Below are 61,468 nucleotides of genomic sequence, written 5' to 3'. Positions count from 1 at the left end.
AGGTCTCTATCATGGTTAAGGTTAGGTCTCTATTAGGGTTAGGTCTCTATTAGTGTTAGGTCTCTATTAGGGTTAGGTCTCTATTAGGGTTAGGTCTGTATTAGGGTTAGGTCTCTATTACGGTTAGGTCTCTATTAGGGATAGGTCTCTATTAGGTTTAGGTCTGTATTAGGGTTAGGTCTGTATTAGGGTTAGGTCTGTATTAGGGTTAGGTCTCTTAGGGTTAGGTCTCTATCATGGTTAAGGTTAGGTCTCTATTAGGGTTAGGTCTCTATTAGTGTTAGGTCTCTATTAGGGTTAGGTCTCTATTAGGGTTAGGTCTGTATTAGGGTTAGGTCTCTATTACGGTTAGGTCTCTATTAGGGTTAGGTCTCTATTAGGGTTAGGTCTGTATTAGGGTTAGGTCTCTATTAGGTTTAGGTCTGTATTAGGGTTAGGGTTAGGTCTCTATTAGGGTTAGGTCTCTATTAGGGTTAGGTCACTATCATGGTTAAGGTTAGGTCTCTATTAGGGTTAGGTCTGTATTAGGGTTAGGTCTGTATTAGGGTTAGGTAGGTCTCTATTAGGGTTAGGTCTCTATTAGGGTTAGGTCTCTATTAGGGTTAGGTCTGTATTAGGGTTAGGTCTATATTAGGGTTAGGGTTAGGTCTGTATTAGGGTTAGGTCTCTATTAGGGTTAGGTCTCTATTAGGGTTAGGTCTCTATCATGGTTAAGGTTAGGTCTCTATTAGGGTTAGGTCTCTATTAGAGTTAATCTTATGTTTATATTAGGGTTAGATCTCTATTAGGGTTAGGTCTCTATTAGGGTTAGGTCTCTATTCAGGTTAGGTCTCTGTTAGGGTTAGTCCTCTATTGGGGTTAGGGTTAGAGTTAATACCCCTATTAGGTTTAGGACTCTATTAGGGTTAGGGTTAGGTCTCTATTAGTGTTAGGTCTTTATTAGGGTTAGGCCTCTATTAGTGTTAGGTCTTTATTAGGGTTAGGTCTCTATTAGGGTTGAGCTTAGGTCTCTATTAGGGTTGAGCTTAGGTCTCTATTAGGGTTAGGTCTCTATTAGGGTTGAGCTTAGGTCTCTATTAGGGTTGAGCTTAGGTCTCTATTAGGGTTAGGTCTCTATTAATGTAGCTAGTAGCCAACACCTAATAATAGGTTAAAGATAATGTAGCTAGTAGCCGACACCTAATAATAGGTTAAAGATAATGTAGCTAGTAGCCAACACATAATAATAGGTTGAAGATCATGTAGCTAGTAGCCATCACCTAATAATAGGTTGAAGATCATGTAGCTAGTAGCCAACACCTAATAATAGGTTGAAGATCATGTAGCTAGTAGCCAACACCTAATAATAGGTTAAAGATAATGTAGCTAGTAGCCATCACCTAATAATAGGTTGAAGATCATGTAGCTAGTAGCCAACACCTAATAATAGGTTGAAGATCATGTAGCTAGTAGCCAACACCTAATAATAGGTTAAAGATCATGTAGCTAGTAGCCATCACCTAATAATAGGTTGAAGATAATGTAGCTAGTAGCCGACACCTAATAAATAATAGGTGAAAAATGATGTAGCTAGTATCACAACCGACCGTGATTGGGAGTCCCACTCTTCAGCTCTCTTTCTCTCTTTCTCTCTGTTACTCTTCAGCTCTCTGTTACTCTTCAGCTCTCTGTTACTCTTCAGCTCTATGTTACTCTGTTACTCTTCAGCTCTCTGTTACTCTGTTACTCTTCAGCTCTCTGTTACTCTGTTACTCTGTTACTCTTCAGCTCTCTGTCTCTCGGTTCCTCTTCAGCTCTCTGTTACTCTTCAGCTCTCTGTTACTCTGTTACTCTTCGGCTCTCTGTTACTCTGTTACTCTTCAGCGCTCTGTTACTCTTCAGCTCTCTGTTACGCTGTTACTCTTCGGCTCTCTGTTACTCTGTTACTCTTCAGCGCTCTGTTACTATCTTACTCTTCAGCTCTATGTTACTCTGTTACTCTTCAGCTCGCCACAGCTCTGTTACTCTGTTACTCTTCAGCTCTCTGTTACTCTGTTAATCTTCAGCTCTATGTTACTCTGTTACTCTGTTAATCTTAAGCTCTCTGTTACTCTGTTACTCTTCAGCTCTCCACAGCTCTCTGTCTTTCTGTAATTATAGCCCAGCTCCTCTCATTGCGCCTGCAGGAGAGGGGGAGAGAGAGAGAGAGGCAGACAGGGGATAGGACTATTTGCACTAGGGCTGTCCCTGACTTAAAAAATATTTGGTTGACCGAGAGTCTGTTTTAAAAACGTGTATTTGTCCATAAAAATACACATCCTATGGATTTTAAGCACATCAGCTATATGCACTGAGCTTGTCTGATGCTTTAAGCTCACTGTTTGATTAAATAATGAAGACACACAAATGACTAGAGGGAATCTGACCGCAATTGATTTGATTGTGCTCAGACTTGCTGCACTGTGTTAAAAAAAACTGACAGTGAGTGACTGTGTGACTAGCGGCCATTGTCTCTTTCTCCTCCCCGCTGCAGCGGGCCACTACACACACACTACACACACACTACACACACACTACACACACACTACACACACACTACACACACACTACATACACACTACATACACACTACACACACACTACACACACACTACATACACACTACACACACACTACACACACACTACATACACACTACACACATAGTACACACATACTACAGAACATCAGCTGTGTTTGCCGCTCGCCCCATGCTGCCACATAATTACTGCCATTTCTGACTGACAAGTCCAGTTACCGAAATCATTTGTTTAGGAAAAACATTCCCTGTTCCCTCAACTCTTGCTCTCTTTACGTGATATGTGAATGCATCTCATGCATTTGAACAATACAGCCTGACCTATAGCATATCTTTTAGATTACAATGTGCTTTTCAGTTGGGAACAATGTAAACAACAATAAGCGTACCACAGAGAGTGTTTTTTGTTGTTGTTTTGTAAAGCCTTCATGACAGCAAAGACTAAAAACAGCTTATTTGTGACTGCAATTTCTGAAATGGAACAGTTTATGTATTGTTTACGCTAATTATTCAAAGATCATTTTATTTTATTTTTATATGAAAATGCTTGATTGCATTTCAAACCATGAATGACTCATATGCTGTGTGATGACATGAACGAATGAATGAATGATTGATTGATACACTAGTCTATATAAGTATTGAAATATAGGCCTAATTAAGTTACGGTATTAAGACTAAACAGGATGTGCTCTCTCTAATGATAATGACATGGTGGTTCTACATTAAGTCTACTAATGATAATGACATGGTAGTTCTATACTAAGTCTACAAATGATAATGACATGGTGGTTCTATACTAAGTCTACAAATGATAATGACATGGTGGTTCTACATTAAGTCTACTAATTATAATGACATGGTGGTTCTATACTAAGTCTACTAATGATAATGACATGGTGGTTCTATTCTAAGTATACTAATGATAATGACATGATGGTTCTACATTAAGTCTATTAATTATAATGACATGGTAGTTCTATACTAAGTCTACTAATGATAATGACATGGTGGTTCTATACTAAGTCTACAAATGATAATGACATGGTGGTTCTACATTAAGTCTACTAATTATAATGACATGGTGGTTCTATACTAAGTCTACTAATGATAATGACATGGTGGTTCTATTCTAAGTATACTAATGATAATGACATGATGGTTCTACATTAAGTCTATTAATTATAATGACATGGTAGTTCTATACTAAGTCTACAAATGATAATGACATGGTGGTTCTATACTAAGTCTACAAATGATAATGACATGGTGGTTCTACATTAAGTCTACTAATTATAATGACATGGTGGTTCTATACTAAGTCTACTAATGATAATGACATGGTGGTTCTATTCTAAGTATACTAATGATAATGACATGATGGTTCTACATTAAGTCTATTAATTATAATGACATGGTAGTTATATACTAAGTCTACTAATGATAATGACATGGTGGTTCTACATTAAGTCTACTAATTATAATGACATGGTGGTTCTATACTAAGTCTACTAATGATAATGACATGGTGGTTCTATACTAAGTCTACTAATGATAATGACATGGTAGTTTTACATTAAGTCTACTAATGATAATGACATGGTGGTGCTATACTAAGTCTACTAATGATAATGACATGGTGGTTCTATACTAAGTCTACTAATTATAATGACATGGTGGTTCTATACTAAGTCTACTAATTATGGTTCTATACTATGATGGTTCTATACTATTAATTATAATGACATAGTTGTTCTATACTATACTAAGTCTACAAATGATAATGACATGATGCTTCTATACTAAGTCTACAAATGATAATGACATGATGGTTCTACATTAAGTCTATTAATTATAATGACATGGTAGTTCTATACTAAGTCTACTAATGATAATGACATGGTGGTTCTATACTAAGTCTACTAATGATAATGACATGGTGGTTCTATACTAAGTCTACTAATGATAATGACATGGTGGTTCTATACTAAGTCTACTAATGATAATGACATGGTGGTTCTATACTAAGTCTACCAATGATAATGACATGGTTGTTCTATACTAACCCTACTAATGATAATGACATGATGGTTCTACATTAAGTCTATGAATGATAATGACATGGTGGTTCTATACTAAGTATACTAATGATAATGACATGATGATTCTACATTAAGTCTATGAATGATAATGACATGGTGGTTCTATACTAACCATACTAATGATAATGACATGGTGGTTCTATACTAACCCTACTAATGATAATGACATGATGGTTCTACATTAAGTCTATGAATGATAATGACATGGTGGTTCTACATTAAGTATATGAATGATAATGACATGGTGGTTCTATACTAAGTATACTAATGATAATGACATAATGGTTCTACATTAAGTCTATGAATGATAATGACATGGTGGTTCTATACTAAGTCTATGAATGATAATGACATGGTGGTTCTATACTAAGTATACTAATGATAATGACATGATGATTCTACATTAAGTCTATGAATGATAATGACATGGTGGTTCTATACTAACCATACTAATGATAATGACATGGTGGTTCTACACTAACCCTACTAATGATAATGACATGATGGTTCTACATTAAGTCTATGAATGATAATGACATGGTGGTTCTACATTAAGTATATGAATGATAATGACATGGTGGTTCTATACTAAGTATACTAATGATAATGACATGGCGGTTCTATACTAAGTATACTAATGATAATGACATGATGGTTCTACATTAAGTCTATGAATGATAATGGCATGGTGGTTCTACATTAAGTCTATGAATGATAATGTCATGGTGGCTCTATACTAAGTCTATGAATGATAATGACATGGCGGTTCTATACTAAGTATACTAATGATAATGACATGATGGTTCTACATTAAGTCTATGAATGATAATGGCATGGTGGTTCTATACTAAGTATACTAATGATAATGACATGATGGTTCTACATTAAGTCTATGAATGATAATGACATGGTGGTTCTATACTAACCCTACTAATGATAATGACATGGTGGTTCTACATTAAGTCTACTAATTATAATGACATGGTTGTTCTATACTAAGTCTATTAATTATAATGACATGGTAGTTCTATACTAAGTCTACTAATGATAATGACACATTGGTTCTATACTAAGTCTACTATTGATAATGACATATTGGTTCTATACTAAGTCTACTAATGATAATGACATGGTGTTTCTATAGTAAGTCTACTAATTATAATGACATGGTTGTTCTATACTAAGTCTATTATTTATAATGACATGGTAGTTCTATACTAAGTCTACTAATGATAATGACACATTGGTTCTATACTAAGTCTACTAATGATAATGACATATTGGTTCTATACTAAGTCTACTAATGATAATGACATATTGGTTCTATACTAAGTCTACTAATGATAATGACATGGTAGTTCTATACTAAGTCCACTAATTATAATGACATGGTGGTTATATACTAAGTTTACTAATGATACTGACATAGTGATTATATTCTAAGTCTACTAATTATAATGACATGGTGGTTATATACTAAGTTTACTAATGATACTGACATAGTGATTATATTCTAAGTATACTAATTATAATGACATGGTGGTTATACAAGGCTGCTATACTAAGGTATACTTGTGATAATGCCTTTACTTATACTACTACTACTACTACTTCTACTACTACTAATAATAATAATAATCATTATACATCATAATATTAATAATAATAATAATAATAGCCACAATAATAACCATAATAATCATGATACATAATAATAATAATAATAATAATAATAATAACCATAATAGTAATAATAATAATACTACTAATAATAATAATAATAATAATAATAATAGTAATAATAATAATAATAATAATAATAATAATAATAATAATAATAGTAATAATAATAATACTAATAATAATAATAATAATAATAATAACCATAATAGTATTAATAATAATAATAATAATAATAATAATAATAATAATAACCATAATAGTAATAATAATAATAATAATAATAATAATAATAATAATAATAATAATAATAATAATAACCATAATAGTAATAATAATAATAATAATAACCATACTATTAATAATAATAATAATTGTAATAATAATAATAATAGTAGTAATTGTAATAATAATAATAACCATAATAGTAATAATAATAATAATAATAATAATAACCATAATAGTAATAATAATAACCATAATGATCATTAGACATAGTAATAATAATAATAATAATAATAATAATAATAATAATAGTAATAATAATAATAATAATAATAATAATAGTAATAATAATAATAATAACCACAATAATCATTATACATAATAATAATAATAATAATAACCATAATAATAATAACCATAATAGTAATAATAATAATAACCATAATGATAATAATAATAATAACCATAATAATCATTAGACATAATAATAATAATAGTACTAGTAATAATAGTAATAATAATGACCATAATAATCATTAGACATAATAATAATAATAATAATAACCATAATAATAATAATAATAATAATGACCATCATCATAATAATCATTATACATAATAATAATAATAATAATAATAATAACCATAATCATCTTAATGATAATAATACTAATATTGTGAAGAATATTAATAATAATTATTATTATAATAATCAGAATCCTAATAATTATAATTATAATAATCATTACAATCATCATAGTGATAATCATAATAACCATAATAGATCAAGGAAAAGGAGGGGTTTTATTTAAAAAATACATTTCAGGCAATTTGGTGTACACAACACCAAATAAATTGTAAGCAAAACCAGTTAAAATGAAGAAAGAAATGTGTAAAGCATTTATTACAGCAGAGCAAAGTATTTGTCAAATCGTTTTATCCAACATGTTGTGGTTGAAAGATTAAAAACAGATGAATTTGTGAAATAAAGAGAAAGAGAAAGAGAGGGGGGGGAGATGGGCTTGTTTTCCCATCAGTATGTTCCATACCTGCTCAGACCTGTTCTGTTCCAGGAATCTCTCTCTCTCTCTCCCTCTCTCTCTCTCTCTCCCTCTCCCTCTCCCTCTCTCTCTCTCTCTCTCTCCCTCTCTCTCTCTCTCTCTCTCTCCCTCTCTCTCTCTCTCTCTCTCTCTCCTCTCTCTCTCTCTCTCTCTCTCTCTCTCTCTCTCTCTCTCCTCTCTCTCTCTCTCTCTCTCTCTCTCTCTCTCTCTCTCTCTCTCTCTCTCTCTCTCTCTCTCTCTCTCTCTCTCTCTCTCTCTCTCTCTCTCTCTCTCTCTCTCTCTCTCTCTCTGCCAGTGGCCCTCTGGTCCTTGATTGGATCTGGGGGTTTCCCATGAGGCCCCTAGTACTTCAGACAGGGTTTTGGGGGCTGCGCCACTGTAATTATCCACAATTCCCCCTGGTCGGCATCCGCGTGGGCCGGTGTTTATGTGCAGAGAGTCTGAGAGGGTAGAGGGGAGGAGGAGGAGAAGAGGAGGAAGGGCAGGAGGAGGAGGAGGGGGGGTGACACTAGCATAGAATAGCACCACCTAAACCCAGCCTCTCTCTGTCAGTATTTTTAAAGTGGGTTAGAGACAGATCTACAGCTAGCTCTATATATTAAAAGGACTTCTGTCTCTGCTCTACCCTCTCATCTTTAGATATAATTCTAACTGCTGTTGGCACACCATCTAAATTGCATTGGATGTTTTCAGAAAGCATCATACCCTATGTCTTATGATCCAATGCTGTAATACAGACCTGTCCAGAGAAGACAAAGCTGGGACACAGGTGTTGTAAAGTTAGAGGGGATGAGGGAGAGAGGGAGAGATGGAGAGGAGAAGAGGTGTCAGACTGCATTAGTCAATCAATCTGTCATCTCAACAGTCCCTCAAGTGATTGTAAATCTCTGAGGGGAATGTCTGCTTGACGTGGTCTAGGGGAAAATGAAAGTTGATGTGTTCTCACTCAGTTAGCCCCGTAAAAAGGTTGCCACTTTATTTGTATATTTCTGCTTGGTTGATCTATCCGCCTGTCACAAGGTAAAATACTGTACTTGAATGTGAACATAAAAAGACATATTAAACACAGGTGAATTGTGATGCATATATAGACAATATCTAGATAATATGCAGTGTATTCTGAAAGTATTCAAACCCCTTTTTCCACATTGTAACATTTATTTATTTTCTTTTGGTGAAGGAGGGGCGGACCAAAATGCAGCGTGGTGGTTATTCATGGTTCTTTAATATAGACACTATACATGAATAAACTCACGCCCTGACCATACTAAATAATGACAAAACAAAGGAAATAAAGGTCAGAACGTGACACACATTCTGTTATGCTACAGCCTTATTCTACAACGTATTAAAAGAACAACAAAATAATCCTCAACAACCTACACACAATACCCCATAATGACGAAGAAAAAACTGTTTTAAATAAATGTTTTGCAAATTTATAAAAGAAAATCATAAACAGAAATACCCTATTTACATAAGTATTCAGACCCTTTGCCTTATTTACATAAGTATTCAGACCCTTTGCTATGAGACTCGAAATTGAACTCAGGTGCATCTTGTTTCCATTAATCATCCTTGAGATGTTTCTTCGACATGATTGGAGTCCACCTGTGCTAAATTCAATTGATTGAACATGATTTGGAAAGGCACACACCTGTCTATATAAAGTTACCACAGTTGACAGTGTATGTCAGAGCAAAAACCAAGCCATGAGGTCGAAGGAATTGTCAGTAGAGCTCAGAGACAGGTGTGTCGAGGTACAAATCTCTCTCTGCATGGGGAGACTCTCTATATACTGCATTGCCAGGTGGAGTCTCCGCCTGGAATGTACGACCTGAGATAACAGAACCTGGGTGTAGGAGAGAGTGAGAGAGGGGGAAGCCACCATCTACACCCAGAAAGGGCCACGTCATGACATGAGTAATCAGGGGAGAAGTACCTTGGTCAAGGAGATGACCAAGAACCCGATGGTCACTCTGACAGAGTTCCAGAGTTCCTCTGTGGAAATGGGAGAAGCTTCCAGAAGGACAACCATCTCTGCCGCACTCCACCAATCAGGCGTTTAAGGTAGAGTGGCCAAACGGATGCCACTCCTCAGTAAAAGGCACATGCCAGCCCGCTTGGAGTTTTCTAAAAGGCACCTAAAGGACATGAGAGACAAGATTATCTGGTCTAAAGTTTCACCTTCCAACAGGACAACAACCCTAAGCACACAGCCAAGACAAGGCAGGTGTGACTTCGGGACAAGTCTCTGAAGGTCCTTGAGTTGCTCAGCCAGAGCCTGGACTTAGTCACCCTGACAAAGGAACTTCTCCCCTATTTGAGCTAGATATTTTATTTGTATGTATTCTAATCAAATCAAATTGTATTTGTCAGATACGCCGAATACAACATTTCCTCACCATGGAATGACGAGTCCTTAACTAACAAATAGAGTAAAAAATAATAATTACTAAATAAACTAAAGTAAAAAATAAAAGTTAACACAATAAAATGATGACGCTCTATACAAGGTTACCGGTACCGAGTCAATGTGTGGGGGTACAGGTTAGTAATGAGACTATATACAGGGGTTACCGGTACCGAGTCAATGTGTGGGGGTACAGGTTAGTAATGAGACTATATACAGGGGTTACCGGTACCGAGTCAATGTGTGGGGGTACAGGTTAGTAATGAGACTATATACAGGGGGTTACCGGTACCGAGTCAATGTGTGGGGGTACAGGTTAGTAATGAGACTATATACAGGGGTTACCGGTACCGAGTCAATGTGTGGGGGTACAGGTTAGTAATGAGACTATATACAGGGGTTACCGGTACCGAGTCAATGTGTGGGGGATACAGGTTAGTAATGAGACTATATACAGGGGTTACCGGTACCGAGTCAATGTGTGGGGGTACAGGTTAGTAATGAGACTATATACAGGGGGTACAGGTTAGTAATGAGACTATATACAGGGGTACAGGTTAGTAATGAGACTATATACAGGCGTACTGGTTAGTAATGAGACTATATGCAGGGGTACAGGTTAGTAATGAGACTATATACAGGGGTACAGGTTAGTAATGAGACTATATACATGGGTTACCGGTACCGAGTCAATGTGTGGGGGTACAGGTTAGTAATGAGACTATATACAGGGGTACAGGTTAGTAATGAGACTATATACAGGGGGTACAGGTTAGTAATGAGACTATATACAGGGGTACAGGTTAGTAATGAGACTATATACAGGGGGTACAGGTTAGTAATGAGACTATATACAGGGGTACAGGTTAGTAATGAGACTATATACAGGGGTACAGGTTAGTAATGAGACTATATACAGGGGGTACAGGTTAGTAATGAGACTATATACAGGGGTACAGGTTAGTAATGAGACTATATACAGGGGGTACAGGTTAGTAATGAGACTATATACAGGGGTACAGGTTAGTAATGAGACTATATACAGGGGTACAGGTTAGTAATGAGACTATATACAGGGGGTACAGGTTAGTAATGAGACTCTATACAGGGGTACAGGTTAGTAATGAGACTCTATACAGGGGGTACATGTTAGTAATGAGACTATATACAGGGGTACAGGTTAGTAATGAGACTATATACAGGAGTACAGGTTAGTAAAATACTATATACAGGGGTAAAGGTTAGTAATGAGACTATATACAGGGGTACAGGTTAATAATGAGACTATATACAGGGGTACAGATTAGTAATGAGACTATATACAGGGGTACAGGTTAGTAATGAGACTATATACAGGGGTACAGGTTAATAATGAGACTATATACACAGGTACAGGTTAGTAATGAGACTATATACAGCGTGTACCAAGTCAATGTGTGGGCACACAGGTTAGTAATGAGACTATATGCTGTCAGGACCCGGTTTCGAACCTGGGTCTCCGGAGTGAGAAACAGTCACTTAACCAACTGAGCCACGAATAGACAGCAGAACCCAGAAGATGAGGCAGACACAGCAGTACTTAAGACGGTGTATTTAATGAAGAAAAAATCCTAAAAATAAAAAATGGCAAATCCAAAAGGTGGAAGGAAAAACACAAAAAGATCTAAAAAGAAACTCACCAAAACTAAACTAAAACAGAATACCACAAGAACGTTACCCGGAATCGACAAGAGCACACAGAACACTAGGGCAGGGTGCTAACATACAAACACAGAGCACAGAACTGAGGGAAACAAAGGGTTTAAATACAATCAGGGGAAACGAGACACAGGTGCAAACAATAATGAGGGTCAAGGGAAAAACACAGGGACAAAAAGCACAATGGGGACATCTACTGACAAACAACTGGAACAACCCTGGCCAAATCCTGACAGAATCCCCCTCCTAGGAACGGCTCCTGACGTTCCTACCAGCTCTCTCAGGGTGGAGGACCCTGAACTGACGAATGAGGTCAGGGTCCAGGATGTCTTTGGCAGGAACCCAGGAGCGCTCCTCAGGACCGTAGCCTTCCCAGTCCACCAGATACTGCCAGGACCGCTGCACCCGGCGGGAATCCAGTATCCGGTGGACGGTATAAGCCGGCTGGCCTCCAATGACACGAGGCGGAGGGGAGGTCTGTCTGCCGGGACAAGGGGAGAAAAACAACAGGTTTTAACAAAGACACATGAAATGTGGGATTAATCTTAAGGGATCTGGGTAAGTGTAGGCGATAAGAAACTGGGTTAACTCTCCTGGCAACCTTGAAGGGACCGATGTATTTTTGGGACAGCTTGCGAGACTCCACCCGTAGAGGTAAGTCTCTTGTGGAGAGCCAGACTCTCTGGCCGGGGCGCAGGGTAGGCCCGGGACGGCGACGTCTGTTGGCTTGTTGTTGATACCTCTGTGAGGAACGCATCAGATTAAGACGGGTCTTCCTCCACATAAGCCGACAGCGTCTGACGAATCTCAAGGCTGAAGGCACACTGACTTCTGCCTCCTGGTCCGGGAACAATGGAGGAGCATAGCCAAACTGACACTCGTGCGGGGACATACCAGTGGAGGAGGAGCGCAAGGTGTTGTGCGCGTATTCGGCCCAAACAATAAAGGATGACCATGTGGACGGGTTGTCACGAGTCATACATCGGAGGGTGGTTTCCAGCTCTTGATTCATCCTCTCTGTTTGGCCGTTGGACTCCGGATGGTACCCTGAAGATAGACTGGCAGAAGCCCCCATGAGTTGGCAGAAGGCCTTCCAAAACCTTGAGGCGAACTGGGGACCTCTGTCAGAAACCACATCTTGAGGAATGCCGAAGACTCGGAACACATGATTAATTACCAACTCAGCCGTTTCCTTGGCAGAAGGTAACTTAGTCAGAGGGACGAACCTGGCCGCCTTTGAAAACCTGTCGATTATGACTAGGATAGTAGTATTGCCATGGGATGGAGGAAGTCCAGTAATAAAGTCCAATGAGATATGGGACCAGGGTCTGTGGGGAACAGGTAAAGGGTGAAGGAGTCCTTGAGGGCGGAGGTGAGAAGATTTGCCCTGGCAGCACACGGGGCAGGCATTGACGAAAGTGGCAACGTCTTCTCTTATGGTAGGCCACCAGAACTTACGCTGGATGAACTCCAAGGTGCGACCTACGCCCGGATGACAGGTGAGGCGAGAGGAGTGCCCCCACAGAAGGACCTGAGTCCTCACTGCCTTGGGGACAAACAACCGATTGGCAGGGCCTCCTTTAGGGTCCGGTTCACTAGCTTGAGCACGTCTCACGGTATCCTCAACTTGCCACGAGATCGGAGCCACAATCTTAGCAGCAGGAAGGACAGGCATGTCCGTGTCATCTCGAATGGCAGGAGCGTAGACTCGGGACAGGGCATCCGGTTTGAGATTCTTCGACCCGGGCCGATAGGTGAGGATAAACTGGAATCGATTGAAGAAAAGAGACCATCTAGCTTGTCTAGAGTTCAATCGCTTCGCCTGCTGGATATACTCCAGATTTTTGTGGTCCGTAAGCACTTGAAACGGGTGAGAAGCCCCCTCGAGCCAGTGTCTCCATTCCTTCAATGCCATCTTAACCGCTAGGAGTTCACGATCCCCACATCGTAGTTCCTCTCAGTCGGGGTAAGCCGGTGTGAGAAGAAAGCGCACGGATGAAGCTTCTTGTCTTCACCCCTCTGAGACAGGACAGCTCCGACACCAACCTCTGATGCGTCTACCTCCACCACAAATGGTTCATCCGTAGTCGGTAGTATCAGGATGGGAGCAGAGAGGATGCGCTGCTTGAGTCCTTGGAAGGCCGTCTCAGCTTCTCTTCCCCAAAAAAACCTTGCATTGCCACCTTTGGTTAAAGCTGAGAGAGGAGCTGCCACCAAACTGAAGTTCTTGATGAACTTGCGGTAAAAGTTTGTGAAGCCCAGGAAACGCTGAACATCCTTAACGGATTTGGGGGTGGGCCAATCCGCTACCGCCCCTACCTTCCTAGGGTCCATTTGGATTCGACCGGGTTCCACTACAAATCCCAGGAATTGTACTCGGGATGAATGGAATTCACATTTTTCCGGCTTAACGTACAGATGGCTGTCCAGGAGGCGTTTGAGTACTTGTCTGACATGCTTAGTGTGTTCTTGAAGGGAGCTCGAAAAGATGAGGATGTCATCCAAGTAAACGAACACAAATATGTTAAGCATATCCCTAAGCACATCGTTTATGAGCGCTTGGAACACCGCTGGGGCGTTGGTCAGGCCGAAGGGCATCACCAAGTATTCATAGTGACCAGTAGGCGTGTTGAAAGCGGTCTTCCACTCGTCACCAGGTCTGATCCGCACAAGATGGTATGCGTTCCGCAGGTCAAGCTTAGTGAAAACAACTGCTTCCTGGAGCAGCTCGAAGGCTGTGGCCATAAGGGGTAGCGGGTAACGGTTACGGACGGTTATGTCATTGAGTCCCCGGTAGTCGATGCAAGGACGTAACCCACCGTCTTTCTTGGCCACAAAGAAAAACCCTGCTCCCGCCGGGGAGGTGGATGGACGCATGAGGCCTGCTTCCAGAGAGTCCTTGATGTAGGTATCCATAGCAGCTCGTTCGGGTGGAGATAGGGAAAAGATCCGACCCCTGGGGGGCAAGTGCCCGGAAACAGGTCGATGGGGCAATCGTAAGATCTATGGGGTGGTAGCATGGTGGCCCTCTGTTTGCTAAACACCAGTTTGAGGTCATGGTAACACTCGGGAACTCGGGTCAGGTCGATGGATTCTAAAGACTCGGGAGTAGAACTCGGGGAATTCTGGAAAATACAAGTAGCTTGGCACGTAGGACCCCACTGCTTGATAGTGCCCACAGACCAGTCGATGTGAGGGTTATGGCTGTGAAGCCAGGGGTATCCAAGGACGAGAGGGAACTCGGAACAGGAGATCAAATGAAAGTTCATCAATTCCTGGTGTTGTGAAACTGAAAGTCTCAAGGAGGTAGTGACATGAGTGACAAGTCCAGATCCCAAAGGGCTTCCATCCAATGTAGTAACCCTCATGGGGTCACTTAGAGGTTCAGAGGAACGCCATTCTCCTTCGCCCAGACACCATCCATGAAGTTACCTGCGGCTCCAGAGTCTACCAAGGCTTGAAGGTGAAGCTTGTGGTTGTCCCAGGAGAGGGTGACTGGAATGAGCAGACGGGAGTTGGACGGATGGGAGGAGGTTATGTTTCCCGTTACAGTTCCCCCGGTCTGTACGGGACAGAGCGTTTCCCTGGAGCCCGGGACACGTGGAACGGAAATGGCCCGGTTTGCCGCAATATAGACAGCGTCGCTCCCTCATCCGGCGGTCTCTCTCAGCCTGGGAGATGCGTCCAATCTGCATGGGTTCCGGTGGAGCCAGTGATGATAAAGGTGGGGACTCGGAGCTGGGACTGATAGGGGCTAGAGGTCTACGGTTGAGTTCTCTCTCTCTCAGACGCTGGTCAATGTGTGAGGCCAACTTGATCAGGGACTCGAGATTGTCCGGTGGTTCCCGAGTGGCCAATTCATCTTGGATAGTGTCGGAAAGGCCTTTCAGAAAGCACACCGTGAGTGCCTCGTTGTTCCAGCCACTCGCTGCTGCTACCGTGCGGAACTGGATGGCATAGTCCGTCACGCTGCGCCAACCTTGATGGAGAGTCAGGAGCTGTTTGGCTGAATCAGAACCACTGCTTGGGCCTTGAAACACTCGTTTGAATTCCTCAGCAAAGGCAGAGTAGCTGGCACAGCAAGAACTATGGGCATCCCACACAGCAGTAGCCCAGGCCAGGGCTTTTCCGACAGCAGGGTGATGATATATGCGATCTTAGACCGGTCGGTGGGAAACGACGAGGGTTGCAGCTCAAAGGAGAGAGAACATTGAGTGAGAAAGCCTTTACAAGCACTTGGATCACCTGAGAACCGTTGGGGAGGTGGAAGACGAGGTTCAGCCAGGGGGTTAACTGCCATGGGTACGTGAACTTGAGGTACTGGGACGGGAACTGTTGCCGGGGTAAGTCGATCAGACATTTGCTGAATGGAAGTCAGCATCTCCGACAGAAGATGAGAATGTCTTGCCATTAAGGCCTCTTGCTGAACCAGGGCGGCTTCGTGGCGTTGGACAGTCTCCTGGTGGTGGGACAGCGTGGCAAAAGGTCCTGGGAACTGGCTGCCTCTGGGTTCATTTTTGGCTCTGTGTTTCTGTCAGGACCCGGTTTCGAACCTGGGTCTCCGGAGTGAGAAACAGTCACTTAACCAACTGAGCCACGAATAGACAGCAGAACCCAGAAGATGAGGCAGACACAGCAGTACTTAAGACGGTGTATTTAATGAAGAAAAAATCCTAAAAATAAAAAATGGCAAATCCAAAAGGTGGAAGGAAAAACACAAAAAGATCTAAAAAGAAACTCACCAAAACTAAACTAAAACAGAATACCACAAGAACGTTACCCGGAATCGACAAGAGCACACAGAACACTAGGGCAGGGTGCTAACATACAAACACAGAGCACAGAACTGAGGGAAACAAAGGGTTTAAATACAATCAGGGGAAACGAGACACAGGTGCAAACAATAATGAGGGTCAAGGGAAAAACACAGGGACAAAAAGCACAATGGGGACATCTACTGACAAACAACTGGAACAACCCTGGCCAAATCCTGACATATGCAGCGTGTACAGAGTCAATGTGTGGGGGTACAGGTTAGTAATGAGACTATATACACAGGTACAGGTTAGTAATGAGACTATATACAGGGGTACAGGTTAGTAATGAGACTATATACACAGGTACAGGTTAGTAATGAGACTATATACACGGGTACAGGTTAATTAATGAAACTATATACAGGGGTACAGGTTAGTAATGAGACTATATACAGGGGTACAGGTTAGTAAAATACTATATACAGGGGTAAAGGTTAGTAATGAGACTATATACAGGGGTACAGGTTAATAATGAGACTATATACAGGGGTACAGGTTAGTAATGAGACTATATACAGGGGTACATGTTAGTAATGAGACTATATACAGGGGTACAGGTTAATAATGAGACTATATACAGGGGTACAGGTTAATAATGAGACTATATACAGGGGTACAGGTTAGTAATGAGAATACATACAGGGGTACAGGTTAGTAATGAGACTATATACAGGGGTACAGGTTAGTAATGAGACTATATACAGGGGTACAGGTTAGTAATGAGACTATATACAGGGGTACAGGTTAGTAATGAGACTATATACAGGGGTACAGGTTAGTAATGAGACTATATACAGGGGTACAGGTTAGTAATGAGACTATATACAGGGGTACAGGTTAGTAATGAGACTATATACAGGGGTACAGGTTAGTAATGAGACTATATACAGGGGTACAGGTTAGTAATGAGACTATATACAGGGGTACAGGTTAGTAATGAGACTATATACAGGGGTACAGGTTAGTAATGAGACTATATACAGGGGTACAGGTTAATAATGAGACTATATACAGGGGTACAGGTTAGTAATGAGACTATATACAGGGGTACAGGTTAGTAATTAGACTATATACAGGGGTACAGGTTAGTAATGAGACTATATACAGGGGTACAGGTTAGTAATGAGACTATATACAGGGGTACAGGTTAGTAATGATACTATATACAGGGGTACAGGTTAGTAATGAGACTATATACAGGGGTACAGGTTAGTAATGAGGCTATATACAGGGGTACAGGTTAATAATGAGACTATATACAGGGGGTACAGGTTAGTAATGAGACTATATACAGGGGGTACAGGTTAGTAATGAGACTATATACAGGGTACAGGTTAGTAATGAGACTATATACAGGGGTACAGGTTAGTAATGAGACTATATACAGGGGTACAGGTTAGTAATGAGACTATATACAGGGGTACAGGTTAGTAATGAGACTATATACAGGGGTACAGGTTAGTAATGAGACTATATACAGGGGTACAGGTTAGTAATGAGACTATATACAGGGGTACAGGTTAGTAATGAGACTATATACAGGGGTACAGGTTAGTAATGAGACTACATACAGGGGTACAGGTTAATTACTAAATAAACTAAAGTAAAAAATAAAAGTTAACACAATAAAATGATGACGCTCTATACAAGGTTACCGGTACCGAGTCAATGTGTGGGGGTACAGGTTAGTAATGAGACTATATACAGGGGTTACCGGTACCGAGTCAATGTGTGGGGGTACAGGTTAGTAATGAGACTATATACAGGGGTTACCGGTACCGAGTCAATGTGTGGGGGTACAGGTTAGTAATGAGACTATATACAGGGGGTTACCGGTACCGAGTCAATGTGTGGGGGTACAGGTTAGTAATGAGACTATATACAGGGGTTACCGGTACCGAGTCAATGTGTGGGGGATACAGGTTAGTAATGAGACTATATACAGGGGTTACCGGTACCGAGTCAATGTGTGGGGGTACAGGTTAGTAATGAGACTATATACAGGGGGTACAGGTTAGTAATGAGACTATATACAGGGGTACAGGTTAGTAATGAGACTATATACAGGGGTACAGGTTAGTAATGAGACTATATACAGGGGGTACAGGTTAGTAATGAGACTATATACAGGGGTACAGGTTAGTAATGAGACTATATACAGGGGTACAGGTTAGTAATGAGACTATATACAGGGGTACAGGTTAGTAATGAGACTATATACAGGGGTACAGGTTAGTAATGAGACTATATACAGGGGTACAGGTTAGTAATGAGACTATATACAGGGGTACAGGTTAGTAATGAGACTATATACAGGGGTACAGGTTAGTAATGAGACTATATACAGGGGTACAGGTTAGTAATGAGACTACATACAGGGGTACAGGTTAGTAATGAGACTATATACAGGGGTTACCGGTACCGAGTCAATGTGTGGGGGTACAGGTTAGTAATGAGACTATATACAGGGGTTACCGGTACCGAGTCAATGTGTGGGGATACAGGTTAGTAATGAGACTATATACAGGGGTTACCGGTACCGAGTCAATGTGTGGGGGTACAGGTTAGTAATGAGACTATATACAGGGGTTACCGGTACCGAGTCAATGTGTGGGGGTACAGGTTAGTAATGAGACTATATACAGGGGTTACCGGTACCGAGTCAATGTGTGGGGGTACAGGTTAGTAATGAGACTATATACAGGGGTACAGGTTAGTAATGAGACTATATACAGGGGGTTACAAGTTAGTAATGAGACATTATACAGGGGTACAGGTTAGTAATGAGACTATATACAGGGGGTACAGGTTAGTAATGAGACTATATACAGGGGTACAGGTTAGTAATGAGACTATATACAGGGGTACAGGTTAGTAATGAGACTATATACAGGGGTACAGGTTAATAATGAGACTATATACAGGGGTACAGGTTAGTAATGAGACTATATACAGGGGTACAGGTTAGTAATGAGACTATATACAGGGGTACAGGTTAGTAATGAGACTATATACAGGGGTACAGGTTAGTAATGAGACTATATACAGGGGTACAGGTTAGTAATGATACTATATACAGGGGTACAGGTTAGTAATGAGACTATATACAGGGGTACAGGTTAGTAATGAGGCTATATACAGGGGTACAGGTTAATAATGAGACTATATACAGGGGGTACAGGTTAGTAATGAGACTATATACAGGGGGTACAGGTTAGTTATGAGACTATATACAGGGGTACAGGTTAGTAATGAGACTATATACAGGGGTAAAGGTTAGTAATGAGACTATATACAGGGGTACAGGTTAGTAATGAGACTATATACAGGGGGTACAGGTTAGTAATGAGACTATATACAGGGGTACAGGTTAGTAATGAGACTATATACAGGGGTACAGGTTAGTAATGAGACTATATACAGGGGTACAGGTTAGTAATGAGACTATATACAGGGGTACAGGTTAGTAATGAGACTATATACAGGGGTACATGTTAGTAATGAGACTATATACAGGGGTACAGGTTAGTAATGAGACTATATACAGGGGTACAGGTTAGTAATGAGACTACATACAGGGGTACAGGTTAGTAATGAGACTATATACAGGGGTTACCGGTACCGAGTCAATGTGTGGGGGTACAGGTTAGTAATGAGACTATATACAGGGGTTACCGGTACCGAGTCAATGTGTGGGGATACAGGTTAGTAATGAGACTATATACAGGGGTTACCGGTACCGAGTCAATGTGTGGGGGTACAGGTTAGTAATGAGACTATATACAGGGGTTACCGGTACCGAGTCAATGTGTGGGGGTACAGGTTAGTAATGAGACTATATACAGGGGTTACCGGTACCGAGTCAATGTGTGGGGGTACAGGTTAGTAATGAGACTATATACAGGGGGTACAGGTTAGTAATGAGACTATATACAGGGGTACAGGTTAGTAATGAGACTATATACAGGGGTACAGGTTACTAATGAGACTATATACAGGGGTACAGGTTAGTAATGATACTATATACATGGGGTACAAGTTAGTAATGAGACTATATACAGTGTGTACCGAGTCAATACAGGTTAGTAATGAGACTATATACAGGGGGTACATGTGAGTAATGAGACTATGTACAAGGGGTACAGGTTAGTAATGAGACTATATACAGGGGGTACATTTTAGTACTTGTACCCCCTGAAGTGACCTGAAAATAACTTTTCAGCGACGCTCCCCATCCAACCTGACAGAGCTTGAGAGAATCTGCAGAGAAGAATGGGAGAAACTCCCCAAATACAGTTGTGCCAAGCTTGTAGCGTCATACCCAAGAAGACTCTAATCGCTGTCAATTGTGCTTCAACAAAGTACTGAGGAAAGGGTCTGAATACAGTTTTTGCTTTGTCATTATGGGGTATTGTGATGTCATTGTGGGATATTGTGCCGCCATTATGGGGTATTGTGATGTCATTATGGGGTATTGTGATGTCATTATGGGGTATTGTGATGTCATTATGGGGTATTGTGATGTCATTATGGGGTATTGTGATGTCATTGTGGGGTATTGTGATGCCATTATGGGGTATTGTGATGCCATTATGGGGTATTGTGATGTCATTATGGGGTATTGTATGTAGACAGATCAGGTAAAAAAAAATGATTTAATCTATTTTAGAATAAGTCTGTAACGTAACAAAATGTGGAAAAACTCAAGGGGTCTGAATTCTTCCCGAATTCACTGTGCATTCAATATCTAGAGAATATCTAGACAATATCTACCTCTCAAAACATGAACATAACACAGCTGATGTATATGGATATTTGAAATGATGTTCTGCAATCTTAAAGGTGTTTTTCTTTCCTTAAATCTATATTGTTGAACGCTCAAGGCCATGAATCCAAGATCTGAACCAAGCGCTTGACTGTCTCTCTGTTTTGTGACTGCTGTGTCCTTCAACTTCAAGGCTGTTGGAGCTGAGTTTAGTCACCATCAGGACACACATACAAACATATCCTCTCGTTCCTCTCTCTCCAGCATCACCTCTCACCTCCTCTTCCTCCCTCTCTCTCTCCCTCTCCCTCTCTCTCTGTCATCCGGCTGGGTGAGTGTGCCTGTTTCACCCTGAGTACTGCAGTTGTATGAGTCTGATTTTATTAACAAGTGGATTTTTTTTTTCCTGCGGTTTCACTCCTCACTGCTGGGTATTAATTACAGTTCTGGTGGGTTGTAAATATAATAAAACACACACACACACACACACACACACACACACACACACACACACACACACACACACACACACACACACACACACACACACACACACACACACACACAAGCACTTACCTACACACACACACACATTCAGGCATCACACACACGCTCTGTAACTCCTTAACAATATATCACAGCAATGAGGCGAGGTGTAATCAGTATGTTCACAGATGGAGCCAGGAGGAGAGGATAGATCCAGGAGTAGAGGATAGATCCAGGAGGAGCCAAGAGGAGCCAGGAGGAGAAGATAGATCCAGGAGGAGAGGATAGATCCAGGAGTAGAGGATAGATCCAGGAGGAGCCAAGAGGAGAGGATAGATCCAGGAGGAGCCAGGAGGAGAGGATAGATCCAGGAGGAGAGGATAGATCCAGGAGGAGCCCAGAGGAGAGCATAGATCCAGGAGTAGAGGATAGATCCAGGAGGAGCCCAGAGGAGAGGATAGATCCAGGAGTAGCCAGGAGGAGAGGATAGATCCAGGAGGAGAGGATATATCCAGGAGGAGTCAGGAGGAGCCAGGAGGAGAAGATAGATCCAGGAGGAGAGGATAGATCCAGGAGGAGCCAAGAGGAGAGGATAGATCCAGGAGGAGTCAGGAGGAGCCAGGAGGAGAGGATAGATCCAGGAGGAGTCAGGAGGAGAGGATAGATCCAGGAGGAGCCAGGAGGAGAGGATAGATCCAGGAGGAGTCAGGAGGAGAGGATAGATCCAGGAGGAGTCAGGAGGAGAGGATAGATCCAGGAGGAGAGGATATATCCAGGAGGAGTCAGGAGGAGCCAGGAGGAGAGGATAGATCCAGGAGGAGAGGATATATCCAGGAGGAGTCAGGAGGAGAGGATAGATCCAGGAGGAGTCAGGAGGAGAGGATAGATCCAGGAGGAGTCAGGAGGAGCCAGGAGGAGAGGATAGATCCAGGAGGAGTCAGGAGGAGCCAGGAGGAGAGGATAGATCCAGCAGGAGCCAGGAGGAGAGGATAGATCCAGGAGGAGAGGATATATCCAGGAGGAGTCAGGAGGAGCCAGGAGGAGAAGATAGATCCAGGAGGAGAGGATAGATCCAGGAGGAGCCAAGAGGAGAGGATAGATCCAGGAGGAGTCAGGAGGAGAGGATAGATCCAGGAGGAGAAGATAGATCCAGGAGGAGTCAGGAGGAGCCAGGAGGAGAGGATAGATCCAGGAGGAGCCAAGAGGAGAGGATAGATCCAGGAGGAGTCAGGAGGAGAGGATAGATCCAGGAGGAGTCAGGAGGAGAGGATAGATCCAGGAGGAGCCAGGAAGGGAGGTTAGATCCAGGAGGAGCCAGGAGAAGCCAAGAGGAGAGTATAGATCCAGGAGGAGTCAGGAGGAGAGGATAGATCCAGGAGGAGTCAGGAGGAGAGGATAGATCCAGGAGGAGCCAGGAAGGGAGGTTAGATCCAGGAGGAGTCAGGAGGAGCCAGGAGGAGAGGATAGATCCAGGAGGAGCCAGGAAGGGAGGTTAGATCCAGGAGGAGTCAGGAGGAGCCAGGAGGAGAGGATAGATCCAGGAGGAGCCAGGAGGAGCCAGGAGGAGAGGATAGATCCAGGAGGAGCCAGGAAGGGAGGTTAGATCCAGGAGGAGTCAGGAGGAGCCAGGATGGGTGTATAGATCCAGCAGGAGCCAGGAGGAGAGGATAGATCCAGGAGGAGTCAGGAGGAGCCAGGAGGAGAGGATAGATCCAGCAGGAGCCAGGAGGAGAGGATAGATCCAGGAGGAGCCAGGAGGAGCCAGGAGGAGAGGATAGATCCAGGAGGAGTCAGGAGGGGAGGATAGATCCAGGAGTAGAGGATCTGAGAGAGCTTTTTGAGACACTGAGTAGTGAATACACATTCTGATCCTTCAGCCAGAGACCACATTCCAACTACAGACAGAGAGCGAGAGAGAGAGAGAGAGGGAGAGAGAGAGAGAGAGAGAGAGAGAGAGAGAGAGAGAGAGAGAGAGAGAGAGAGAGAGAGAGAGAGAGAGAGAGAGAGAGATGGCCACCCGGCTCGGTGAGAGGCCCAGAGCCATCCTGATAGGTTAAAACCATACCAGCCATGAAGGAGGGGGGAGAAAAGAGGAGATGGCCACCCGGCTCGGTGAGAGGCCCAGAGCCATCCGGATAGGTTAAAACCATACCAGCCATGAAGGAGGGGGGAGAAAGAGGAGATGGCCACCCGGCTCGGTGAGAGGCCCAGAGCCATCCGGATAGGTTAAAACCATACCAGCCATGAAGGAGGGGGAAAAGAGGAGATGGCCACCCGGCTCGGTGAGAGGCCCAGAGCCATCCGGATAGGTTAAAACCATACCAGCCATGAAGGAGGGGGGAGAAAAGAGGAGATGGCCACCCGGCTCGGTGAGAGGCCCAGAGCCATCCTGATAGGTTAAAACTATACCAGCCAGAGAGGCTCTAGTATCCTAATGAACCGCTCACAGGCAGCCATGAAGGAGAGGGGAGAAAAGAGGAGATGGCCCTTTCCACTTACTAATTGCTTGCTTTTTAATGTGGCTAATTTGAACACTCACGTTGTGTAGTAGAGTGCTCTCTTCACAGAACTAGAGGCTCCTGGCAGCCATTGAACTATGTGTGACTGAAACTCATTAAAGTCAGAACAAGCTTGATGGGGGGTGGATGGGTGGAAGGGTTGGAGGGAGCAGAGAAAAGGGTGGGGAGAGCAGAGAAGAGGAGAGAAGAGAAGAAGAGACGGGGGAAGAGAGGAGGGGTGAGGAGAGGAGAGGGTGAAGAGAGGAGGGTTGAGGAGAGGAGGTGAAGAGAGGAGAGGGTGAAGAGAGGAGGTGAAGAGGAGAGGGTAGAGAGAGGATGTGAAGAGAGGAGAGGGTGAAGAGAGGAGAGGGTGAAGAGAGGAGGGGGTGAAGAGAGGAGAGGGTGAAGAGAGGAGAGGGGGGTAACAAAGTCTAGGATTTGGCTCCTTCTCCCTACTACCTCTCCCTTCACCCTACTCCCTACTCGCTTCTCCCTACTCCCTTCTCCCTACTCCCTACTCCCCACTCTCTACTCCCTACTCCCCACTCCCTTCTCCCTACTCCCTTCTCCCAACTGCCTACTCCCTTCTCCCTACTCCCCACTCTCTACTCCCTTCTCCCTACTCCCTTCTCACTACTCCCTACTCCCTTCTCACTACTCCCTACTCCCTTCTCCCTACTCCCTTCTCCCTACTCCCTTCTACCTACTCCCTTCTCCCTACTCGCTTCTCCTTTCTCCCTACTCCCTTCTCCCTACTCCCCACTCTCTACTCCCTTCTCCCTACTCCCTTCTCCCTACTCCCTACTCCCAACTCCCTACTCCCTTCTCCCTACTCCCTACTCCCTTCTCCCCACTCTCTACTCCATACTCCCTTCTCCCTACTCCCTTCTCCCTACTCCCTACTCCCCACTCTCTACTCCCTACTCCCTTCTCCCTACTCCCCACTCTCTTCTCCCTTCTCCCTTCTCCCTACTCCCAACTCTCTACTCCCTTCTCACTACTCCCTACTCCCCACTCTCTACTCCCTTCTCCCTACTCCCTACACCCTTCTCCCTACTCCCTTCTCCCTACTCCCCACTCTCTACTCCCTACTCCCCACTCTTTACTCCCTTCTCCCTACTCCCTACTCCCCACTCTCTACTCCCTTCTCCCTACTCCCTACACCCTTCTCCCTACTCCCTTCTCCCCACTCTCTACTCCCTTCTCCCTACTCCCTACACCCTTCTCCCTACTCCCTTCTCATTCTCCCTGACCTTTATTTTCCTTCATTAGTGATGCAATGCCCCCCCCCCCCTCCTCCCATCTCATCAAAAACACTTGTCCATAAAGAGGACTTACTCTACCTGACGTCCAGTTGTTTTGGATGTGAAGGTCATTCTGTTTCGTTTTTGTTGTTGTTAATCTTTGATGCTAATACCGGTAGAGGGGAGAGAGGGGGTGTTCATGTGTTAGGGAGGGAAGGGTTTTGTATGATGTGCTTCTATGTAGCCTGCTGTTTTGTGTAATGAATAACGGGGCATTATCTGTGGCAGATGTTTCCTGATCATTGTAAAATTGTAAAAAAATAATAATAATTACCCGATGCCTGCTACCTGCCTGGTATTCTACTGACTTCAGTGACCCAGGTTCTCTACGTTCTACTGACTTCAGTGTCCCAGGTTCTCTACATTCTACTGACTTCAGTGACCCAGGTTCTCTACATTCTACTGACTTCAGTGACCCAGGTTCTCTACATTCTACTGACTTCAGTGTCCCAGGTTCTCTACATTCTACTGACTTTAGTGTCCCAGGTTCTCTACATGCCTGCTACCTGCCTGGTATTCTACTGACATCAGTGACACAGGTTCTCTACATTCTACTGACTTCAGTGACCCAGGTTCTCTACATTCTACTGACTTCAGTGACCCAGGTTCTCTACATTCTACTGACATCAGTGACCCAGGTTCTCTACATTCTACTGACTTCAGTGTCCCAGGTTCTCTACATTCTACTGACTTTAGTGTCCCAGGTTCTCTACATGCCTGCTACCTGCCTGGTATTCTACTGACATCAGTGACCCAGGTTCTCTACATTCTACTGACTTCAGTGACCCAGGTTCTCTACATTCTACTGACTTCAGTGACCCAGGTTCTCTACATTCTACTGACTTCAGTGACCCAGGTTCTCTACATTCTACTGACATCAGTGACCCAGGTTCTCTACATTCTACTGACTTCAGTGACCCAGGTTCTCTACATTCTACTGACATCAGTGACCCAGGTTCTCTACGTTCTACTGACTTCAGTGACCCAGGTTCTCTACATTCTACTGACTTCAGTGACCCAGGTTCTCTACATTCTACTGACATCAGTGACCCAGGTTCTCTACGTTCTACTGACTTCAGTGACCCAGGTTCTCTACATTCTACTGACTTCAGTGACCCAGGTTCTCTACATTCTACTGACATCAGTGACCCAGGTTCTCTACGTTCTACTGACTTCAGTGACCCAGGTTCTCTACATTCTACTGACTTCAGTGACCCAGGTTCTCTACATTCTACTGACTTCAGTGACCCAGGTTCTCTACATTCTACTGACTTCAGTGACCCAGGTTCTCTACATTCTACTGACTTCAGTGACCCATGTTCTCTACATTCTACTGACTTCAGTGACCCAGGTTCTCTACATGCCTGCTACCTGCCTGGTATTCGACTGACATCAGTGACCCAGGTTCTCTACATTCTACTGACTTCAGTGACCCAGGTTCTCTACATTCTACTGACTTCAGTGACCCAGGTTCTCTACATTCTACTGACATCAGTGACCCAGGTTCTCTACATTCTACTGACTTCAGTGACCCAGGTTCTCTACATTCTACTGACATCAGTGACCCAGGTTCTCTGCATTCTACTGACTTCAGTGACCCAGGTTCTCTACGTTCTACTGACTTCAGTGACCCAGGTTCTCTACATTCTACTGACTTCAGTGACCCAGGTTCTCTACATTCTACTGACTTCAGTGACCCAGGTTCTCTACATTCTACTGACTTCAGTGACCCAGGTTCTCTACATTCTACTGACTTCAGTGACCCAGGTTCTCTACATTCTACTGACTTCAGTGACCCAGGTTCTCTACATTCTACTGACTTCAGTGACCCAGGTTCTCTACATTCTACTGACATCAGTGTCCCAGGTTCTCTACATTCTACTGACTTCAGTGTCCCAGGTTCTCTACGCTCTACTGACTTCAGTGACCCAGGTTCTCTACGTTCTACTGACTTCAGTGACCCAGGTTCTCTACATTCTACTGACTTCAGTGTCCCAGGTTCTCTACATTCTACTGACTTCAGTGTCCCAGGTTCTCTACATTCTACTGACTTCAGTGACCCAGGTTCTCTACATTCTACTGACTTCAGTGACCCAGGTTCTCTATGCTCTACTGACTTCAGTGTCCCAGGTTCTCTATGTTCTACTGACTTCAGTGTCCCAGGTTCTCTATGCTCTACTGACTTCAGTGTCCCAGTTTCTCTACATTCTTCTGACTTCAGTGACCCAGGTTCTCTACATTCTACTGACTTCAGTGACCCAGGTTCTCTACGTTCTACTGACTTCAGTGACCCAGGTTATCTACGTTCTACTGACTTCAGTGTCCCAGGTTCTCTACGTTCTACTGACTTCAGTGTCCCAGGTTCTCTACATTCTACTGACTTCAGTGTCCCAGGTTCTCTATGCTCTGCTGACTTCAGTGTCCCAGGTTCTCTACATTCTACTGACTTTAGTGGTCCAGGTTCTCTACATGCCTGCTACCTGCCTGGTATTCGACTGACATCAGTGACCCAGGTTCTCTACATTCTACTGACATCAGTGACCCAGGTTATCTACGTTCTACTGACTTCAGTGACCCAGGTTCTCTACATTCTACTGACTTCAGTGACCCAGGTTCTCTACGTTCTACTGACTTCAGTGTCCCAGGTTCTCTATGTTCTACTGACTTCAGTGTCCCAGGTTCTCTATGCTCTACTGACTTCAGTGTCCCAGGTTCTCTACGTTCTACTGACTTCAGTGTCCCAGGTTCTCTATGTTCTACTGACTTTAGTGACCCAGGTTCTCTACATGCTTGCTACCTGCCTGGTATTCTACTGACTTCAGTGTAATTGTGTGTGTGTGTGTGTGTGTGCGTGTGTGTGTGTGTGTGTGTGTGTGTGTGTGTGTGTGTGTGTGTGTGTGTGTGTGTGTGTGTTGTATGGATGGATGGTGCCTGTATTCATTGCCTAGTAGGCTGTAATTGACTTGGTGACTTGTTGTGCATGTACCTCGTATTGACTTGCAATGCTTTGCTTGGGCCCGGGCTTCCCTGTTGATTGTGATTATATCTATATTTTTGTTTCTCACCCTCTCTCCTCTCCCTCTCTCCTCCCCCTCCCCTTCCCCTCTCAGCTGGAGATGGACAGAGTGTCCAGATGGACTCCATTAAGTCAGGCTTCGTGGGCTCCCAGGTGGAGCTGCGTTGTATCTTCGTTAATTCCAACCCTCCAGTCAAGATCTCTCAGGTGACGTGGCAGAAGTTCCTGAACGGCACCAAACAGAACGTGGCCATCGCCAACCCGTCGCTGGGGGTGTCCGTGCTCCCGCCCTTCAAGGAGAGGGTGACCTTCAAGCAGGCTGCGGTCCGCCACCGCACCCCATCTCTGGAGGATACCACCATCATGTTCTCCAACCTGAGGCTGTCTGATGAGGCTGCATACATCTGCGAGTACACCACCTTCCCTGCTGGGAACCGAGAGAACATGGTCAACCTCACCGTGTTTGGTAAGGACTAGTTAAAACAATATAAACCTCACTGTGTTTGGTAAGGACTCGATAACACAATATAAACCTCACTGTGTTTGGTAAGGACTAGATAACACAATATAAACCTCACTGTGTTTGGTAAGGACTAGTTAACTTCTTGTGTCGAGCAATCCCGTATCCGGGATCCTATTTATAGCCTCAAGCTCATTACCATAACGCAATGTTAACTATTCATGAAATCGCAAATGAAATTAAAGAAATATATTTACTCACAAGCTTAGCCTTTTGTTAACAACACTGTCATCTCAGATTTTCAAAATATGCTTTTCAACCATCGCTACACAAGCATTTGTGTAAGAGGTATTGATAGCTAGCATAGCATTAGCCTAGCATTCAGCAAGCAACATTTTCACAAAAACAAGAAAAGTATTCAAATAAAATAATTTACCTTTGAAGAACTTCGGATGTTTTCAATGAGGAGACTCTCAGTTAGATAGCAAATGTTCCGTTTTTCCAAAAAGATTATTTGTGTAGGAGAAATCGCTCCGTTTTGTTCATCACGTTTGGCTAAGAAAAAAAAAAGAAAATTCAGTCATTACAACGCCAAACTTTTTTCCAAATTAACTCCATAATATCGACAGAAACATGGCAAACGTTGTTTAGAATCAATCTTCAAGGTGTTTTTCACATATCTATTCGATGATAGATCATTCGTGGCAGTTGACTTTCTCCTCTGAACCTAATGGTAAAGTGCACGCAGCTGGAGATTACGCAATAATTTAGATGGAGGACACTAAGCGGGCACCTGGTAAATGTAGTCTCTTATGGTCAATCTTCCAATGATATGCCTACAAATACGTCACAATGCTGCAGACACCTTGGGGAAACGACAGAAAGTGTAGGCTCATTCCTGGCGCATTCACAGCCACATAAGGAGACATTGGAACACAGTGCCTTCAAAATCTGGGCCATTTCCTGTTTGAAATTTCATCTTGGTTTCGCCTGTAGCATCAGTTCTGTGGCACTCACAGATAATATCTTTGCAGTTTTGGAAACGTCAGTGTTTTCTTTCCAAAGCTGTCAATTATATGCACAGTCGAGCATCTTTCCGTGACAAAATATCTTGTTTAAAACGGGAACGTTTTTTTATCCAAAATTAAAAGAGCGCCTTCTATATCGAAGAAGTTAACTTCTTGAAACTCCCCATCCCGGATCCGGGTTTGTGACTAAAGCCTCAGGCTCATTAGCATAACGCAACGTTAACGATTTCTGAAATCGCAAATAAAATGAAAATAATGCGTCTGCTCTCAAGCTTAGCCTTTTCTTAACAACACTGTCATCTCAGATTTTCAAAATATGCTTTTGAACCATAGAAATTGACTAATTTGTGTAAGAGTATGCAAAGCTAGCATAGCATTTTGAGTAGCATGTAGCACGCAACATTTTCACAAAAACCAGATAACCAAATAAATAAAATCATTTACCTTTGAAGAGCTTCTGATGTTTTCAATGAGGAGACTCTCAGTTACATACCAAATGCGCAGTGTTTCCTGAAAGCGTCTGTGTGTAGGAGAAATCGTTCCGTTTTCTACGTTGGCTACCGAAACGAACCGAAAATTCAGTCACCTACAACGTAAAACTTTTTCCGGATTAACTACATAATATCGACCGAAACATGGCAAACGTTGTTTGGAATCAGTCCTCAAGGTGTTTTTTCACATATCTCTTCATTGACATGCAGTTCGTGGAAGCTTGCTTTCCTCTCTGTATCGCATGGAAAAATACTGGCAGGTGACTTTTGCGCACCAATTTCGGCGCAGGACACCGGGCGGACACGTGGTAAATGTGGTCTCTTATGGTCAATCTTCCAATGATCTGCCCACAAATACGTCACAATGCTGCAGACACCTTGGGGAAACGACAGAAAGGGTTGACTCACTCCTCTTGCATTCACAGCCATATAAGGAGACAATGGAAAACAGAGCCTCAAAAATCCTTGTCATTTCCTGGATGCCATCTCATCTTGGTTTTGCCTGAAGCTCACGTTCTAGGGGACGCACAGAGAATATCTTTGTATTTCTGGACACGTCAGAGTGTTTTTTTTCAAACGGTAGCAATTATGTGCATAGTCGAGCATCTTTTTGTGACAAAATATCTTGTTTAAAACGGGAACGTTTTTCATACAAAAATGAAATAGCGCCCCCATAGATGTAAGAGGTTAACACAATATAAACCTCATTGTCTTTTGTAAGGACTAGATAACACAATATAAACCTAATTGCATTTGGTAAGGACTAGTTAACACAATATGAACCTCATTGCATTTGGTAAGGACTAGTTAACACAACATAAACCTCACAGTGTTTGGTAAGGACTAGATAACACAATATAAACCTCACCGTGTTTGGTAAGGACTAGTTAACACAACATAAACCTCATTGCATTTGGTAAGGACTAGTTAACACAATATAAACCTCACTGTGTTTGGTAAGGACTAGTTAACACAATATAAACCTCACCGTGTTTGGTAAGAACTACATAACACAATATAAACCTCACTGTGTTTGGTAAGGACTAGATAACACAACATAAACCTCACCGTGTTTGGTAAGGACTAGATAACACAATATAAACCTCACTGTGTTTGGTAAGGACTTGCTAAAATGATATAAACCTCACTGTGTTTGGTAAGGACTAGATAACACAATATAAACCTCACTGTATTTGGTAAGGACTAGATACCACAATATAAACCTCATTGTGTTTGGTAAGGACTAGATAACACAATATAAACCTCACCGTGTTTGGTAAGGACTAGTTAAAATGATATAAACATCACTGTGTTTGGTAAGGACTAGTTAAAATGATATAAACCTCACTGTGTTTGGCAAGGACTAGTTAAAATGATATAAACCTCACCGTGTTTGGTAAGGACTAGTTAAAATGATATAAACCTCACCGTGTTTGGTAAGGACTCGTTAAAATGATATAAACCTCACCGTGTTTGGTAAGGACTAGTTAAAATGATATAATCCTCACCGTGTTTGGTAAGGACTAGTTAAAATGAAATAAACCTCAGCGTGTTTGGTAAGGACTAGTTAAAATGATATAAACCTCACCGTGTTTGGTAAGGACTAGTTAAAATGATATAAACCTCACCGTGTTTGGTAAGGACTAGTTAAAATGATATAAACCTCACCGTGTTTGGTAAGGACTAGTTAAAATGATATAAACCTCAGCGTGTTTGGTAAGGACTTGCTAGTCACAACACAGTATGACTGGACATTCTAGTCGTAAGTCAATGTTACAGTAATGTGAGATAATGGCTGTAGAAAAGAGAGATAAGGAAGCACATTTCTGAAAAAAGAAAGACCCTTCAACGGTGTATGGTGTTGTGTGTATTCATAAGGTCACTCAGGGCTCTAACCTTGGGAAACATGTCAGGCCACTCAGCCAGCCTGTGTTTCTGTGAAGGTGTTGGAGATGTGATATATTCTATTCATATAGATTACCCCAGAAGGAACACTCAGTCAAAAATACACAGACATATTGCTTTCATGCAACCGGAGAATGTAGAAATAAATAAATATACAAGCAGCTGAAAGAGAAATCAATAAACCCATTTAGTATGCATGTTTCTGCCCCGGAGGATTTTCTGACTATGGAGTTATCCCATTGTTTGGGACAGAGTGAGAAGCAGTGAGAGAGAGAGCGACAGACTCTACAGAGAGAGAGACTACAGAGAGAGAGAGAGAGACTACAGAGAGAGAGACTACAGAGGGATAGAGACAACAGAGAGAGAGAGAGAGACTCTACAGAGAGATACTCTACAGAGAAAGAAAGGGAGAGAGACTACAGAGAGAGAGAGACTACAGAGAAAGAGAGACTACAGACAGAGAGAGAGAAAGAGATAGACTACAGAGAGAGACTACAGAGGGAGAGACTACAGAGAGAGCGACTACAGAGAGAGAGAGACTACAGAGAGAGACTACAGACATAGAGAGAGATAGACTACAGAGGGAGAGAGACTACAGATAGAGTGACTACAGAGAGAGAGAGAGAGAGAGGGACTACAGAGAGAGACTCTACAGAGAGAGAGACTCGACAGAGAAAGAGAGAGAGACAGACTCTACAGAGAGAGAGAGACTACAGACAGAGAGAGAGAGAGAGAGAGAGAGAGAGAGAGAGACAGAGACTCTACAGAGAGAGAGAGAGACTACACAGAGAGAGAGCGAGAGAGACTCTACAGGGAGAGAGAGAGACAGAGACTCTACAGTCCCTGTAGCTCCATCAGCCTTGTCTTAAGTAGTGACCAGTCCCTGTAGCTCCATCAGCCTTGTCTTAAGTAGTGACCAGTCCCTGTAGCTCCATCAGCCTTGTCATCTCCAAGCCCCCATCTTGTCTGTTTACAAAATGGAAACATATTCACCATATATAGTATAATATAGTGCACTACTTTTGACAAGGGACCACAGGGCCCTCGTTGGGTTGTATTGGGTGCCTGAGGAGAGTGTGTGTGCTGTGTGTTTTGTCAGCTGACAGTCAGTGAATGCCAGGAAACCTACGTGACAATAACCGACTGACAGTGTTCAAAGAGGCCCCTTCATATCATAGCTATCTGCAGCTCTGCACAACGCTGCTATTCATATCATAACTATCTATTCATATCTGATCGAGACCCGCAGTTTGATTGAGCATTCTCTCTTGTTTACCTGAACCTCCTTTTTGATGTAACAACAGTAAATTACTAATTGGCAGCCCTCAAAGGATTTCAATTGGATCGCTTTGTGCCTTTGGAAGAGACTTCTGCATCTGTGGAAGATTCCTGATAACTGGATTTGACTTTCAGCACGTCAGGGACAGAGGACAACCGGTTCCTTTCAGCACGTCAGGGACAGAGGACAACCGGTTCCTTTCAGCACGTCAGGGACAGAGGACAACCGGTTCCTTTCAGCACGTCAGGGACAGAGGACAACCGGTTCCTTTCAGCACGTCAGGGACAGAGGACAACCGGTTCCTTTCAGCACGTCAGGGACAGAGGACAACCGGTTCCTTTCAGCACGTCAGGGACAGAGGACAACCGGTTCCTTTCAGCACGTCAGGGACAGAGGACAACCGGTTCCTTTCAGCACGTCAGGGACAGAGGACAACCGGTTCCTTTCAGCACGTCAGGGACAGAAGACAACTGGTTCCTTTCAGCACGTCAGGGACAGAGGACAACTGGTTCCTTTCAGCTAGTCAGGGACAGAGGACAACCGGTTCCTTTCAGCACGTCAGGGACAGAGGACAACTGGTTCCTTTCAGCACATCAGGGACAGAGGACAACTGGTTCCTTTCAGCACGTCAGGGACAGAGGACAACTGGTTCCTTTCAGCACGTCAGGGACAGAGGACAACCGGTTCCTTTCAGCTAGTCAGGGACAGAGGACAACCGGTTCCTTTCAGCACGTCAGGGACAGAGGACAACTGGTTCCTTTCAGCACGTCAGGGACAGAGGACAACCGGTTCCTTTCAGCACGTCAGGGACAGAGGACAACTGGTTCCTTTCAGCACGTCAGGGACAGAGGACAACCGGTTCCTTTCAGCACGTCAGGGACAGAGGACAACCGGTTCCTTTCAGCACGTCAGGGACAGAGGACAACCGGTTCCTTTCTTGATTCAAATCACCACAAGACCTTTCCTTCCTCCACCTCAGATTCATTAACTTCAAATATAAATGTATCAGTCAATCTGAAGATTAACGTTGAATTGAAATATAAATCTTTAAACACCTAAAAGGGAATTATCTTGAGAGAAAAAGACACACAACCATTTACTTCACAGGTAAATGTATAATGTTTTAATGAAAGGCGTTGGCATTGAGATGTTGATAATCCATTTATTCTCTCTTCCTTCCAGCGCGACCTCTGACCCGAATGACCTTGACCACGCCTACCATTGTGGCCCGCCCCCAGAAGCGTAAGATGACTGTGGCGACATGCCTCTCGGCCAATGGGAAGCCTCAGAGCGTGATCAAGTGGGAAACGAGGCTGAAGGGTGAGGCCACGTTCCAGGAGACGCAGAACAGCAACGGCACGGTGACCGTCCGCAGTAACTATGTGGTCGTGCCGAGCAGAGAGACACACAAACAGAAACTCACCTGCATCGTAACCTACCGCAACGAGAGGATTACCGACAGTGTCGTGCTCAACGTGCAATGTGAGTTATCGCCGTTATTTTCACGTCAATCATTCAATTCATGAAAAAGTTTTGGTCCCAGAGGGATATTTTGGGACATGTTGTCCAATTGATTTTGGAATACCTGTTTATTTAACCATGTAGTCCCAATGAGTTTAGAATACCTCTTTATTTAACCATGTAGTCACAATGAGGTTAGAATAACTGTTTATTTAACCATGTAGTCCCATTGAGGTTAGAATACCTGTTTATTTAACCATGTAGTCCCAATGACGTTAGAATACCTCTATATATACCATGTAGTCCCAATGAGGTTAGAATACCTGTTTATTTAACCATGTAGTCCCAATGAGGTTAGAATACCTCTATATATACCATGTAGTCCCAATGAGGTTAGAATACCTGTTTATTTAACCATGTAGTCCCAATGAGGTTAGAATACCTCTATATTTAACCATGTAGTCCCGGTGAGGTTAGAATACCTCTATATTTAACCATGTAGTCCCAATGAGGTTAGAATATGTCTATATATATACCATGTAGTCCCAATGAGGTTAGAATATCTCTATATATATACCATGTAGTCCCAATGAGGTTAGAATACCTGTTTATTTAACCATGTAGTCCCAATGAGGTTAGAATACCTGTTTATTTAACCATGTAGTCCCAATGAGGTTAGAATACCTGTTTATTTAACCATGTAGTCACAATGAGGTTAGAATACCTGTTTATTTAACCATGTAGTCCCAATGAGGTTAGAATACCTCTATATATACCATGTAGTCCCAATGAGGTTAGAATACCTGTTTATTTAACCATGTAGTCCCAATGAGGGTAGAATACCTCTATATTTAACCATGTAGTCCCAATGAGGTTAGAATACCTCTATATTTAACCATGTAGTCCAAATGAGGTTAGAATACCTCTATATTTAACCATGTAGTCCCAATGAGGTTAGAATACCTCTATATACCATGTAGTCCCAATAAGGTTAGAATACCCCTATATATACCATGTAGTCCCAATGAGGTTAGAATACCTGTATATTTAACCATGTAGTCCCAATGAGGTTAGAATACCTGTTTATTTAACCATGTAGTCCCAATGAGGTTAGAATACCTCTATATTTAACCATGTAGTCCCAATGAGGTTAGAATACCTCTATATATACCATGTAGTCCCAATGAGGTTAGAATACCTGTTTATTTAACCATGTAGTCCCTATATTTAACCATGTAGTCCCAATGAGGTTAGAAATGTCCCAATGTTAGGTTAGAATACCTGTTTATTTAACCATGTAGTCCCAATGAGGTTAGTATGCCTCTATATTTAACCATGTAGTCCCAATGAGGTTAGAATACCTATATATATACCATGTAGTCCCAATGAGGTTAGAATACCTCTATATATACCATGTAGTCCCAATGTTAGGTTAGAATACCTGTTTATTTAACCATGTAGTCCCAATGAGGTTAGAATATGCCTCTATATTTAACCATGTAGTCCCAATGAGGTTTAATAGTCCCCATGTAGTCCCAATGAGGTTAGAATACCTGTATATTTAACCATGTAGTCCCAATGAGGTTAGAATACCTGTTTATTTAACCATGTAGTCCCAATGAGGTTAGAATACCTCTATATTTAACCATGTAGTCCCAATGAGGTTAGAATACCTCTATATATACCATGTAGTCCCAATGAGGTTAGAATACCTGTTTATTTAACCATGTAGTCCCAATGAGGTTAGAATACCTGTTTATTTAACCATGTAGTCCCAATGAGGTTAGAATACCTGTTTATTTAACCATGTAGTCCCAATGAGGTTAGAATACCATGTAGTCTATATTTAACCATGTAGTCCCAATGAGGTTAGAATATGTAGTCCCAATGAGGTTAGAATATATAACCATGTAGTCCCAATGAGGTTAGAATACCTATATTTAACCATGTAGTCCCAATGAGGTTAGAATACCTCTATATTTAACCATGTAGTCCCAATGAGGTTAGAATACCATGTAGTCCCAATGAGGTTAGAATACCTCTATATTTAACCATGTAGTCCCAATGAGGTTAGAATACCTGTTTATTTAACCATGTAGTCCCAATGAGGTTAGAATACCTCAATGAGGTTAGAATATATATAACCATGTAGTCCCAATGAGGTTAGAATACCTGTTTATTTAACCATGTAGTCCCAATGAGGTTAGAATACCTCTATATATACCATGTAGTCCCAATACCTATATATACCATGTAGTCCCAATGAGGTTAGAATACCTGTTTATTTAACCATGTAGTCCCAATGAGGTTAGAATACCTGTTTATTTAACCATGTAGTCCCAATGAGGTTAGAATACCTCTATATTTAACCATGTAGTCCCAATGAGGTTAGACTACCTGATGGTCCCAATAGGTTAGAATACCTCTATATATACCATGTAGTCCCAATGAGGTTAGAATACCTCTATATTTATGTAGTCCCAATGTTAGAATACCTCTATATATACCATGTAGTCCCAATGAGGTTAGAATACCTGTTTATTTAACCATGTAGTCCCAATGAGGTTAGAATACCTGTTTATTTAACCATGTAGTCCCAATGAGGTTAGAATACCTGTTTATTTCATGTAGTCCCAATGAGGTTAGAATACCTGTATATTTAACATGCAGTCCCAATGAGGTTAGAATACCTCTATATTTCCCATGTAGTCCCAATGAGGTTATCCCAATATAGAATACCTCTATATATAACCATGTAGTCCCAATGAGGTTAGAATACCTGTATATTTAACCATGTAGTCCCAATGAGGTTAGAATACCTGTATATTTAACCATGTAGTCCCAATGAGGTTAGAATACCTGTTTATTTAACCATGTAGTCCCAATGAGGTTAGAATACCTCTATATTTAACCATGTAGTCCCAATGAGGTTAGAATACCTCTATATTATACCATGTAGTCCCAATGAGGTTAGAATACCTCTTTATTTAACCATGTAGTCCCAATGAGGTTAGAATACCTCTATATTTAACCATGTAGTCCCAATGAGGTTAGAATACCTGTTTATTTAACCATGTAGTCCCAATGAGGTTAGAATACCTCTATATATACCATGTAGTCCCAATGAGGTTAGAATACCTGTTTATTTAACCAATGAGGTTAGAATACCTGTTTATTTAACCATGTAGTCCCAATGAGGTTAGAATACCTCTATATTTAACCATGTAGTCCCAATGAGGTTAGAATTTATTTAACCATGTAGTCCCAATGAGGTTAGAATACCTGTTTATTTAACCATGTAGTCCCAATGAGGTTAGAATACCTGTTTATTTAACCATGTAGTCCCAATGAGGTTACCATGTAGTCCCAAAGGTTAGAATACCTCTAATACCATGTAGTCCCAATGAGGTTAGAATACCTCTATATATATGTCAATAGGTTTATATACCATGTAGTCCCAATGAGGTTAGAATACCTGTTTATTTAACCATGTAGTCAATAGGTTATTTAACCATGTAGTCCCAATGAGAATACCTTAGAATACCATGTAGTCCCAATGAGGTTAGAATGCCTCTATATTTAACCATGTAGTCCCAATGAGGTTAGAATACCTCTATATATACCATGTATCCCAATGAGTCCCAATGGTTAGAATACCTGTTTATTTAACCATGTAGTCCCAATGAGGTTAGAATACCTCTATATTTAACCATGTAGTCCCAATGAGGTTAGAATATGTCTATATATATACCATGTAGTCCCAATGAGGTTAGAATACCTGTTTATTTATCATGTAGTCCCAATGAGGTTAGAATACCTGTTTATTTAACCATGTAGTCCCAATGAGGTTAGAAGGTTAGAATACCTCTATATTTAACCATGTAGTCCCAATGAGGTTAGAATATCACCTGAATTTATTTAACCATGTAGTCCCAATGAGGTTAGAATACCTCTATATATTAACCATGTTAGTCCCAATGAGGTTAGAATACCTGTTTATTTAACCATGTAGTCCCAATGAGGTTAGAATACCTCTATATTTAACCATGTAGTCCCAGTGAGGTTAGAATACCTCTATATTCAACCATGTAGTCCCAATGAGGTTAGAATACCTCTATATATACCATGTAGTCCCAATGAGGTTAGAATACCTGTTTATTTAACCATGTAGTCCCAATGAGGTTAGAATACCTCTATATTTAACCATGTAGTCCCAATGAGGTTAGAATACCTGTTTATTTAACCATGTAGTCCCAATGAGGTTAGAATACCTCTATATTTAACCATGTAGTCCCAATGAGGTTAGAATACCTCTATATTCAACCATGTAGTCCCAATGAGGTTAGAATACCTATATATATATACCATGTAGTCCCAATGAGGTTAGAATACCTGTTTATTTAACCATGTAGTCCCAATGAGGTTAGAATACCATGTAGTCCCAATGAGGTTAGAATTTATTTAACCATGTAGTCCCAATGAGGTTAGAATACCATGTAGTCCCAATACCATGTAGTCCCAATGAGGTTAGAATACCTGTTTATTTAACCATGTAGTCCCAATGAGGTTAGAATACCTCTATATATACCATGTAGTCCCAATGAGGTTAGAATACCTCTATATTTAACCATGTAGTCCCAATGAGGTTAGAATAGTCCCTCTATATTTACCATGTAGTCCCAATGAGGTTAGAATACCTCTATATTTAACCATGTAGTCCCAATGAGGTTAGAATACCTCTATATATACCATGTAGTCCCAATGAGGTTAGAATACCTGTATATTTAACCATGTAGTCCCAATGAGGTTAGAATACCTGTTATATTTAACCATGTAGTCCCAATGAGGTTAGAATACCTGTTTATTTAACCATGTAGTCCCAATGAGGTTAGAATACCTCCCAATGAGGTTAGAATACCTCTATATTTAACCATGTAGTCCCAATTTAGAATGCCTCTATATATACCATGTAGTCCCAATGAGGTTAGAATACCTGTAGTCCCAATGAGGTTAGAATACCTCTATATTTAACCATGTAGTCCCATGAGGTTAGAATACCTCTATATTTAACCATGTAGTCCCAATGAGGTTAGAATACCTCTATATATAACCATGTAGTCCCAATGAGGTTAGAATACCTCTATATTTAACCATGTAGTCCCAATGAGGTTAGAATACCTATTAGTATTTATACCATGTAGTCCCAATGAGGTTAGAATACCTCTATATTTAACCATGTAGTCCCAATGAGGTTAGAATACCTCTTAATACCATGTAGTCCCAATGAGGTTAGAATACCTCTATATTTAACCATGTAGTCCCAATGAGGTTAGAATACCTCTATATATACCATGTAGTCCCAATGAGGTTAGAATACCTGTTTATTTAACCATGTAGTCCCAATGAGGTTTGAATGCCTGTTTATTTAACCATGTAGTCCCAATGAGGTTATTTAACCATGTATCCCAATGAGGTTAGAATTATTTAACCATGTAGTCCCAATGAGGTTAGAATACCTGTTTATTTAACCATGTAGTCCCAATGAGGTTAGAATACCTGTTTATTTAACCATGTAGTCCCAATGAGGTTAGAATACCTGTTTATTTAACCATGTAGTCCCAAATGAGGTTAGAATAGTCCCAATGAGGTTATTTAACCATGTAGTCCCAATGAGGTTAGAATACCTGTTTATTTAACCATGTAGTCCCAATGAGGTTAGAATACCTGTTTATTTAACCATGTAGTCCCAATGAGGTTAGAATAACCATGTAGTCCCAATGAGGTTTTATTTAACCATGTAGTCCCAATGAGGTTAGAATACCTGTTTATTTAACCATGTAGTTTATTTAACCATGTAGTCCCAATGAGGTTAGAATGCCTCTATATTTAACCATGTAGTCCCAATGAGGTTAGAATACCTCTATATATACCATGTAGTCCCAATGAGGTTAGAATGCCTCTATATTTAACCATGTAGTCCCAATGAGGTTAGAATACCTCTATATATACCATGTAGTCCCAATATATACCTGTTTATTTAACCATGTAGTCCCAATGAGGTTAGAATACCTGTTTATTTAACCATGTAGTCCCAATGAGGTTAGAATACCTCTATATAACCATGTAGTCCCAATGAGGTTAGAATATATATATACCATGTAGTCCCAATGAGGTTAGAATACCTGTTTATTTACCATGTAGTCCCAATGAGGTTAGAATACCTGTTTATTTAACCATGTAGTCCCAATGAGGTTAGAATACCTCTATATATTATGGTACCAATGAGGTTAGAATGCCTCTATATATACCATGTAGTCCCAATGAGGTTAGAATACCTGTTTATTTAACCATGTAGTCCCAATGAGGTTAGAATACCTCTATAACCATGTAGTCCCAATGAGGTTAGAATACCTCTATAGGTTTCTCTTTATTTAACCATGTAGTCCCAATGAGGTTAGAATACCTCTATATATACCATGTAGTCCCAATGAGGTTAGAATACCTGTTTATTTAACCATGTAGTCCCAATGTTAGAATATTATATACCATGTAGTCCCAATGAGGTTAGAATACCTGTTTATTTAACCATGTAGTCCCAATGAGGTTAGAATACCTCTATATTTAACCATGCAGTCCCAATGAGGTTAGAATACCTCTATATTTAACCATGTAGTCCAAATGAGGTTAGAATACCTCTATATTTAACCATGTAGTCCCAATGAGGTTAGAATACCTCTATATATTTAACCATGTAGTCCCAATGAGGTTAGAATACCTGTCTATATTAACCATGTATACCATGTAGTCCCATGAGGTTAATGAGGTTAGAATACCTATATATCTAGTCCCAATTTAACCATGTAGTCCCAATGAGGTTATAATACCTCTATATATACCATGTAGTCCCAATGAGGTTATATTTAACCATGTAGTCCCAATGAGGTTAGAATACCTCTATATATACCATGTAGTCCCAATGAGGTTAGAATACCTGTTTATTTAACCATGTAGTCCCAATGAGGTTAGAATACCTCTATATTTAACCATGTAGTCCCAATGAGGTTAGAATGCCTCTATATATACCATGTAGTCCCAATGAGGTTAGAATACCTGTTTATTTAACCATGTAGTCCCAATGAGGTTAGAATACCTGTTTATTTAACCATGTAGTCCCAATGAGGTTTGAATGCCTGTTTATTTAACCATGTAGTCCCAATGAGGTTAGAATACCTCTATATATACCATGTAGTCCCAATGAGGTTAGAATACCTGTTTATTTAACCATGTAGTCCCAATGAGGTTAGAATACCTGTTTATTTAACCATGTAGTCCCAATGAGGTTAGAATGCCTGTTTATTTAACCATGTAGTCCCAATGAGGTTAGATTTATACCATGTAGTCCCAATATATACCTGTTTATTTAACCATGTAGTCCCAATGAGGTTAGAATACCTGTTTATTTAACCATGTAGTCCCAATGAGGTTAGAATACCTGTTTATTTAACCATGTAGTCCCAATGAGGTTTGAATGCCTGTTTATTTAACCATGTAGTCCCAATGAGGTTAGAATACCTCTATATATACCATGTAGTCCCAATGAGGTTAGAATACCTGTTTATTTAACCATGTAGTCTCAATGAGGTTAGAATACCTGTTTATTTAACCATGTAGTCCCAATGAGGTTAGAATGCCTCTATATTTAACCATGTAGTCCCAATGAGGTTAGAATATGTCTATATATATACCATGTAGTCCCAATGAGGTTAGAATACCTCTATATTTAACCATGTAGTCCCAATGAGGTTAGAATACCTCTATATATACCATGTAGTCCCAATGAGGTTAGAATACCTGTTTATTTATCATGTAGTCCCAATGAGGTTAGAATACCTGTTTATTTAACCATGTAGTCCCAATGAGGTTAGAATACCTCTATATATACCATGTAGTCCCAATGAGGTTAGAATGCCTCTATATATACCATGTAGTCCCAATGAGGTTAGAATACCTGTTTATTTATCATGTAGTCCCAATGAGGTTAGAATACCTGTTTATTTAACCATGTAGTCCCAATGAGGTTAGAATACCTCTATATATACTTGGTAGTCCCAATGAGGTTAGAATGCCTCTATATATACCATGTAGTCCCAATGAGGTTAGAATACCTGTTTATTTAACCATGTAGTCCCAATGAGGTTAGAATACCTCTATATTTAACCATGTAGTCCCAGTGAGGTTAGAATACCTCTATATTTAACCATGTAGTCCCAATGAGGTTAGAATACCTCTATATATACCATGTAGTCCCAATGAGGTTAGAATACCTGTTTATTTAACCATGTAGTCCCAATGAGGTTAGAATACCTCTATATATACCATGTAGTCCCAATGAGGTTAGAATACCTGTTTATTTAACCATGTAGTCCCAATGAGGTTAGAATACCTCTATATTTAACCATGCAGTCCCAATGAGGTTAGAATACCTCTATATTTAACCATGTAGTCCCAATGAGGTTAGAATACCTCTATATATACCATGTAGTCCCAATGAGGTTAGAATACCCCTATATATACCATGTAGTCCCAATGAGGTTAGAATACCTGTTTATTTAACCATGTAGTCCCAATGAGGTTAGAATACCTGTTTATTTAACCATGTAGTCCCAATGAGGTTAGAATACCTCTATATTTTACCATGTAGTCCCAATGAGGTTAGACTACCTGTTTATTTAACCATGTAGTCCCAATGAGGTTAGAATACCTCTATATATACCATGTAGTCCCAATGAGGTTAGAATACCTCTATATTTAACCATGTAGTCCCAATGAGGTTATAATACCTCTATATATACCATGTAGTCCCAATGAGGTTAGAATACCTCTATATTTAACCATGTAGTCCCAATGAGGTTAGAATACCTCTATATATACCATGTAGTCCCAATGAGGTTAGAATACCTGTTTATTTAACCATGTAGTCCCAATGAGGTTAGAATACCTCTATATTTAACCATGTAGTCCCAATGAGGTTAGAATGCCTCTATATATACCATGTAGTCCCAATGAGGTTAGAATACCTGTTTATTTAACCATGTAGTCCCAATGAGGTTAGAATACCTGTTTATTTAACCATGTAGTCCCAATGAGGGAATACCTGTTTATTTAACCATGTAGTCCCAATGAGGTTAGAATACCTCTATATATACCATGTAGTCCCAATGAGGTTAGAATACCTGTTTATTTATGTACCAGGTTGTATGTCCCAATGAGGTTAGAATGCCTCTATATTTAACCATGTAGTCCCAATGAGGTTAGAATGTCTATATATATTACCATGTACCAATGAGGTTAGAATACCTCTATATATACCATGCAGTCCCAATGAGGTTAGAATGCCTGTTTATTTATCATGTAGTCCCAATGAGGTTAGAATACCTGTTTATTTAACCATGTAGTCCCAATGAGGTTAGAATACCTCTATAACCATGTAGTCCCAATGAGGTTAGAATACCTCTATATTTAACCATGTAGTACCAATGAGGTTAGAATACCTGTTTATTTAACCATGTAGTCCCAATGAGGTTAGAATACCTCTATATATACCATGTAGTCCCAATGAGGTTAGAATACCTCTATATTTAACCATGTAGTCCCAATGAGGTTAGAATACCTGTTTATTTAACCATGTAGTCCCAATGAGGTTAGAATGCCTCTATATTTAACCATGTAGTCCCAATGAGGTTAGAATGCCTCTATATATACCATGTAGTCCCAATGAGGTTAGAATACCTGTTTATTTAACCATGTAGTCCCAATGAGGTTAGAATACCTCTATATTTAACCATGTAGTCCCAATGAGGTTAGAATACCTGTTTATTTATCATGTAGTCCCAATGAGGTTAGAATACCTGTTTATTTAACCATGTAGTCCCAATGAGGTTAGAATACCTCTATATATATACCATGTAGTCCCAATGAGGTTAGAATACCTCTATATTTAACCTAGTAGGTTAGAATACCTGTTTATTTAACCATGTAGTCCCAATGAGGTTAGAATACCTCTATATATACCATGTAGTCCCAATGAGGTTAGAATACCTCTATATATACCATGTAGTCCCAATGAGGTTAGAATACCTGTTTATTTAACCATGTAGTCCCAATGAGGTTAGAATACCTCTATATATACCATGTAGTCCCAATGAGGTTAGAATACCTGTTTATTTAACCATGTAGTCCCAATGAGGTTAGAATACCTCTATATATACCATGTAGTCCCAATGAGGTTAGAATACCTGTTTATTTAACCATGTAGTCCCAATGAGGTTAGAATACCTCTATATTTAACCATGTAGTCCCAATGAGGTTAGAATACCTGTTTATTTAACCATGTAGTCCCAATGAGGTTAGAATACCTCTATATTTAACCATGTAGTCCCAATGAGGTTAGAATACCTGTTTATTTAACCATGTAGTCCCAATGAGGTTAGAATACCTCTATATATACCATGTAGTCCCAATGAGGTTAGAATACCTGTTTATTTAACCATGTAGTCCCAATGAGGTTAGAATACCTCTATATTTAACCATGTAGTCCCAATGAGGTTAGAATACCTCTATATTTAACCATGTAGTCCCAATGAGGTTAGAATACCTCTATATATACCATGTAGTCCCAATGAGGTTAGAATACCCCTATATATACCATGTAGTCCCAATGAGGTTAGAATACCTGTTTATTTAACCATGTAGTCCCAATGAGGTTAGAATACCTGTTTATTTAACCATGTAGTCCCAATGAGGTTAGAATACCTGTTTATTTAACCATGTAGTCTCAATGAGGTTAGAATACCTGTTTATTTAAACATGTAGTCCCAATGAGGTTAGAATGCCTCTATATTTAACCATGTAGTCCCAATGAGGTTAGAATACGTCTATATATATATACCATGTAGTCCCAATGAGGTTAGAATACCTCTATATATACCATGCAGTCCCAATGAGGTTAGAATACCTGTTTATTTAACCATGTAGTCCCAATGAGGTTAGAATACCTGTTTAGTCCCTATGAGGTTAGAATTTATCATGTAGTCCCAATGAGGTTAGAATACCTGTTTATTTAACCATGTAGTCCCAATGAGGTTAGAATACCTCTATATATACCATGTAGTCCCAATGAGGTTAGAATACCTCTATATTTAACCATGTAGTACCAATGAGGTTAGAATACCTGTTTATTTAACCATGTAGTCCCAATGAGGTTAGAATACCTCTATATATACCATGTAGTCCCAATGAGGTTAGAATACCTCTATATTTAACCATGTAGTCCCAATGAGGTTAGAATACCTGTTTATTTAACCATGTAGTCCCAATGAGGTTAGAATGCCTGTTTATATAACCATGTAGTCCCAATGAGGTTAGAATGCCTCTATATATACCATGTAGTCCCAATGAGGTTAGAATACCTGTTTATTTAACCATGTAGTCCCAATGAGGTTAGAATACCTCTATATTTAACCATGTAGTCCCAATGAGGTTAGAATGCCTGTTTATTTATCATGTAGTCCCACTGAGGTTAGAATACCTGTTTATTTAACCATGTAGTCCCAATGAGGTTAGAATACCTATATATACCATGTAGTCCCAATGAGGTTAGAATACCTATATTTAACCATGTAGTCCCAATGAGGTTAGAATACCTGTTTATTTAACCATGTAGTCCCAATGAGGTTAGAATACCTCTATATATACCATGTAGTCCCAATGAGGTTAGAATACCTCTATATATACCATGTAGTCCCAATGAGGTTAGAATACCTGTTTATTTAACCATGTAGTCCCAATGAGGTTAGAATACCTATATATATATACCATGTAGTCCCAATGAGGTTAGAATACCTGTTTATTTAACCATGTAGTCCCAATGAGGTTAGAATACCTCTATATATACCATGTAGTCCCAATGAGGTTAGAATACCTGTTTATTTAACCATGTAGTCCCAATGAGGTTAGAATACCTCTATATTTAACCATGTAGTCCCAATGAGGTTAGAATACCTGTTTATTTAACCATGTAGTCCCAATGAGGTTAGAATACCTCTATATTTAACCATGTAGTCCCAATGAGGTTAGAATACCTCTATATTTAACCATGTAGTCCCAATGAGGTTAGAATACCTCTATATTTAACCATGTAGTCCCGATGAGGTTAGAATACCTCTATATATACCATGTAGTCCCAATGAGGTTAGAATACCTGTTTATTTAACCATGTAGTCCCAATGAGGTTAGTATGCCTCTATATTTAACCATGTAGTCCCAATGAGGTTAGAATACCTATATATATATACCATGTAGTCCCAATGAGGTTAGAATACCTCTATATATACCATGTAGTCCCAATGAGGTTAGAATACCTGTTTATTTAACCATGTAGTCTCAATGAGGTTAGAATACCTGTTTATTTAACCATGTAGTCCCAATGAGGTTAGAATGCCTCTATATTTAACCATGTAGTCCCAATGAGGTTAGAATATGTCTATATATATACCATGTAGTCCCAATGAGGTTAGAATACCTCTATATATATCATGTAGTCCCAATGAGGTTAGAATACCTCTATATATACCATGTAGTCCCAATGAGGTTAGAATACCTCTATATTTAACCATGTAGTCCCAGTGAGGTTAGAATACCTCTATATTCAACCATGTAGTCCCAATGAGGTTAGAATACCTCTATATATACCATGTAGTCCCAATGAGGTTAGAATACCTGTTTATTTAACCATGTAGTCCCAATGAGGTTAGAATACCTCTTTATTTAACCATGTAGTCCCAATGAGGTTAGAATACCTCTATATTTAACCATGTAGTCCCAATGAGGTTAGAATACCTGTTTATTTAACCATGTAGTCCCAATGAGGTTAGAATACCTCTATATATACCATGTAGTCCCAATGAGGTTAGAATACCTCTATATTTAACCATGTAGTCCCAATGAGGTTAGAATACCTGTTTATTTAACCATGTAGTCCCAATGAGGTTAGAATACCTCTATATATACCATGTAGTCCCAATGAGGTTAGAATACCTGTTTATTTACCATGTAGTCCCAATGAGGTTAGAATACCTGTTTATTTAACCTAGTCCCAATGAGGTTAGAATGCCTCTATATATACCATGTAGTCCCAATGAGGTTAGAATGCCTCTATATATACCATGTAGTCCCAATGAGGTTAGAATACCTGTTTATTTAACCATGTAGTCCCAATGAGGTTAGAATACCTCTATATTTAACCATGTAGTCCCAATGAGGTTAGAATGCCTGTTTATTTATCATGTAGTCCCACTGAGGTTAGAATACCTGTTTATTTAACCATGTAGTCCCAATGAGGTTAGAATACCTCTATATATACCATGTAGTCCCAATGAGGTTAGAATACCTCTATATTTAACCATGTAGTACCAATGAGGTTAGAATACCTGTTTATTTAACCATGTAGTCCCAATGAGGTTAGAATACCTCTATATATACCATGTAGTCCCAATGAGGTTAGAATACCTCTATATATACCATGTAGTCCCAATGAGGTTAGAATACCTGTTTATTTAACCATGTAGTCCCAATGAGGTTAGAATACCTCTATATATACCATGTAGTCCCAATGAGGTTAGAATACCTCTATATATACCATGTAGTCCCAATGAGGTTAGAATACCTCTATATATACCATGTAGTCCCAATGAGGTTAGAATACCTGTTTATTTAACCATGTAGTCCCAATGAGGTTAGAATACCTCTATATTTAACCATGTAGTCCCAATGAGGTTAGAATGCCTGTTTATTTATCATGTAGTCCCAATGAGGTTAGAATACCTGTTTATTTAACCATGTAGTCCCAATGAGGTTAGAATACCTCTATATATACCATGTAGTCCCAATGAGGTTAGAATACCTCTATATTTAACCATGTAGTACCAATGAGGTTAGAATACCTGTTTATTTAACCATGTAGTCCCAATGAGGTTAGAATACCTCTATATATACCATGTAGTCCCAATGAGGTTAGAATACCTCTATATATACCATGTAGTCCCAATGAGGTTAGAATACCTGTTTATTTAACCATGTACTCCCAATGAGGTTAGAATACCTCTATATATACCATGTAGTCCCAAAGAGGTTAGAATGCCTCTATATTTAACCATGTAGTCCCAATGAGGTTAGAATACCTCTATATTTAACCATGTAGTCCCAATGAGGTTAGAATACGTCTATATATATATACCATGTAGTCCCAATGAGGTTAGAATACCTCTATATATACCATGCAGTCCCAATGAGGTTAGAATACCTGTTTATTTAACCATGTAGTCGCAATGAGGTTAGAATACCTCTATATATACCATGTAGTCCCTATGAGGTTAGAATGCCTGTTTATTTATCATGTAGTCCCAATGAGGTTAGAATACCTGTTTATTTAACCATGTAGTCCCAATGAGGTTAGAATACCTCTATATATACCATGTAGTCCCAATGAGGTTAGAATACCGATATATTTAACCATGTAGTACCAATGAGGTTAGAATACATGTTTATTTAACCATGTAGTCCCAATGAGGTTAGAATACCTCTATATATACCATGTAGTCCCAATGAGGTTAGAATGCCTCTATATATACCATGTAGTCCCAATGAGGTTAGAATACCTGTTTATTTAACCATGTAGTCCCAATGAGGTTAGAATACCTCTATATTTAACCATGTAGTCCCAATGAGGTTAGAATGCCTGTTTATTTATCATGTAGTCCCAATGAGGTTAGAATACCTGTTTATTTAACCATGTAGTCCCAATGAGGTTAGAATACCTCTATATATACCATGTAGTCCCAATGAGGTTAGAATACCTCTATATTTAACCATGTAGTACCAATGAGGTTAGAATACCTGTTTATTTAACCATGTAGTCCCAATGAGGTTAGAATACCTCTATATATACCATGTAGTCCCAATGAGGTTAGAATACCTCTATATATACCATGTAGTCCCAATGAGGTTAGAATACCTGTTTATTTAACCATGTAGTCCCAATGAGGTTAGAATACCTCTATATATACCATGTAGTCCCAATGAGGTTAGAATACCGATATATTTAACCATGTAGTACCAATGAGGTTAGAATACATGTTTATTTAACCATGTAGTCCCAATGAGGTTAGAATACCTCTATATATACCATGTAGTCCCAATGAGGTTAGAATACCTGTTTATTTAACCATGTAGTCCCAATGAGGTTAGAATGCCTCTATATATACCATGTAGTCCCAATGAGGTTAGAATGCCTCTATATATACCATGTAGTCCCAATGAGGTTAGAATACCTGTTTATTTAACCATGTAGTCCCAATGAGGTTAGAATGCCTCTATATTTAACCATGTAGTCCCAATGAGGTTAGAATACCTCTATATTTAACCATGTAGTCCCAATGAGGTTAGAATACCTGTTTATTTAACCATGTAGTCCCAATGAGGTTAGAATACCTCTATATTTAACCATGTAGTCCCAATGAGGTTAGAATACCTCTATATTTAACCATGTAGCCCCAATGAGGTTAGAATACCTCTATATTTAACCATGTAGTCCCAATGAGGTTAGAATACCTGTTTATTTAACCATGTAGTCCCAATGAGGTTAGAATACCTCTATATTTAACCATGTAGTCCCAGTGAGGTTAGAATACCTCTATATTCAACCATGTAGTCCCAATGAGGTTAGAATATGTCTATACATACCATGTAGTCCCAATGAGGTTAGAATACCTCTATATATACCATGTAGTCCCAATGAGGTTAGAATACCTGTTTATTTAACCATGTAGTCCCAATGAGGTTAGAATGCCTCTATATTTAACCATGTAGTCCCAATGAGGTTAGAATGCCTCTATATATACCATGTAGTCCCAATGAGGTTAGAATACCTCTATATTTAACCATGTAGTCCAAATGAGGTTAGAATACCTCTATATTTAACCATGTAGTCCCAATGAGGTTAGAATGCCTCTATATATACCATGTAGTCCCAATGAGGTTAGAATACCTCTATATTTAACCATGTAGTCCAAATGAGGTTAGAATACCTCTATATTTAACCATGTAGTCCCAATGAGGTTAGAATGCCTATATATATACCATGTAGTCCCAATGAGGTTAGAATACCTCTATATATACCATGTAGTCCCAATGAGGTTAGAATACCTGTTTATTTAACCATGTACTCCCAATGAGGTTAGAATACCTCTATATATACCATGTAGTCCCAAAGAGGTTAGAATGCCTCTATATTTAACCATGTAGTCCCAATGAGGTTAGAATGCCTCTATATTTAACCATGTAGTCCCAATGAGGTTAGAATACCTCTATATTTAACCATGTAGTCCCAATGAGGTTAGAATACCTCTATATATACCATGTAGTCCCAAAGAGGTTAGAATACCTCTATATTTAACCATGTAGTCCCAATGAGGTTAGAATACCTCTATATATACCATGTAGCCCCAATGAGGTTAGAATACATATTTATTTAACCATGTACTCCCAATGAGGTTAGAATACCTCTATATTTAACAATGTAGTCCCGATGAGGTTAGAATACCCCTATATATACCATGTAGTCCCAATGAGGTTAGAATACCTGTTTATTTAACCATGTAGTCCCAATGAGGTTAGAATACCTCTATATATACCATGTAGTCCCAATGAGGTTAGAATACCCCTAGATATACCATGTAGCCCCAATGAGGTTAGAATACCTATTTATTTAACCATGTAGTCCCAATGAGGTTAGAATACCTCTATATATACCATGTAGTCCCAATGAGGTTAGAATACCTGTTTATTTAACCATGTAGTCCCAATGAGGTTAGAATACCTCTATATTTAACCATGTAGTCCCAATGAGGTTAGAATACCTCTATATATACCATGTAGTCCCAATGAGGTTAGAATACCTGTTTATTTAACCATGTAGTCCCAATGAGGTTAGAATACCTCTATATTTAACCATGTAGTCCCAATGAGGTTAGAATACCTGTTTATTTAACCATGTAGTCCCAATGAGGTTAGAATACCTCTATATTTAACCATGTAGTCCCAGTGAGGTTAGAATACCTTATATTCAACCATGTAGTCCCAATGAGGTTAGAATACCTCTATATATACCATGTAGTCCCAATGAGGTTAGAATACCTGTTTATTTAACCATGTAGTCCCAATGAGGTTAGAATACCTCTATATTTAACCATGTAGTCCCAATGAGGTTAGAATGCCTCTATATATACCATGTAGTCCCAATGAGGTTAGAATACCTGTTTACTTAACCATGTAGTCCCAATGAGGTTAGAATACCTCTATATTTAACCATGTAGTCCCAATGAGGTTAGAATACCTGTTTATTTAACCATGTAGTCCCAATGAGGTTAGAATACCTCTATATTTAACCATGTAGTCCCAATGAGGTTAGAATACCTCTATATTTAACCATGTAGTCCCAATGAGGTTAGAATACCTGTTTATTTAACCATGTAGTCCCAATAAGGTTAAAATACCTCTATATTTAACCATGTAGTCCCAATGAGGTTAGAATACCTCTATATATACCATGTAGTCCCGATGAGGTTAGAATACCTCTATATATACCATGTAGTCCCAATGAGGTTAGAATACCTGTTTATTTAACCATGTAGGCCCAATGAGGTTAGAATACCTGTTTATTTAACCATGTAGTCCCAATGAGGTTGGAATACCTCTATATTTATCCATGTAGTCCCGATGAGGTTAGAATACCTCTATATATACCATGTAGTCCCAATGAGGTTGGAATACCTGTTTATTTAACCATGTAGTCCCAATGAGGTTAGAATACCTCTATATTTAACCATGTAGTCCCAATGAGGTTAGAATACCTCTATATTTAACCATGTAGTCCCAATGAGGTTAGAATACCTCTATATTTAACCATGTAGTCCCAATGAGGTTAGAATACCTCTATATATACCATGTAGTCCCAATGAGGTTAGAATACCTGTTTATTTAACCATGTAGTCCCAATGAGGTTAGAATACCTCTATATATACCATGTAGTCCCAATGAGGTTAAAATACCTGTTTATTTAACCATATAGTCCCAATGAGGTTAGAACACCTGTTTATTTAACCATGTAGGCCCAATGAGGTTAGAATACCTCTATATTTAACCATGTAGTCCCAATGAGGTTGGCATACCTGTTTATTTAACCATGTAGTCCCAATGAGGTTAGAATACCTCTATATATACCATGTAGTCCCAATGAGGTTAGAATACTTCTATATTTAACCATGTAGTACCAATGAGGTTAGAATACCTGTTTATTTAACCATGTAGTCCCAATGAGGTTAGAATACCTGTTTATGTCACCATGTAGTCCCAATGAGGTTAGAATACCTGTTTATTTAACCATGTAGTCCCAATGAGGTTAGAATGCCTCTATATATGCCATGTAGTCCCAATGAGGTTAGAATGCCTCTATATATACCATGTAGTCCCAATGAGGTTAGAATACCTGTTTATTTAACCATGTAGTCCCAATGAGGTTAGAATGCCTCTATATTTAACCATGTAGTCCCAATGAGGTTAGAATACCTCTATATTTAACCATGTAGTCCCAATGAGGTTAGAATACCTGTTTATTTAACCATGTAGTCCCAATGAGGTTAGAATACCTCTATATTTAACCATGTAGTCCCAATGAGGTTAGAATACCTCTATATTTAACCATGTAGCCCCAATGAGGTTAGAATACCTCTATATTTAACCATGTAGTCCCGATGAGGTTAGAATACCTCTATATATACCATGTAGTCCCAATGAGGTTAGAATACCTGTTTATTTAACCATGTAGTCCCAATGAGGTTAGAATACCTCTATATTTAACCATGTAGTCCCAGTGAGGTTAGAGTACCTCTATATTCAACCATGTAGTCCCAATGAGGTTAGAATATGTCTATATATACCGTGTAGTCCCAATGAGGTTAGAATACCTCTATATATACCATGTAGTCCCAATGAGGTTAGAATACCTGTTTATTTAACCATGTACTCCCAATGAGGTTAGAATGCCTCTATATTTAACCATGTAGTCCCAATGAGGTTAGAATGCCTCTATATATACCATGTAGTCCCAATGAGGTTAGAATACCTCTATATTTAACCATGTAGTCCAAATGAGGTTAGAATACCTCTATATTTAACCATGTAGTCCCAATGAGGTTAGAATGCCTCTATATATACCATGTAGTCCCAATGAGGTTAGAATACCTCTATATTTAACCATGTAGTCCAAATGAGGTTAGAATACCTCTATATTTAACCATGTAGTCCCAATGAGGTTAGAATGCCTATATATATACCATGTAGTCCCAATGAGGTTAGAATACCTCTATATATACCATGTAGTCCCAATGAGGTTAGAATACCTGTTTATTTAACCATGTACTCCCAATGAGGTTAGAATACCTCTATATATACCATGTAGTCCCAAAGAGGTTAGAATGCCTCTATATTTAACCATGTAGTCCCAATGAGGTTAGAATACCTCTATATTTAACCATGTAGTCCCAATGAGGTTAGAATACCTCTATATATACCATGTAGTCCCAAAGAGGTTAGAATGCCTCTATATTTAACCATGTAGTCCCAGTGAGGTTAGAATACCTCTATATTTAACCATGTAGCCCCAATGAGGTTAGAATACATATTTATTTAACCATGTACTCCCAATGAGGTTAGAATACCTCTATATTTAACAATGTAGTCCCGATGAGGTTAGAATACCCCTATATATACCATGTAGTCCCAATGAGGTTAGAATACCTGTTTATTTAACCATGTAGTCCCAATGAGGTTAGAATACCTCTATATATACCATGTAGTCCCAATGAGGTTAGAATACCCCTAGATATACCATGTAGCCCCAATGAGGTTAGAATACCTATTTATTTAACCATGTAGTCCCAATGAGGTTAGAATACCTCTATATATACCATGTAGTCCCAATGAGGTTAGAATACCTGTTTATTTAACCATGTAGTCCCAATGAGGTTAGAATACCTCTATATTTAACCATGTAGTCCCAATGAGGTTAGAATACCTCTATATATACCATGTAGTCCCAATGAGGTTAGAATACCTGTTTATTTAACCATGTAGTCCCAATGAGGTTAGAATACCTCTATATTTAACCATGTAGTCCCAATGAGGTTAGAATACCTGTTTATTTAACCATGTAGTCCCAATGAGGTTAGAATACCTCTATATTTAACCATGTAGTCCCAGTGAGGTTAGAATACCTTATATTCAACCATGTAGTCCCAATGAGGTTAGAATACCTCTATATATACCATGTAGTCCCAATGAGGTTAGAATACCTGTTTATTTAACCATGTAGTCCCAATGAGGTTAGAATACCTCTATATTTAACCATGTAGTCCCAATGAGGTTAGAATGCCTCTATATATACCATGTAGTCCCAATGAGGTTAGAATACCTGTTTACTTAACCATGTAGTCCCAATGAGGTTAGAATACCTCTATATTTAACCATGTAGTCCCAATGAGGTTAGAATACCTGTTTATTTAACCATGTAGTCCCAATGAGGTTAGAATACCTCTATATTTAACCATGTAGTCCCAATGAGGTTAGAATACCTCTATATTTAACCATGTAGTCCCAATGAGGTTAGAATACCTGTTTATTTAACCATGTAGTCCCAATAAGGTTAAAATACCTCTATATTTAACCATGTAGTCCCAATGAGGTTAGAATACCTCTATATATACCATGTAGTCCCGATGAGGTTAGAATACCTCTATATATACCATGTAATCCCAATGAGGTTAGAATACCTGTTTATTTAACCATGTAGGCCCAATGAGGTTAGAATACCTGTTTATTTAACCATGTAGTCCCAATGAGGTTGGAATACCTCTATATTTATCCATGTAGTCCCGATGAGGTTAGAATACCTCTATATATACCATGTAGTCCCAATGAGGTTGGAATACCTGTTTATTTAACCATGTAGTCCCAATGAGGTTAGAATACCTCTATATTTAACCATGTAGTCCCAATGAGGTTAGAATACCTCTATATTTAACCATGTAGTCCCAATGAGGTTAGAATACCTCTATATTTAACCATGTAGTCCCAATGAGGTTAGAATACCTCTATATATACCATGTAGTCCCAATGAGGTTAGAATACCTGTTTATTTAACCATGTAGTCCCAATGAGGTTAGAATACCTCTATATATACCATGTAGTCCCAACGAGGTTAGAATACCTGTTTATTTAACCATATAGTCCCAATGAGGTTAGAACACCTGTTTATTTAACCATGTAGGCCCAATGAGGTTAGAATACCTCTATATTTAACCATGTAGTCCCAATGAGGTTGGCATACCTGTTTATTTAACCATGTAGTCCCAATGAGGTTAGAATACCTCTATATTTAACCATGTAGTCCCGATGAGGTTAGCATACCTCTATATATACCATGTAGTCCCAATGAGGTTAGAATACCTCTATATTTAACCATGTAGTCCCAATGAGGTTAGAATACCTCTATATATACCATGTAGTCCCAATGAGGTTAGAATACCTGTTTATTTAACCATGTAGTCCCAATGAGGTTAGAATACCTGTATATTTAACCATGTAGTCCCAATGAGGTTAGAATACCTCTATATTTAACCATATAGTCCCAATAAGAATACCTGTTTCCCAAGGGAGAGTTGATTTTAAATGCACTCACAGCACATCAACACACTTTACACAAGGTCACTCACAGCACATAAACAAATCAACACACTTTACTAAGAGAAACACAGTGTCAATACAAGCTTAACGTGAAAGACTATCAGAGTCCAAAATGTGTCAAAGACAGTTCAGTTTGAAGATAAAACTACTTGTCCAGTAGAAATCCCCGATCACACTTGAATTACTGGGGCATCTGAAACAGCACCCTATTCCTTATTTAGTGCACAACTGGTCTGGTCAAAAGTAGTGGACTAAATAGGGAATAGGAAGCATGTCATTTAGGAAGCATAGCATTAGTTCATATTAGTACCAGTCACTGCTCTGTTCAGTCTATTCTGCTGTGTACTGTCTATTCTGCTCTATTCCACTCTGTTCTGTCTATTCTGCTCTATTCCACTCTGTTCTGTCTATTCTGCTCTATTCTACTCTGTTCTGTCTATTCTGCTCTGTTCTGTCTATTCTGCTCTATTCTACTGTGTTCTGTCTATTCTGCTCTATTCTACTCTGTTCTGTCTATTCTGCTCTGTTCTGTCTATTCTACTCTGTTCTGTCTATTCTGCTCTGTTCTGCTCTGTTCTGTCTATTCTACTCTTTCTGTCTATTCTACTCTGCTCTGTCTATTCTGCTCTGTTCTGCTCTGTTCTGTCTATTCTACTCTTTCTGTCTATTCTACTCTGTTCTGTCTATTCTGCTCTATTCTACTCTGTTCTATTCTGTTCTGCTCTGTTCTGCTCTGTCATGCTCTGTTCTGGTTTGCATGTGGTATACTAGCATGGTGATGTAGAACATCGTTCACCGCTGTCCTGCATAACACAGTCAGTGTTTTCCGTTCGCCCCGACCGTCGGCTAAGCATCTGGCTACCGACTCATTTTCAGCTGGCTACTTCTTCCACATCCTATCAGCCAGGCAACGGTTCATTTAAACATTTCAATCCACTCGTCCGTCGAGCCCTCTCCCGCTAGAATGAACAATATGCATCTTCTAGCAATCTATTCTTAGGATAGGTGCCTGTCAGTCACAAAGCCAGCGATTACAGTGAAACGCAGTCTGTCCCTCCTCCCGGTACAATTTGTGTGCAATGTGGTTGGTTGCAGTCAAACGTCCTTACAAGGAGGACGGAGAAAGAGTGTGATGCTCGTGAATTTGCACATCCCACGTAATATAGGTGGTAACGATGAGTCAATCCACGACTTAGCCAAATTATTGTTTTCTGGCATTTTCCTTTATTTTGTGTAGCCGTTTGCGATGATGCTAATAAAAAACATCTTCTGACAGACGGAAAGGCTTTCCCAAAAACCTTCTCTGTTAAATGTTAACTACAAAGTAGCTGATATAATGATTATTTTCATAAATCCAGTGGGTATTTGTTTTGCAAACTCTACTATTACTTTAACACTGCTAAACAACAGCCTCTTGTTAGGTGTTCATTAAAGTGCAGCTTCAACCCAAAAATATAAATTGATCAGATTTTTCAAAAGTGGCCTCAGGATGTGGTTTAAGCATTTTTGTGGACTTAGAACTTACAATGTTGTTGTTTTTCTATTAAAAAGTGTGATTTTGAGAGTGACACCGAAATAAAATTGGAAAAACGGACACCTAGAAAAACAACCAGGAGAAAACGGAATGTGGGAAATAACACATTAGAATCAGTCAAAAAATAGAACAGATTTTATATGGCCTACCTAACAATGTTTTTGAATTCATATAGAGGGTGGTGATCTCTAGAGAGTGGTGTGGTGACCTCCTAGAGGGTGGTGTGGTGACCTCCTAGAGGGTGGTTTGGTGATCTCTAGAGGGTGGTGTTGTGATCTCTAGAGGGTGGTGTGGTGACCTCCTAGAGGGTGGTTTGGTGATCTCTAGAGGGTGGTGTGGTGATCTCTAGAGGGTGGTGTTGTGATCTCTATAGGGTGGTGCGGTGACCCCCTAGAGGGTGGTGTGGTGATCTCCTAGAGGGTGGTGTGGTGATCTCTAGAGGGTGGTGTTGTGATCTCTAGAGGGTGGTGTTGTGATCTCTAGAGGGTGGTGTTGTGATCTCTAGAGGGTGGTGTTGTGATCTCTAGAGGGTGGTGTTGTGATCTCTAGAGGGTGGTGTGGTGACCTCTAGAGGGTGGTGTAGTGTGATGATCTCTAGAGGGTCGAGTACTGGGACAGTCACAGTGAATGGTGTGAATGGAAGACATAAGGACTTTTCACAGTACTGAGCCAAACAGAGTTGACAATGACTAAGTTGAATTGTTTTGGCATGGTTACATAGTCGCTTGAACCATTTAGGAGAAGTACTGTGACAAAATATTCTGGGCTAGCACAGTAACAGTCAGGTCGACCCTATATGGCCAATCTGACAAGACTGTACTGACACCATCTCTCTCCCCCTGACAGATGAACCGGAGGTGAAGATCGAGGGTTTCGATGGTAACTGGTACCTGAACCGTCAGGACGTCAGCCTCACCTGCAACACTGACGCTAACCCCCCTGTCACCGTCTACCAGTGGAAACTGTAAGTTTAAAACTCCACACAGGGATGACGCTTCTTTTTACTGTCCTGTTCCTGTTCCTGTTCCTGTTCATGTTCCTGTTCCTGTTGTCTGTTCCTGTTGTGTGTTCCTGTTCCTGTTCCTGTTGTGTGTTCCTGTTCCTGTTCCTGTTGTGTGTTCCTGTTCCTGTTCCTGTTGTGTGTTCCTGTTCCTGTTGTCTGTTCCTGTTCCTGTTGTGTGTTCCTGTTCCTCTTCCTGTTCCTGTTGTGTGTTCCTGTTCCTGTTCCTGTTCCTGTTGTGTGTTCCTGTTCCTGTTCCTGTTGTCTGTTCCTGTTCCTGTTGTGTGTTCCTGTTCCTGTTGTCTGTTCCTGTTCCTGTTGTGTGTTCCTGTTCCTGTTCATGTTGTCTGTTCCTGTTCCTGTTCCTGTTCATGTCCCGTTCTGTTCCTGTTCCTGTTCATGTTGTCTGTTCCTGTTCCTGTTGTGTGTTCCTGTTCCTGTTCCTGTTGTCTGTTCCTGTTCCTGTTCCTGTTGTGTGTTCCTGTTCCTGTTGTGTGTTCCTGTTCCTATTCCTGTTGTCTGTTCCTGTTCCTGTTCCTGTTGTGTGTTCCTGTTCCTGTTCCTGTTGTCTGTTCCTGTTCCTGTTGTCTGTTCCTGTTCCTGTTGTGTGTTCCTGTTCCTGTTCCTGTTCCTGTTGTGTGTTCCTGTTCCTGTTCCTGTTGTCTGTTCCTGTTCCTGTTGTGTGTTCCTGTTCCTGTTCCTGTTGTCTGTTCCTGTTCCTGTTGTGTGTTCCTGTTCCTATTGTGTGTTCATGTTCCTGTTGTCTGTTCATGTTCCTGTTCCTGTTCCTGTTGTGTGTTCCTGTTCCTGTTGTCTGTTCCTGTTCCTGTTGTCTGTTCCTGTTCCTGTTCCTGTTCCTGTTCATGTTGTCTGTTCCTGTTCCTGTTCCTGTCCATGTCCTGTTCTGTTCCTGTTCCTGTTCATGTTGTCTGTTCCTGTTCCTGTTGTGTGTTCCTGTTCCTGTTCCTGTTGTCTGTTCCTGTTCCTGTTCCTGTTGTGTGTTCCTGTTCCTGTTGTGTGTTCCTGTTCCTATTCCTGTTGTCTGTTCCTGTTCCTGTTCCTGTTGTGTGTTCCTGTTCCTGTTCCTGTTGTCTGTTCCTGTTCCTGTTGTCTGTTCCTGTTCATGTTGTGTGTTCCTGTTCCTGTTCATGTTGTCTGTTCCTGTTCCTGTTCCTGTTGTGTGTTCCTGTTCCTGTTCCTGTTCATGTTCCTGTTCCTGTTCATGTCCTGTTCTGTTCCTGTTCCTGTTCATGTTGTCTGTTCCTGTTCCTGTTGTGTGTTCCTGTTCCTGTTGTCTGTTCCTGTTCCTGTTGTGTGTTCTTGTTCCTGTTCCTGTCGTCTGTTCCTGTTCCTGTTGTCTGTTCCTGTTCCTGTTGTCTGTTCCTGTTCCTGTTCCTGTTGTGTGTTCCTGTTCCTGTTCATGTTGTCTGTTCCTGTTCCTGTTCCTGTTGTGTGTTCCTGTTCCTGTTCCTGTTCATGTTCCTGTTCCTGTTCCTGTTCATGTCCTGTTCTGTTCCTGTTCCTGTTCATGTTGTCTGTTCCTGTTCCTGTTGTGTGTTCCTGTTCCTGTTGTCTGTTCCTGTTCCTGTTGTGTGTTCCTGTTCCTGTTCCTGTTGTGTGTTACTGTTCCTGTTCCTGTTCCTGTTCATGTTCTGTTCCTGTTCCTGTTCCTGTCCTGTCCTGTTCCTGTTCCTGTTCCTGTTCTGTTCCTGTTCTGTTCCTGTTCTGTTCCTGTTCCTGTTCCTGTCCTGTTCCTGTTCTGTTCCTGTTCCTGTTCATGTTGTCTGTTCCTGTTCCTGTTCCTGTTCCTGTTCATGTTGTCTCTTCCTGTTC

At 40.5% G+C, this 61,468-nt stretch overlaps 1 protein-coding gene across 1 annotated transcript; it reads left to right on the top strand.

Moving 5' to 3' along the window:
• Window positions 1–28,720: 28,720 nt before the first annotated feature.
• Window positions 28,721–59,599, top strand: LOC135532584 (nectin-1-like; the record flags this gene model as incomplete). Its single annotated transcript, XM_064960061.1, is given in 3 exon segments — window positions 28,721–29,088; window positions 34,968–35,267; window positions 59,482–59,599. Coding segments are annotated over 3 exon segments (767 nt in total), but the record flags the coding sequence as incomplete, so codon positions are not given.
• Window positions 59,600–61,468: the final 1,869 nt, after the last annotated feature.

Source organism: Oncorhynchus masou, unplaced genomic scaffold (genome assembly GCF_036934945.1).
Source record: "Oncorhynchus masou masou isolate Uvic2021 unplaced genomic scaffold, UVic_Omas_1.1 unplaced_scaffold_1919, whole genome shotgun sequence".
NCBI classification, from domain to species: domain Eukaryota; kingdom Metazoa; phylum Chordata; class Actinopteri; order Salmoniformes; family Salmonidae; genus Oncorhynchus; species Oncorhynchus masou.
Note: the sequence above shows the minus strand (reverse complement) of the source record. Positions and strands in the feature narration are given on the sequence as shown.